This window comes from Atractosteus spatula (assembly GCF_055471065.1).
Source record: "Atractosteus spatula isolate fAtrSpa1 chromosome 10 unlocalized genomic scaffold, fAtrSpa1.hap1 SUPER_10_unloc_14, whole genome shotgun sequence".
NCBI classification, from domain to species: domain Eukaryota; kingdom Metazoa; phylum Chordata; class Actinopteri; order Semionotiformes; family Lepisosteidae; genus Atractosteus; species Atractosteus spatula.
In genome coordinates this window covers 40,410-112,498 of record NW_028296617.1, presented here as the reverse complement: position 1 = coordinate 112,498, position 72,089 = coordinate 40,410, and the positions used below count along the sequence as shown (strand labels likewise).

The window sequence follows — 72,089 nt, the reverse complement described above, 5'->3', positions numbered from 1 at the left end:
ACTGGGTTTCTCTGTTCGAGGTAAGAAGCAGAAACAAAAAAAGCGCTGAAAGCAGGAAGTTATTTCTGCTCGTAGGCATAAACGTGTAAAAATAAATTTTCTGATTCCTAAAACCCTAATAAAATCCATCTAAGTCTCCCTTTCGTTCCCAATGCACATAACTGAATATAAACCAGTCAAGTTCAGGTACTTTTCTGATGTACAGTATCTGAATAGTTCTGGCGCGGCTGTTGTAACAAAGATACTTACGAACTTTTTTTTCATACGAGCTCTTGCCGTTTTTAAAATTAATATTTTTTTGAATTCGCTAAATCACACGAAACACCAGCATCACTTATCGTAAGCATCTGACCAATTACATTCCTAAATGTTAAACCCATTTAGCATTTATTTTTAACTTGTTTTTTTTTAAATTACACACCTGTTAACAGTCCGGATCGCGGTCACCGAGGACCACTCCTGTCTCCCCAGATGACACTTATTATTTTTAAGATAAAGGCGAGATAAACAACGTTTGTTTGAAACCGCTCCACAAATTTTCTCACATGCACGTATTCTCAAATATCACCACAACAAAATCATAAAGTTTGTTTCCACAGACATGACACTATTATGCAATAAACCAATAAATTAATGAACTAGCAGAATCCCAATAAAAACACCCGATCACCTGGCCAGCCCAGCATGTCAATATCATACATTTTTACCAACAAAACCGCAAAAGCAAAAACCAGCAAATATATATATATATCCCATGTTTTTACCTTATTCTGGAGCATGATATATATCCAAAATAACCCAGACTAATTTATCTCAAGAGCTAGAGACTAGTAAACGTTACTGATTACGTAATAAATGTTTGAAGAACGAGCGCCAGAAATAAGGCGATTTGATTGGTAAAAACCGCTGTCATTCTTTGTATTTTCAGCCATTCAGAGCCCTTAGGGGGTGAGACTTCCTCTAGAAGCTTCAGGCTGCATTTTTAGCTGTCAATCATTGACTCAGAAGGGATAATCAATCAGTTTTTTATCAGTTTCTTATCAGTGCTCCTTTTTTTCACACCAGAAGGCAACTCTGAGGTTTTTTTTCATTGCATAACAGCAGATAAAGGCTCTCTAGCAGTGTCTTAAGGTTTTTATAGCAATTGCAATGGTTTTTATTCTTATTATTTTCAATATTTTTATGATTTTTTATTATAGGCGTGAAATTTCATTCCAGGTCCAGTCTTCACAAAACATGATGTAGAATTTTTTCTAATTGATCCATTTGTCCCAAATTTTTATCCAAGCTAGTAGCCACCTAGAACAAGGTTTTCAAATCATTCCCAGGCCCTTGACATGCATATAGTTGAAAACTCTGACCTCTGAAGACCAAAAAAAATGTTCGCCAGCTGTTTTTTTTGTTTTATTTTCATATGTTTGTCTGCTGAGTGGACACATTAAGAAATATAAGAAATTTGACTATTCACACTCAAAGCCAAGGGGGTTAGCTTCAATTTAAGACCTGAACCAGGCTCCTGCTATGTTCTGCTGCAGAGATATAACAAATGTTTAAGGGGGAGGAAATTCCAGGTGGACATTGGCTAAATATGTCACTGGTAGTAAAAGGTTAAGTATTCTTGCCATTTTTAGCATATTGTAAGTGGATTTTTTGCAAACATTTTATTTTTTAAATCACATGAAACACAATCAACCCATTGTAACTTCACATTGATAATTCCTGAGCTTTATAACTGTGTATTATTTCTTTTTACCTTGTTTTAATATTTTTTTTATTATTTTTGCATTTTACAGAGCTTTTTAATATATTGTGAGCATTTTAGTGTCATTTTAAAATAGGACTATCAATGCTCCTGACTTTTAAACCTGTATTTATTCTGACATTATTATCTCCACCTGCAGATGAGGGAGGTATTTGATCTTAAATTTGTTGATTTGGGGGGAAAATATACATTCATTTCCTTGTATGTATCACCAGTGGGAAAATTGGCATTTTTGGATGAATTGCAATCTTTACTGCAAGGCCTTCAGACTGATATAGAAATGACTGGAGATTTAAATGACACATTTGATAAATCAGACAGGAACAGCATAACATCTAAAATGGCAGAACCCTCTAAAGTACTGAAAAATTTCCGGCACATTCATAATAAATACAATTTATTTAATTTAAAGCATAAAATTTGAGTCTCAGTCTTCAGGATCCCCCCCAAAAAACGTGCAAATTTGTTTCTGATGTATTTTGGATAAAGATATAACTCTCATAGAAGATACATTTTATCAGTTGAATGCAGTCGATACTTTCGACTTTTTATATGATGATAGGACCTACAGTACATTTAGGGCTCAGTACTGATAACACTGCTGCTATTGATGGAGTAGAAATAACTGATGTACTGGCAGTTTTTTTTTCTGAGGCAAGAAGTCCTAGAACACCTCCTATAAAAATGTTAAGATTCAGAGCAAGAAATATTTTTCCACCTCACCTAATGCTATTGCATTAACGAGGCTGAAGTTGGCTTCTTATTCGCCAGCTGCTGCTTTGCGTTTTTCGTTCCATCTTAAATGCTGCTGCTGTGATGTTATGTCGTCTTTCGCCTGTAGATGGCTCTCTACAGTCATTTTTAAAAATACTTATCCGGATGTATTACTGTACATTTCCTCAGTAAAGGGGAATATGTAAGTAGAGACTGTCCAAATTGCATTTTTGTATGAAACACATTTCAGAAACACAACTCACAATAAAACAAACTGGCATGTTATACCAGGAGTAAATAAGACAAAGGCAAAACGTAAATTCACTGGCACTTTCTGCATATTTTCCACGACCTTGCCTTCTGATCATAAAAAGTCTCAAACTCTTGCATTTTACAAGAAATTTTAATATAGCAGTTTTAAATGGGACATTTAGAACATGGCATATGAGACTATATGGTTAACTGAGGATGAGCAGAGGGTGATCGAACCTACCTCCTGGTTATAAAAATGTCTAAAAATTCTGACACAGATGTGTGAGAGACAATGGAAAAGACTATCAAAATCCTGAACTTCAGGACATTGTACTGTACCGTTTTTGAAATACGACCCTCTGAACATGGCATGAGAGAATACATTGTCAAATGGTAAATGCAATGTTTGCTATATTGCTAGGGCCCTCCCTCCTGATTTTAAAATCGTCTCATATTTCTGACATCAAGGTGTGAGACACAATATAACAGACTGTCAAAATCCTGAACTTCAGGACATTTTATGATACCATTTTAAAAATATGACCCTCTGAGCATGGCATGTGAGAAAATGGCATGTAAGAATGCATTGGGAAAAGGTGAATGCAATTTCTGCTGAATTGCTATGGCCCTCCCTCCTGATTACAAACTCGTCTCACAATTCTGACACTGAGGTGTGAGACACAATGTAACAGACACTATTAAATTGTGAAGTACAAGAGATTATACTGTTACGTTTTTTTTAATATTGACCCTCTGGCATGTGAGGACTTGTAGTCAACAAAATAGCACACATTCTGCCAATTTGCTTTGTCCCTCCTTCCTCGTTACCAAAACATCTTAGTATACCGACACTAAGGTAAATGTCTCTAAATCCAGAAGTTAAGTTGTCAAAGTATATTGGAGTCAACCGATATTGATCAGGTTCTGCTGATGCCGAGCCCGCAGCCTTCACCATAAGGTCCAATTCCCCAAGCCTACTGACCTTATATGTCCATCCCTTCTCGTCAAAATTCGTATTTTCACAGGGTACCCTTCAGAAATTGCAGTATAGAATGAAAAAACTCCAATTGATCTGTTGGCGATTTTCCTTTAAAAACAAATGATTCTCCAGAAATTTTACGGAGTGTATCACTTACACTGAGACCGAGAAGTGTTAAGCTGTACATGAGTCTTTGTGGCTCGGTTGTTAACCAAAAGGGTGGTGGTTTGAGACCATCCAGGGATGCTATGAGCCTTTTAATGAACACACCCTCTTCACTTCATTTCTCCACGGCCGGTCTTGTACCGCAATCAAATACAGAGCCCGTAGGGGGCAGTAAGCCCGCATATATAGCTCACTGTGTATATAATGAAGAAGCAGAGGTTAGTTTCTCATCTGCATGTTGCAGAGCCTTACGCAACTCGTACCAACAGCTGAGGGTTTGATCCCTGCACGGGCTATTAGTTGAAAGACCATTGTAAATGACGTGTAACGGCTTTATCCAGCTGGCTTTTATGTTTCATCCTAAATTGCTATCTTGAAACCAAAATAATTAGAAATATGGAACACAACCGTTGTTCCCCAAGAAGGAAAGCTGTTTTACACTGACGTCACTCAAAGGAAATCAAAGGAAAATGTTGTATTAGCACGAGCTGCACAGGCTCTGAATCAGACCATTTCAATTAGTCTGATCAGTGCAGGACAAGTTAATGTAGAATTATTGCTTTGTCTATCTCTTGTTTGTATATAAATGAATGTCTCTGAAAACTTAATGTTAGTTTTTAATTTAGTTTTAGTTTTACGATGTAGGTCATGCGTTGACATATGCACAAACACACGAAATGTCTCATTCCTGATTCAGCTCATGCTCCATAGGAGAGAAAAGATTCCTCCTGTTTCTCGTACAACCATATCAGAACAGAAGCCCGTGTCACCCAGCTCTGATTCAAGATTGAGTCGCATCTTCAACATTTTGTTTTTGTTTCTGATCATTATTTTCTTTAGTTATGATCAATATTGAACTTTTTCTAAATAAAACAAAAATAATCAAACATGCAGGTAGATTTTTTTTAAAAGTATTAGGAGTTGACAGGGCGCTCCTTCGGAATAGTCGTCAGAAAATGTGAGAAAAGGAAAGTTACGTAAACTCTCACACACAGCATTAATATTGGAATCTGATCATAAAAAACTAGCTGTCTCCCCGTCGGTAATCAAACCCCAGATTCCCGCGTGACAGGCAGGAACACAAAAAACTTTACTAACTAGGAGCGTTTGCTAGCTATTAGGAGGCATTTACTCTTAATTATGTAACTGTTTTGGGTTTCGACTTTAATTTTCCCAATACCAGTTTTTTACAAAAGTAAAGGCACACGGCACATCACGTCCGAGTTTAGTGACAACTACCTCAGAGATTGTAAGCTGGGTAGTTTCAGATCACTTTTTTTTAAAGGTTCAAGCAAACCCGAATACCTTTGCAAGAGACATTTCAGAATCGCAGTCAAATCCAGTACGATTGCTGGATCCTTCGAATTCGACTGAACTATAGCACAGATCTGCAGTCCACGATTAGAATACTGTAGCTGTGTTGTATAAGCTATACCACCCAAAATAGTTCTAAAACAGGAGATGCATCCTTGTTTAGGAATGTGGTATAAAGTGAAATGGTCTGGGAAGAGCCCTACGTTTGAACAGTTCAAAATAGACGTAAAGGGGTATTTACGGACTCTTTCGAAATGTAAGAACAAGCTGTGCGGACCTTATCTTTATTTACCTTGTGTAATCGTTTTTCATAAAGTGTAATTGTATTATAGCATGTGCCCCTGACGATTTTCTTGATACGTTATATGTGCTCTTGTTTGTATTGTATGTAGTTTTGTTGTTCAAATAAAACGTAAAAGACTCAACTTTCCGGATGCGGCTGCTGTAAAAATAAAATGACATCAAGGGTGCTGTACGCAGAGGTCTGAAACCTGCTCCACAGAAGATCTTTATCCAGAGGTGTTAAAGAAGTCGAGATCTCACCATGAGAGGGGAAGCATCTCAGAAAAAGCAGGTGCAGTCGGTTCCACGGTCATAACGCCACTAAGTCGGGTGACAAGAGCAAAACCCACCCGACCTCCTCCGAGCAAGTAATGAGACAAAGAGACAGCGCACAGCGGGTAGCGTGGCCGAGCGGTCAAAGGCGCTGGATTAAGGTTCCAGTCTCTTCGGAGGCGTGGGTTCGAATCCCACCGCTGCCAGGTGCTTCTGTCAGGACCCCCTTTCAGCTGACTTCAGATGAAAGGGAGGGAACTGCTTTTTGGCAGTCTCTCGAGAAACTAAGCTTTTCTCGTGTTTAAAGATACTTTCTCAGCTTGACATCAAGGCACAAAACAAAAACGTTCTTGCGTCCTCTCACCCCAAAAGCGCTTTGCCACTTTTTGTGTTATGCAGGGAACAACGTCTGCCCAGATCACTTTTGTGTCAATGCAAATCGTAGTGTGCCCTCCGTTTTAATGTTGGCTGTGCTGGCGTGCCGCTTCTGTCTGTGAAAATTGAATGTTCTGCTTCTTCACACCGAATCGTTGGCGGGGGTTGAGCTTGTTAAATCTTTGCGCATAGCGCTCCTTTGGAAGTACTTTGTCCAAGTTCAAAAGCGATCGTGGCATTTACTTCATGCGTTCAAGAAGCATGCCTCGCACGACAGATTTAAATGGGGAATGGAGCCTGCTTCTTGCTGTTTTTCCTGTGGTTGCAGTTACAAAGTTGATCGTGCTTTCACATTCTGTTAACAGTATTCACTGGCTGAGCTTTATCAGTTGGTTCGAAAAGGAATCTCTGCTTCGGTTCCAGAAAAGTCATCTGTAGTGTGTTTTTTTCCGTGCCCATGGCAGTCTTTTAGAGCTGGTAGTAATGGTGGCGAAGTTAATTTTTTATCCTCTTTAAAAGAATAAGGACGGGCTGGGGCGAGCTGCATTTACCACTCTTTCAGCTAAACGCCGAACTCGCGAACTGATTACACTGCAGAGCCACAGGCGCCTCGCTTTTCTCCATTCTCTGGGTTAGGGTGAAAAAAAAACACTGCTGGTATTAGCTGGCCTGCTGGGAGTACCTCTTCTTCACTGATAAGCAAGATTTGTGTTTCATCTTTCGCAAGCTGTATAGATTTCTTTCAAAACAAGTTGTTCCAGAAAGGAAACGAACACTTGCATTCACCTCAATTAAAAGGCATGGGATTTGCCCGTAAGGATAAATTCTGTACAGTAAGACAGGAAGAAAGGCACCGCTGGGAATCGGACCCAGGATCTCCTGTTTACTAGACAGGCGCTTTAGCCAACTAAGCCACGGCGCCGGCAAAGGGCCGTCCTTTGACGGCCACTTGGACACGTCTCAACTGCTCTGAGACATCTGCGTTCGGTGTGCACCGAGCCTGCTCGCCTTGCAAGTTGCTTCATTTACATGCGATAGCTCCACCACTAAGAGAAAGGATGAGAAATGGCTTTTATCTGGCACTTTTCATGTCAGAGGATCTCAATCTGCTTTCCGTGTACAAGAGGATGTCCAACTCATGTAGCTAAAGACGTAGACGACAGTGCTCCACTGAAATCTTGATCTCACAACCCTCGGCATGACTCCGCTGTGTTCTGCTTTAGACAAAGGGGGGAAAAGACTTCTTTCATCACACGTTTTGCACTGTTTACGGTGTTTGCAGTGCTCTTTCTTAAATGAAATCCAGGAATCGGCACCATATGAGGTGTGACTAGATAATATTGGAACAAGTAGCCTCGCCATTCCATGCGTGACGTGAGCAAAGTGTAATTCCTGTCTTTATAGTGTGCTTGTTAGAGACTTAGCTGGCACCCAGAGCGCTTTAAATCAGGGAGTCAGCAGCCCAAGAGAAGAGAGCTTCCTTCGTCTATGTTTTTTGCGTGAAGGGGGGAAACAATGCGTGTGCTGCAAACGATCTTAGTATCGAAGTGCCGTCCCACATAACCGATCCGAACAATCTGCTTTACAGAGGAGCACTGCCGGAGCTTATCGTTGGCAAACTGAAGACCAGGCCGACCTCTTCTGTGACTCTTGAACACTGAATCTCAAGGTTGTGAATTCAAGCTCCACGCTGGCGGGAAATTCCATAGGTAATGATCACATTTTCTTGCATGCTAATCAAAAGAAATATTAAGAAACTTTTCCCGATACCAGTTTTTTACAAAAGTAAAGGCACACGGCACATGTGTGCCACATCACGTCCGAGTTTAGTGACAACTACCTCAGAGATTGTAAGCTGGGTAGTTTCAGATCAGATCACTTTTTTTATCAAAGGTTCAAGCAAACCCGAATACTTTTGCAAGAGACATTTCAGAATCCCAGTCAAATCCAGTACGATTGCTGGATCCTTTGAATTCGACTGAACTATAGCACAGATCTGCAGTCCACCATTTGAATACTGTGGGTGTGTTGTATAAGCCACATGGCCAAAATAGTTCTAAAACAGGAGATGCATCCTCGTTTAGGAATGTGGTATAAAGTGAAATGGTCTGGGAAGAGTCCTACGTTTGAACAGTTCAAAATAGACGTAAAGGGGTATTTACGGACTCTTTCGAAATGTAAGAACAAGCTGTGCGGACCTTATCTTTATTTACCTTGTGTAATCGTTTTTCATAAAGTGTAATTGTATTATAGCATGTTCCCCTGATGATTTTCTTCATACGTTATATGTGCTCTTGTTTGTATTGTATGTAGTTTTGTTGTTCAAATAAAACGTAAAAGACACAACTTTCCGGATGCGGCTGCTGTAAAAATAAAATGACATCAAGGGTGCTGTACGCAGAGGTCTGAAACCTGCTCCACAGAAGATCTTTATCCAGAGGTGTTAAAGAAGTCGAGATCTCACCATGAGAGGGGAAGCATCTCAGAAAAAGCAGGTGCAGTCGGTTCAACGGTCATAACGCCACTAAGTCGGGTGACAAGAGCAAAACCCACCCGACCTCCTCCGAGCAAGTAATGAGACAAAGAGACATCGCACAGCGGGTAGCGTGGCCGAGCGGTCTAAGGCGCTGGATTAAGGCTCCAGTCTCTTTGGGGGCGTGGGTTCGAATCCCACTGCTGCCAGGTGCTTCTGTTGCGACCCCTTTTCAGCTGACTTCAGACGAAAGGGAGGGAACTGCCTTTTGGCAGTCTCTCGAGAAACTAAGCAAAGTGTTTAAAGATACTTTCTCAGCTTGACATCAAGGCACAAAACCAAAACCCTCTTGCGTCCTCTCACCCCAAAAGCGCTTTGCCACTTTTTGCGTTATGCAGGGAACGACGTCTGCCCAGATCACTTTTGTGTCAATGCAAATCGTAGTGTGCCCTCCGTTTTAATGTTGGCTGTGCTGGTGTGCCGCTTCTGTCTGTGAAAATTGAATGTTCTGCTTCTTCACACCGAATCGTTGGCGGGGGTTGAGCTTGTTAAATCTTTGCGCATAGCGCTCCTTTGGAAGTACTTTGTCCAAGTTCAAAAGCGATCGTGGCATTTACTTCATGCGTTCAAGAAGCATGCCTCGCACGACAGATCTAAATGGGGAATGGAGCCTGCTTCTTGCTGTTTTTCCTGTGGTTGCAGTTACAAAGTTGATCGTGCTTTCACATTCTGTTAACAGTATTCACTGGCTGAACTTTATCAGTTGGTTCGTAAAGGAATCTCTGCTTCGGTTCCAGAAAAGTCATCTGTAGTGTGTTTTTTTCCGTGCCCATGGCAGTCTTTTAAAGCTGGTAGTAATGGCGGCGAAGTTAATTTTTTATCCTCTTTAAAAGAATAAGAACGGGCTGGGGCAAGCTGCATTTACCACTCTTTCAGCTAACCGCCGAACTCGCGAACTGATTACACTGCAGAGCCACAGGCGCCTCGCTTTTCTCCATTCTCTGGGTTAGGGTGAAAAAAAAACACTGCTGGTATTAGCTGGCCTGCTGGGAGTACCTCTTCTTCACTGATAAGCAAGATTTGTGTTTCATCTTTCGCAAGCTGTATAGATTTCTTTCAAAACAAGTTGTTCCAGAAAGGAAACGAACACTTGCATTCACCTGAATTAAAAGGCATGGGATTTGCCCATAAGGATAAATTCTGTACAGTAAGACAGGAAGAAAGGCACCGCTGGGAATCGGACCCAGGATCTCCTGTTTACTAGACAGGCGCTTTAGCCAACTAAGCCACGGCGCCGGCGAAGGGCCGTCCTTTGACAGCCACTTGGACACGTCTCAACTGCTCTGAGACATCTGCGTTCGGTGTGCACCGAGCCTGCTCGCCTTGCAAGTTGCCTCATTTACAGATGCAGCCATTCAAAATGCGCAGGCGATACCGCATTATTTTCAGGTATGCTGTACGCAGTCTACCGCAAGTTACCGGTAAATACCGCAAGTTACCGGTAAATACCGCTAGCAAAATAATAGTATCCGGAATTTCCGCAAGGTGGAGCTAATAAAGCTCAACCTCTCATGTTTGAGCTGTAGCCATCAAAGTCTTTAACGAAGATATTAATAATAGTATTAATAATAAATGACCTTGGACAAGCTGTAAACTCAAAGTATTGCCCTGGTCCACATTCTTTTTTTCATTGACCGTCTTTGTAAAAGTAACACCACAGCATTTCGCAATCACACATTTTTTTCCAATCATGCAAAGTACAGTAATTTTTGAGAATCGATTCACCATGCCTTACACATGCTCATAAAAGAGATTGATTTAGGAACATAATCATATTACCGTATGCAAACTGTACTGTATACAGTATGTATATGTATATTTAATGTCTTAACTGTGCCCGTTTAAGTATTGAATATTCATATCTAATTTTACCACTGAAGGGAAATCTTAGTAGCTGAGCATAAAAAGAATAGGAGCATACTGCAACGCGTGTGAAGGCCATAAACGATATTAATTTTGGAACATAAACATACAGTATATGGCTGGTCTCGGTACTTTAAAGAAAACATACACGAAACATGGTTTCATTATGACCAGAATCTGTCTTGAGATATTTTTAACTTGATTTACAGTATTTGAGAGATATGTCTTAACACCGATACTACAGTGCTTAAGTACTGCTCACGTATATGTTTCTAGGTTTATATTATGCATTTCATACGGTCAAATTACTTTTGAGCAACTAATAAGAAGCGCGAAACGGTATGCGTTTTAGTTTCGTTTTGTGCTGGGACCCGTGGATTGATTAGAGATATCAAGTACATACAAGTCATTTTTTAAATGTTGTAGCTCGTCTTGAAAAAATGTTACGAGTACATCATCTATCAACAATTACACAGGTTCTGTTTCCATATTGCGGATTTTGGTTACGTAATATTATTTTCTAGATTTCACGTTGTGAATATATGATTTGGGCAAACAGAGCCGCAAAGAAGTACATTATGGGTTGTTGTTTTTTTTTTGCAGTTTTATCTAGAACAAGCGATGCTTAAACCTTTGTCTGATTCTTGTGAAACTATCCACACGACAGTTACAGTACCTAGGAGTTGACTTCAGTGATGTCACTGATGGGATGTTTCTAAAAATCCATCCTCTGTAAAACATCTTCTCTAGTTGTCCTGCATATGTATTCACTAATGAAGCTGTGTGTTCTGAGCCTGGATCTCTACATTTCTGTATGAACCAGCTTAGAGGGCTAAAGACAGCTTGTGTTTAAATTGAGTGTAAGGCAATTTATGCTTCTAAAGTCATGGTCAGCATTTATTATTGTACTGTGCTGTAAACTTGTTCTGTGCCAAGTCACATTATTTTATAGCGTTTTTATAGCGTTATCAAATCCGGTGGCGCTGTGTGTTAGTTTCCTGACTCCCATGTCACATGGTCTGTGATTGAAACCTGTAATACCGGTTTAATTCGTCACAGCCAGCACTCCGGTTGTAAAGTAGAAGCAGGCGAGATTTCCAGCGAAAAACACCTCCCCCTTCTTCAGGTGTGAGGGTCTTCTGCTCAGAATGAAACGCTAAAATGTAATGTAGGCTCTGAATGGGTTCAATTGTGATTTGGGCTTGATTAAGGTCGCTGCCTTTCATCTAAAACCCTACTTGAATCCTTCTAAACTAAAAATCAGTGTTAGTGAGTTCTAAATAAAGAGGTATCCAGGTAACAGTGAAACGGGCGGACAGTCTGGGGAGATCGCCCGTTTTCCATGTAAATGGTTCCCTGGTTCCGCACCCCTTGGTGTTTCTCTCGCTCTCTCTTGGGTCACCTGATCATTAGCTCGAAAGATGTGAGTGCTTTGTGTATATTCTAATGGTAGTGGGGGCAGGGTGTGTGGGAACAGGTTTGATTGAAATTGCATTGGAGATCTATGTTCTTCACACCTGAAACATTTTCTCTGAAAGCATTTTCTTCGCAGTTTAACCGATCTTGTTACAGCATGTTACAGTTTACTATTATTAACCATATTAATTTTAAGTGCTTAATGTAAAATCTTGTAAAAATATATTTTCATTGTTCAAATATACATTAAGTCTGACTATCATATAATAAGTTAAATACAAAACTAAAGAAAAAATAGGGTTAAATATAATTCAAAATATTTTGCTAACAATGTTAACTGTTTATGAATAATAAAATGTATTAACTAAGGAGTAGGATGGCACAGTTGTTAGTATGTTTTTTGTTTTGTTTCTTTTTCATAAATACAACAGTAGTACCTGATGTCTCAGTGGCTTTCAAAATTAAATTATGCATCCAAACCTGTGAACTAGAATGATAACTAAGATATCTATCCATTTATAATGGTGGCAAAGTGGTTAGCATTGCTATCTTGCAGCACTGGGGTCCTAGGTTCAATTCCTGCCATCCTGTGTGTGTGGGGTTTACATGTTCTCTCTGGGTTACATGGTTTTTCTCCATATGTGTGATATGACTCCCTCTCGCACTCCAAAACATACTGGTAAGTTAATTGGTTTATGGGAAAACTGGCCCTGGTGTGTGTGTGTTTGTGTATGTCTGTCCTGTGATGGACTGGCGCTATGTCCAGGGTGTATTCTGCCTTGTGTCCGTTGCTTACTGAGATAGGCTCCAAATCCTCTGTACTGGATAAAGAGATTAGAAATGGAAGTAAAGGCACTGTGTGGATGGAACTATACACAGTGTTAGAAACCCACTATGAAATGGCAGCATCTCACTGAGAATAAAACATTTTATACTGCTGGCTTAAGGAAACAGCCTTTCCACCTCTCTTGCACATCAGTATCCATACCTAGTTATTTAAACAAATTGCCTCTAATTATAAACATCTTAATATGCTGGCTCTGTGGATCCGCATCAGCTATGTTTGCCCATTCCTTCAATTCATGTGCATCCAACACACAGTTCAATGCCAGCAACTACACATAATCTAAAATACAATCCTTATTTCAGTATCTATGTAAACATATAGTCTGTTAACTTCATCATCTTCATCAAAAGTATGCCTAACCCCATTAGGAAGTGTTCTTGTTATAAGTGTATTCCTCAGCTTTCCCCAAACTATCTTCTTCTTGCCAACATCTCTAGTCTTTTATCCTGCAATAACTCAGTCAACACTTAAATCTCCAAAAGCTGCTTGTGTTAATTTCTTTAAATCACAAATATCATGTGTAAATACTGGGCATGTAATACTCTGCATTGTGGAATAATAGTTTATTTTAAAGGGAACTAGAGAAACTAAGAACTAGAGAAATCAAGAAAGGCTTTTTTTCTAGAATTAATAAATGCACATCCTGTTCACTGGGGAAATTAAATCCACACTGAGCAATCTTCAATATGTTCAGAATATGACAGCAAGAATCCTATCAGGGATGCATTACACCTGTTTTCAAGTCCTTGCACTGGTTACCTATCAGATTTCGAGTCAACTTCAAAATCCTTATCCTCCTTATATACTGTCCTACAACTGTTATTGTTGATCTCCGAATTATTGTACTTGACATGACTTCATTCAGCCTTTCCTGAACGTCTATGACAGGCAGAGAGAGTGCTGTTTCTGGTGTGATCTTTTGCAGCTGACATTTCACTGTTTTAAACGAACAAGAAATTAGATTGCTCATAAATCACTTATTCTATATAAACACAGCGTAATTGCCCTCCGAAAATCTTCTTTTTCTTGTTCGTTTTAGAGACCTTGATCGAAACTGATTTTAGATGTCAGAAAGGATTTATTTTCTCTGTATTTCCTACATTGCTTTGTCGAGATTTTAACTTTATATCTAACTTTATATCTAGGCTCAGATTTCAACTATAAATCGTACAGTAATTAATAGCAGTAAATACTGATGTTTATACATAAAAAAGTCATGCCTTGGAGTATGGACCCCCAAAGGAATGCCATAGACTCAAACTGCAAAATAAACACATACAGAAAGAAAGTATTTGTATTGTAATTGCAAATCCTGGTACTGTATGAGTGATTGGTATGACTTTCCTCATTACAAATCTCTTATTAGAATTTAAATTTCTCTGTAACTCCAGGTCAGAACAGAGAAAATGTAACTGCCTTAAGGAGTTTACGATTATGAAAAATAGAAGGATAAGCATGATACGTATGTCTTCTGTCATTTTCTAAGTCATGTTACTGAGCACCAAATCTTATTGAGAATATGAATCCATTTAAGGTTTATACCATTAAAGTAACGGTTTATTCCATGCTGAAAATGTTTGTACCAGACTTTTTTGAGGCCTGTTTAATTGTGTCTGAAGTCTGATGTTGTAAATTTTATTGTTAAAAAGATCCATGAAAATGTCACTACTAAAGTTAGCTGGTACTGTTGGTACTGTAAGTGGCAAGTAGAGCTCATATTTTAGATTTTGTGTAGTTGCTAGCGTTGAACTGTGTGTTGGATGCACATGAATTGAAGGAATGGGCAAACATAGCTGATGCGGATCCACAGAGCCAGCATATTAAGATGTTTATAATTAGAGGCAATTTGTTTAAATAACTAGGTATGGATACTGATGTGCAAGAGAGGTGGAAAGGCTGTTTCCTTAAGCCAGCAGTATAAAATGTTTTATTCTCAGTGAGATGCTGCCATTTCATAGTGGGTTTCTAACACTGTGTATAGTTCCATCCACACAGTGCCTTTACTTCCATCCATTTCTAATCTCTTTATCCAGTACAGAGGATTTGGAGCCTATCCCAGTAAGCGACAGACACAAGGCAGAATACACCCTGGACATAGCGCCAGTCCATCACAGGACAGACAGACACAAACACACACACACCAGGGCCAGTTTAAATCTAACCTCAGAACCTTTCTTTTCAGAAGACTTAGTGTCTGTATCTGCTTCATTTTCTAATTTTGGTAGCACCTCTAACTGCTTGTCTTTCTTATATGCATTTACTTTGTAATCTGTGGTCCTTTTATCTGTTTTTACATCTACTGTATTGCTTTGAGATGCCACCTTTAATGGTGATATATCAAATAAAGTTTTTTATTATTGTTATAGGGAAACATGATCAGATTGTCCCTGGTTCAGAAAAAAAGATCTAAAGTATACTAGTTTGTCACTCTTCTAATTCCCTTTGCTAAATGACTTTTCATACTAATCTGATCAATCTAACTGCCAGTTTTCTGTGCTTTCTCTATCCTGCTAGATTTGCAATTATTCTGAAAATTTTCATCTTGAAATAACTCATTTCTAAATACCTTTTTCACTGTTAACATCTTGCAGCAACTCTGCGACAAAATATACACTCTGACAGTTCATCCTGCTACCAACATTAAATAAAACAAATCTTAAGATTTCTATATTTATGTCTTTATTTAGTGGTTTCATTAGTGACAAAGGCTAAACTTTCTTGGAAAAATGTCTTTTATGTGTTGCAGAAAAAACTGACTTGCTTTAACAAAATATGTTTACAAATCCTTTCACCTGGCATTTTCATAGTTAGAAATTATGGAACGCTCTGTTAAAAGCAAGGGAGTTTTTATGTCCGTTGCAGTTCTTTTGCAACATGAATATAATTATATCGTTATTAATTTCTTGAGATACGCGATTCCATATTATATTCCCTTTTAATCAAATTCTAAAAGTATGCTTGTTGACTCCGGTATCGCGTTAGTTAAAGACTTCGATGCTTAAAATGTTTAGGGAGAAATGGAATACTGGTGTGTATGTTTTCTTTAAAGTACCGAGACCAGCCATATACTGTATGTTTAAGTTCCAAAATTAATATCGTTTATGGACTTCACATGCGTTGCAGTATGCTCCTATTCTTTTTATGCTCAGGCACTAAGTAAAAGGAGATGCTTCATATTGCTTGACTAATTTTAAAAACTAAGTTAGAAATGCAGACGCTCCCTCGGTACGCTGCTCTGGTGCGCCGGCTCTTACACAGTGCCTGTCTGCCGTAAGCGTTACAATATACATACCCAACACTGCTTGTACCCATCTGTCATGCAAATAAAACACCTTGAATTGAACTGAGGGGAGAGGGGGGAATACTAAAGCCAATACTGGCTCAATACCCTCGATGGGCTTTGACGTGCTAATGCGTTGGTTTAACAGTCCGGGTGTGGCAGGCTTCCAATGTCAACTCGACTTGATTGGAAGACAATGAACGTATTTTGTGATATTTAGAAATATAAATTTGTTTGGTGCGAGTGAGGTTTTATTTAATCTCTGACCAAGGGAAACGTTTCATTTTTTCAAAGAAATGTTTGTTAAAAAATAAAGTCATAGTTCTATGGGATTCAATCACAGACCATGTAACATGGGAGTCAGGAAACTAACACACAGCGCCACCGGATTTAATAACGCAATAAAAATGCAATAAAATAATGTGACTAGGCACAGAAAAAGTTTACAGCACAGTACAATAATAAATGCTGACCATGACTTTAGAAGCATAAATTACCTTACACTCAATTTAAACACAAGCTGTCTTTCTGTATGAACCTCTAAGCTGGTTCATACAGAAAATGTAGAAATGCATTAGCCTGATTATGATTAAAAAACACATAATTAAACACGCGTTTGCGATTTAAATCAGAACACGATTTAAATCAATATAAATGTTTATATTGTAACACATACTGTCCAGCCTCCATTTCTCTATAAAAATTTACTCTGTTGCACACACACACACTAGAAGCAGGAACCGCTGTCAGAAGGGAAGATATGTTCAAAATATCGCAAATATCGATCATGTTGCGATATTTTGAAATATAAAAGTCAATTGATTGTCCATAATATCGCTATTCTATTTTTTCGAAGAAATGTTTGTTAAATGAAAAGTCCAGAACCAGCTGGCTTCGAGCACACAACCTGCCAGTTGGTAGTCACACACCTAGACCAGTAGGCTACAAGACAGGTCGCATGAACAGGCAGGCAAAACAGCCCTACACAGCCCTGTCGCAGTACACGGATATAATCATACCGTTATTAAATTCTTTAGATACGCGATTCCATATTATATTCCCTTTTAATCAAATTCTAAAAGTATGCTTGTTGACTCTGGTATCACGTTAGTTAAAGACTTCAAAGCTTAAAATGTTTAGGGAGAAATGGAATACTGGTGTGTATTTTTTTCTTTAAAGTACCAAGACCAGCTATATACTGTATGTTTATGTTCCAAAATTAATATCGTTTATGACCTTCAGATGCGTTATGCTCCTCTTCTTTTTATGCTCAGCTACTAAAATTTCCCTTTAGTGGTAAAATTCCATATAAATATTCAAAACTAAGTGGATTGAAATGTGCACAGTAAAGACATTGAATGATTAAATCTTTTCACTACCAACCAATGCACCACGAGTGCCCCTGTCGGTCATTTTGGCCAGCCAATCACTTACCGCGGTGCCCTACGGTGCCCTGCGGGTTGGTTACTGCACTGCGGGTTTTTACCGCTCATTTTGAATGGCTGCATCTGTACATGCGATAGCTCCACCACTAAGAGAAAGGATGAGAAATGGCTTTTATCTGGCACTTTTCATGTCAGAGGATCTCAATCTGCTTTCCGTGTACAAGAGGATGTTCTACTCATGTAGCTAAAGACGTAGACGACAGTGCTCCACTGAAATCTTGATCTCACAACCCTCGGCATGACTCCGCTGTGTTCTGCTTTAGACAAAGGGGGGAAAAGACTTCTTTCATCACACGTTTTGCACTGTTTACGGTGTTTGCAGTGCTCTTTCTTTAATGAAAACCAGGAATCGGCACCATATGAGGTGTGACTAGATAATATTGGAACAAGTAGCCTCGCCATTCCATGCGTGACGTGAGCAAAGTGTAATTCCTGTCTTTATAGTGTGCTTGTTAGAGACTTAGCTGGCACCCAGAGCGCTTTAAATCCGGGAGTCAGCAGCCCAAGACAAGAGAGCTTCCTTCGTCTATGTTTTTTGCGTGAAGGGGGGAAACCATGCGTGTGCTGCAAACGATCTTAATATCGAAGTGCCGTCCCACATAACCGATCTGAACAATCTGCTTTACAGAGGAGCACTGCCGGAGCTTATTGTTGGCAGACTGAAGACCAGGCCGACCTCTTCTGTGACTCTTGAACACTGAATCTCAAGGTTGTGAATTCAAGCTCCAGGCTGGCGGGAAATTCCATAGGTAATGATCACATTTTCTTGCATGCTAATCAAAAGAAATATTAAGAAACTTTTCCCGATACCAGTTTTTTACAAAAGTAAAGGCACACGGCACATGTGTGCCACATCACGTCCGAGTTTAGTGACAACTACCTCAGAGATTGTAAGCTGGGTAGTTTCAGATCAGATCACTTTTTTTTATCAAAGGTTCAAGCAAACCCAAATACTTTTGCAAGAGACATTTCAGAATCCCATTCAAATCCAGTACGATTGCTGGATCCTTCGAATTCGACTGAACTATAGCACAGATCTGCAGTCCACCATTAGAATACTGTGGGTGTGTTGTATAAGCCACACGGCCAAAATAGTTCTAAAACAGGAGATGCATCCTCGTTTAGGAATGTGGTATAGAGTGAAATGGTCTGGGAAGAGTCCTACGTTTGAACAGTTCAAAATAGACATAAAGGGGTATTTACGGACTCTTTCGAAATGTAAGAACAAGCTGTGTGGACCTTATCTTTATTTACCTTGTGTAATCGTTTTTCATAAAGTGTAATTGTATTATAGCATGTACCGCTGACGATTTTCTTGATACGTTATATGTGCTCTTTTTTGTATTGTATGTAGTTTTGTTGTTCAAATAAAAAATAAAAGACACAACTTTCCGGATGCGGCTGCTGTAAAAATAAAATGACATCAAGGGCGCTGTACGCAGAGGTGTGAAGCCTGTTTCACAGAAGAACTATATCCAGAGGTGTTAAAGAAGTCGAGATCTTGCCATGAGAGGGGAAGCATCTCAGAAAAAGCAGGTGCAGTTGGTTCCACGGTCATAACGCCACTAAGTCGGGCGACAAGAGCAAAAGCCACCCTGTTTTATCCAGGCAGGTAATGTGGCTCAGTGGTTTAAGGCTCTGGCTTAAGGCTTCAGTCTTTTCGGAGGTGTGGAATCCAATCCCATTGCTGTCTGGTGTTTTTGTGTTAGAACCACCTTCCTACTGTTTAGGAATCCAATGGGGGGACATGTGTTTTTTTGATAAATGGAGCAAAAGCTATTTTATCAGCTTAACATCAAAGCAGGGAAAAAAAATGTTTCGTCTTTTCAACACAAATTCTCGTTTCCACCTTCAGCAGGGAAGTTTGTCTACCAAGATCACTTTTGATTCAGTGAAAATCACAGTGTGCCCTCAATTATGATGTCGGTTGTGTTCCTTTTATCGTTCTGCGTCTTCAAGTCGAGTCGTCCTCAGAGGTAGAGCTGATAAAGTCTTTCTGCATAGCGCTCTATCAGAAATAACTTGTCCAAGTTCAAAAGAGATCGTGGGTTTTACTTCAAGCGATCACAAAGCATACCTCACATGTCAGATCTAAGTGGGGAATTGATTCTGTTTTTTTTATGTTCTGCTAGAGTATCTATTGGCTTGCCTTTATCAGCTGTGTTGGAAAGATAATCTGTGCTTCGTCTCAGAAAAAAATCATCAGTACCGTCATTTTATTCTGTGCGTATGGCTGTTATTTAAAGTATATAAAAATCACGAGTTCATAGATTTCTCCAAATATCAACGACACCTTGTAAACCTGTGATAAGAATTCCTTCAATCCAATAGTTTCACTCCAGGGAAAAGGCAGGGAAACATAGAGAATTCTTATTTAAAGACAACATCCGTATTGGATTGCATGTAAGCAGGCATCACTCAGAATTCCTAATATGATTCTGAATTCAGTTTTGCAGTTCTTTAGTGTTTTACTACTTTCAGAGAGTCCTTTATTGACCTTGCTGAAGCAGAGAAGCGACATAATCACAAATGTGACCAGTTTTTTTGCTGTTTCTGGTTAATAATGATTATTATTTTGTATTTTGATTAGTATTTTTCGTAGCATTCTTCCTCAGCTTTTAAGTTATTTGGTGAGCAAGAACCACTGAGAACGAGTCTGAATGTGTGAGCCCATTTCAAAAAATAAAAAAAATAAGTTATATAAATCAAACCTTTTCTTCTGTAGTAATTTCATTTGATATTAAAATTAGTCCTGATTTACAATTTTTGGACATGGTTCATCTTAAATAATTTTGTAATAAGTTTCAGTTTAGGAAAATCATGCCCAGAAGCTACCAAAACTGGTAATGTTCACATAATGTGTAATGCAATAGCAGCAGTTGGGGTGGGAAACAAAAGGCATCTTTTGGTATGAATCCTAAAACTTCATAGAGGGCGTTCTAGGATTTCTTGCTTCAGATAAAGCTGTCAATACAACATAGATTTCTACTCAGTCAATATCAGCAGTGTTATCACTACCAAACGCTAAATATAGATCCTGGCAATACTTCATGAGTTGTTCATTAGAAAATTGTTTATGTTTTTTTTAACATATTTTCAATACCAGACAAAAAGTCGAAAGTTTCAATTTCATGCAACTGATGAAATCTCTCTTCGATGGAAGTTATAAGTACAGTACATCCAAAATACTGCGGAATCAATCAAATTTACATGTTTCTTGTGGATCCAGAAGATCATTTTGAGACTCAAAACATGCCTGTCTTTTCTTTTTTCGAGGACGAAGGAGTAGCAGCAGGAGTAGCAGTAATGGCAAGAACATGTTTAGAGTTCAGCACTTCTCATTTCTAATGCGGAGCCATCGACTCGGAAAGCACCAGCCCCGATAAAATAAATTGCAGAATTGCTGCTTACACGCTTTGAATTGCTGGCATTCTCTGAAAGCGTTCCTTTTTGAGGGTTCATGAAATTCCTCACATTTGAGCCAACACTAAAATATTTCATTCGGGGTCACCTAATTCATAGTGCAAACCGAATCTACAGGGGAATGCTGTGGCACATGAAGCCGTTTGTTATTCTGTTGTGAGGTGTGAGGGGCGGAATGCAAATCGAGTTGGTGAATAGAAAATGAAACAGGAGTCACTTCTTGAGCTACAAATTCCAAAAAGTATGAAAACCTGTGCATTTTAACAGTGCAGAATACTCACAAATTGCACTGAGTTGCTTGCTTTCTTCTGCTGCTTTTATATTTCAGTCATTCACTGTCAGCTAGCACTGGAACAATTCAAGAGAGGTAAAAACAGAAGCGGTCAGGATTTGAACCCACGCCTCCATTTGGAGACCAGAACACCCAAGCCAGCTGAAAAAACACACATCTTTGAGTCTGGCGCCTTAGACCACTCGGCCACCCTGACAAGCAAAAGCAAGTGGTGTGCTGAATGCACCAGTAGTTGACTAAACTGAGATTCTTCCCTGAAATTATTTGCTTGCGAAGAGCCAAGTTGCCTTGAATGGATCTTGGAAATCAAATATACGGATGGATTGTTATTCGGTTGTGAGTTTTGAGGGGTGTATTATAAATTGAGTTGGTGAAAAGGCGCTTTATGTTAGTCTGTCGGGAGGCTGCACAAGGTGTTTAGAGGGAGAACTTCTAAAAGACCGGCCCTCTATGTTTAACATCAAGGCAGATTTTTTTTTTCTCAATGGAAATGCTCTTTGGCGCTTTCAGCTTTACGTAGGGAACAACGTCTGCCGAGATCACTTTTGAGCCAGTGCACATGGTAAAGTGCCACCAATTATATTTAATATTGGCTGTGGTAGCGAGCTGCTTTTGTTTGTGAAGCTTTTACTTCTTTAAGCTGAATCATCGGCAGGACTAGCTTATTAAATCTTTGCTCATAGCGCTCCATCAGAAATACCTTGTCCATGTTCAAAAGAGATCAGGGGATTTACTTCATGCTTTCACATAGCATACCTTACACGAAAGATTTAAATGGGGAATTGATTGTGCTTCTTGATGTTGTTCCTGTGGTTGCCTTGGTTACAATGGTGAACTTTCTTCCATGTTCTGCTAGAGTATCCACTGGGTGAGCTTTATCAATTGGCTCGGATAGGTCATCAGTGCTCCGTCTCCAGAAAAATAATCAGCACTGTCTTTTTTCTGTGCACATGACCGTCTTTTAAAACGTGATTATGAAATCACGAGTTCATTGATTTCTCCAAATAACAACAATACATTTTAACCCAGCGGTTAGCATTCCTCCAATCCAATAGTTTTACTCCAAGTAAAAAGCAGCGCAATATATAGAGAGATGATATTCAAAGATTTCAACATTCTTATTGGATTGCCTGTATGCAGATATCGCTCAGAATTGCTAATATGATTTTAATTCAGTTTTTCTCTACTACTTTCAGAGTCTTTTATTGACCTTGCTGAAGCAGAGAAGTGACATAACCACAAATGCGACCAGTTGTGCAGCTGTTTCTGGTTAATAATGATTAATGCGGAAAAAAAACAGCTCCTTGCATTAAGAGCAAGAGCAACCAACGCGCTTGCTTGTTGAGTTGGGTATTTTCCGAGCTACTCTTTTGCTCCCTTTTTGACCAAGACACAGATGTGTGCTGATTGGTTGAGAGTTTGGCGGGCATTGGAGACCCACGTGGTGTTACCACGCCCTGGCAATCCCTGATTGGTTGATGAAGGTGAGATATGAGTCACTTACTCCTGACACTTAGGAATGCAGTCCAGATGTCCATTCGGCACTCCCTAGACAGATAGGTGCCAATGGATGACCATTGATCATGATAGCCAGGCTTAGCTAAGTGCATCTCCGTTTGGGAACTGTCCCTTATCAAAAGAAAACATCTTTAATCAGCCTGCATGAATACTTTCTCTGTGGCTGCACCACAGAGAGGGAGAGTGAGATGGGGCCTCATTTAGGAAAGCACAGCAACGCTTAATTCTGTCTTATTAACAAGCATTGCCGCTAGAGCTGTAAACTTATTTGGCGAGCATGGACCTCTGAGAAGGAGTCTGAATCCATCAAGAAGACAGGAATTCTAATATCGCACTGCCGTCTTGTGTACAAAATATTTGTTCAGCTCTAACGTCTGTGTGCGTTGACAAGGCATCTCAAAAGGATGTATTAAATAAGAAAATGATCCTTTCTGTTACCATTCCTGTAGTTGGAGCATTGTTTCACCCTTTTACGTTCTACAATATTTACAGACAAGGTTTTATCACTGGAGTTGTACAGAACAAGTGTGCATCAGTCCATGAAAATCATCAGTACTGCTGTTTTTCTATGCATAGTTTAATCAAGAGCACTTAAAAGATGCAAAAGATGGATTGTGTTCTGTGAGCACCTGCACATCTCTAAGTCACTTCCACAGCCTTTTATGTGGGGGATGTAGCTCAGTGGTAGAGCATATGCTTTGCATGTATGAGGTCCTGGGTTCAATCCCGGGCATCTCCAAGTGCTTTATGTTACTGTGCTCACATTGCTGTCTTCTGTTGAGTGAGAACTCTTTGCTCGTGCTCATAGAGAGCCAGGTTTACACAATTAAACTCGAAGTGCTACAGTGTTCTCTGCAGTTTTAAATGTACCTCCAAAGCATTTAGTTCTGTTAACTACCAAAGAATGTGAACTAATTTAAAGTCACATTCAGGAAATCCAGAGAACGTCTTCACACTTGTCATGGCTGTTGCAGAAAAACCTCACCCGGGATGTTGAATCTCACCCGGGTTTTCCTGAGAGATCATTCACCGAGCGAGTCCTCCATCTGGATTCCGCACTGAGCTGAAAGCTGCGCGAATTCCTCATTGTGTGTCCTGTACTGTGTAGCACAGTGACAAGAACGCCTTGAGTGTTTTTTTCCGGATGTGAAGGAAAATGCAAAAGAGCATGAAAAGTATTGATGGCATAAAATATCCATGGTACAACTCGAGAAGGAACTGACGGACAAAACAATGCCATTTGATGATTACAAGAGAAACACAACCGTCCGAACATGGGCTTGGATCCTGAATGCTTGCGTTAAAAGACAAAGCAAAGGATATAACCTGTAAATGTCTTCATGTCTTACAGTTTATGAAATAACACAATTGCTTCCTTTCTTAATAATTTCTTACTATTGATAGATGGTTTTTTGAATTTTAACAGAATCACAATTACAGACATTTGGGGTTAAACTGTTATTCACATACTCTAACGAAGAGAAACGTTAGTGTCTTCCGGTTTGTGAGCCCATTTCTCAAAAAATAAAAAAATAAGTTATAAATATTGAATTGTTCTATTTTGTAGGCTTGCATAGTCATTCATATTTCAGTTAAACATTTTCTTCTGTAGTAATTTCATTTGATATTATATTAATCCTGATTTACAATTTTTGGACATGGTTCATCTTAAATAATTTGTAATTAGTTTCAGTTTTGGAAAATCGCGCCCAGAAGCTACTAAAACTGGTTATGTTTGCATAATGTGTAATGTAATAGTAGCATTTTGGGTGGGAAAACAAAAGGCATTTCTTGGTATGAATCCCAACACTTCATAAGCGGCGTTCGAGGATTTCTCGCTTCAGATAAAGCTGTCAATACATCATAGATTTTTACTCAATCAATATCAGCAGTGTTATCGCTACCGAACACTAAATATAGATCCTGGCAATACTTCGTGAGATCTTCGTAAGAAAATCCAAAAAAGGACAGAAGCAATCAACGTTTCTTTTGGATCGAGAAGAGGATAATTATGAGACTCAAAATATGCCTGTCTTTTCTTTTTTCGAGGACAAATGGATTATTGAGGTGTAAAGTTGGGTTCAAAACCAAAGTCATCTGCTATTGCTGCTGTTTCTTTGATAGTTTCTTCAAATCCTTCAATTGATCATTGATATCGAGGAATAATATTATACAAATTGTGGTTTTCTGTTAATTGCCAATTTTATTGTTACATCTTCGTTTACAGATGTCTTCCATGTATCACAAGGTATAATAGTCGCCGTGTGTCCTCAGCTAAAATGTTTTAAAAAGTACGACAAAAGTACAATATGCTTAACAACATTTATGGTTATATCTATATTAAAATGAAGGTAAATATACCAAGATATTAAAAAACAATTGTACAGTCCTAACCTAATAATGCTTGTGAAGTTTTCCAATAAATCTGAACTGTAATTTTGAAATATTATTGCTGAGAATGCAAAGAGAATACAAAGATCAAATTCAATGAGTGAAAATACAAAAGTAGTTCACTAAACTGAGTTTCTTCCCTGAAATGATTTGATTTGCTTGCGAAGCACTAAGCAGCTTTGAACAGATCGCGGGAATCAAATATACAGATGGGTTCAGAGTGTGCTTTCCAACTTTTGTGTAACATTTTCCTTTGATAGGGCAGAGTTGTCTTCACAATCTGGGTTACATAAAAAGGAGTGACGTCAGTACAAAACAGCTTTCCTTCTTGGGGAACAACGGTTGTGTTCCATATTTCTAACTCTTTTGGTTTCAAGATCTCAATTTAGTGTGAAACATAAAAGCCAGCTGGATAAATCTCTTACACGTCATTTACAATGGTCTTTCAACTAATAGCCCGTGCAGGGCTCAAACCTCAGCTAATGGTACAAGTTGCGTAAGGCTCTGCAACATGCAGGTAAGAAACTAACCTGTGCTTCTTCATTTTATACACAGTGAGCTATATTTGCGAGCCTACTACCCGCTGCGGGCTCCGTATTTAATTGTGGTACAAGACCGGCTGTGGAGATGAAGTGAGACTGGTGTGTACATTAAAAGGCTCATAGTGTCCCTGAGAGGGCTCAAACCACCACCCTTTTGGTTAACAACCGAGCCACAAAAACCCATGTACAGCTTAACACTTCTCAGTCTCGGTGAAAGTTATACACTCCGTAAAATTTCCGGAGGTTAATTTGTTTTTAAAGGAAAATCACCAACAGCGGCCGAGATCTACTGGAGTTTTTCATTCTATACTGCGATTTCTGTAGGGTACCCTGTGAAAATACGAAATTTGACGAGAAGGGATGGACATATAAGGTCAGAAGGCTTGGGGAATTGAACTTTAAGGTGAAGACTGCGGGTTCAGCAGCAGCAGAACCTGATCAGTGTCAGTTGACTCCGATATACTTTGAAAAATAACTTCGGGATTTAGAGTCAGACGTGCTACCGTTGCACCATGGGGTATTTGATTTAAAAAAAATAGAAAAACAGTCAGTGTTCCTGGATCTGTTATCGAGAACAACACCTGCACAAGAGCTGCGCAGGAAGAATAAAATGTGGTCTGGGAAGAAGAGACTCTCTTCGGAAGAGCGGCGCGCTTCACAGGAGAATTTTTTGTGAAGCTGATTTGTCTCCTTTGGGGATTTCAAAATTGCTGATATCTGTGGCGCAAAGGTAGCATGTCTGACTCCCCATTAGAAGGCTGCGTGTTCAAATCGCGTCGAGGTCTGCTATTAGTTTATCAGGTTCTGTTGGTCCTGAACACGGAATTCACACCATGTAGTTGAGTTCTATCTGTACACCACATAGATAATCTAAACACAATAGAACCCTACAGGACACGCAGTTAGGGTCTCACACAGCGAATACCCTTGAACACAAGAGAGAAGGCACAGTTCAAATCTGCGAAACATCACCTCTGTCTTTAGAGACAGCTACATCAGAGAATGGAATCCCGGAAGTTTAAAATAACTTCTTTTAATACAGGTTCAAGCAAACCTGAAAGTTAGGGAGTTTCCGGACACTTTTGTTTTATTAAAAAGTGTCTGAAGCCTGAAAATGTAATTTGAAAAAAAACCCGCTATTGGACAATAGCAGGTACTTTTTGTAACGATTTGCTATTTCATGCTGGAAAACAAAGGAAACAGACCCAATGTTTGCTTTCAGGTGCGGTTCATTACATAAAAGATATTACTGAGGAGCTCGAATAAAATTTAAACGAGCCAGGTAGAAGTCGAACCTACAATCTTACGATCCGAAATCAGATGCGTTATTTATTAAACCGCTGGCATTTCACATAACCTGAATTCCCTCATAGTGTGCTCAGCGTCGCTACTAGTAATCCACCGCCACGTCTAAAATTTCGATTCCGATTCCGAAATTCCGATTGATTGAGAATTCAAAGAAAGACTGTTTTCTTCCACAACACCGTATAATTATCACATCCCCCAGACTCTCCAACTTCTCCAGACCTTGCTGGGTGAGCATTTGCTCCGATAAATTAGGTCACGTATCATGTTAAATCACTTCTTCTCAACACAACATTTCCTGGTGCACATTTTCTCTATGAAAAAAATACATTTTTCCCTTGCACGATTTTTCGTTTTTTATCAAAACGTACAGCAAGAAAAAAGAAGAAGAAATAGTGTCGCAAAAGAACTCTGTCGCCCTTGGGAGATGTCAAACGCATTGGACATGAAAAATGCCCAATAAAAGCCATTTCTTTTCGTTTCTCAGTGTCGGGGCTGCTACTGTATGTAAAAGAGGCAATTTTCTCTGAGAGCAGTTTCAGCGCTTTCTGAACGCAGATGTCTCAGAGCGGTGTGTCCAAGTAGCTGTTAAAGGTGATGGTTATCTTGTCACCATAGCTTCGTTGGTTAAAGCACCTTTCTATTAAACAAAAGAACCTATGTTCAAATCCCAGCCGTGTATTTCTTCCTATCTTGTAGTATAGATCTTACCATTTTGGGCACTCACAAAGGGCTTGATTTCGTTAAATGCATGTGTTCATTTCCTTTCTGGAAAACTTGTTTTTTGATGAAATTCACACAGCTTGCGAAACATGAAATTCAGTTCTTGGTTATCAGTGCAGAAGAAATATTACCGGCTGGCAAAAAGAACGGTAAGAGATTTTTTTTTGATTCGAGAAAAGACTCCACCAGTCAGTCTCTGTGGTGCAATCGGTTAGCGCGTTCGGCTATGAACCGTAAGGTTGGTGGTTCAAGTCCACCCAGGGACGTGTTTTTTTTTTGCGATGTAAACATTGTTTTTGCATAGGTCGATTGGATTTCTCAGCTAAACCATAGCCATTTTAATATTTGTAGGAGATGCGACTGTTCAACACGTGTCAAAAATGTCCAATAATGCCCAACATCGCAACTCCCCAGAAAACCATATTCACCCAAGGAAAATGATCGTCTAATCGTCATTTATACTCCCCTCACATCCTCTGCTGAAATATTTTAAAAATACAACGCAGATTTGTTTGAGAGCTTGACAAGCATTGTTTTGTTAGCACTGTGCATCTGGATTTTGATATTTTGACATATTTACCCTAATTTTAAACTGTAAATACTGTACAATCTGTTGTAATTGTGTTGTAATATTAAAATATGTTAGCTGAGGATGCAAAGGGGTGAAAGGGAAAGGTCAGAGGGTATAGTAACAACAAGGTTAGGATTGGTGGAGGTGGTAGGGGTGTTGATGGTTTTTCTCTGTAGAGGATGATTGAGTTTTTTATCCTTCTCTGAAGTGAGAAACTGGAAGAGTTGGGAGTTGAGAGATCTGATGAGGTTAGTTATAGAAGGAAGTTGATGTGGAGCTGTTAGCCGTAAGAATTCCTTAATGTCTTTGATGTTGTCATCAAAGATAAACTGCAGTCAGCAAAGATAAAAAGAAAATGATCTTTGCATACTGCCTTGTCTTTCTCACACCTGAAGAAGGCTCCACGGCCAACACGTTGTGTTTCCTTTCTTCTCTTTTCAGCATGGAATAACCCTTTACTTGTTCCTTTGCAGCCTACGCATGCTGACGCAGCTACTCACCTGATATTTAAATTTCCTATAATCACAAATATGAATGTCTACTGTGGGTATTTTTTCCATGATTATTTATTCTGTCATTGAAGCATATTTTATGTCATACCGAAGTGTCATAATCACTGAATTTTTTTTTTCATTTAGAAAGTAAGAAAATGATAAATCACTATGAATTGCATTAAGCCTGTTCTGATCTAGATTGTCTATATACTTTAACATGCCATGTTCACAATGTCACAACTCAGAAATGCAACAGTGAAGTGTTGTAATTACCAATGTACATAGTGTCGGAACATTGAGATGTTTTGATAATGAGGAAGGAGGGACATGCCATGTTCACAGGGTCATATTTAAAAAAATGGCACAGTAAAATTTCCTAAAGTTCAGGATTTTGATAGTCTGTTCCATTGTCTCTCACACCTCAGTGTCAGAATTTTTAGATGTTTTTATAACCAGGGGGTAGGTTTATAGCAAGAAGCAGAAAGTGCCATCACCCGTTGCTCATCCTCGGTTAACCATATATTCTCATATGCCATGTTCTAGACGTCCCATTTATATTAAAAAGTTCTTGTAAAATGCAAGATTTTAAGACTTTTTATGGTCAGAAGGCAAGGTCGTGGTAAATATGCAGAAAGTGCCTGTGAACTTCTGTTTTGTCTTATTTACTTATTGTGTTTGTGTTACTGTGAGTTTTGAAAATTGGTTTACAATTTTCTGAAATGTGTTTCACACAAAAATGTTATTTGGATAGTCACTACTTACATATTCCCATTTACTGAGGATAAATACAGTAATCCATCCCGATTAGTACTTTTAAAAATTACTGTAAAGAGCCATCTACAGGCGAAAGGCGGCATAACATCACAGCAGCAGCATTTAAGGCAGAAGAAGAAGCTGGCGAATAAGAAGCCAGCTTCAGCCTCGTTAATGCAATACCATTGGGTGAAGTGGAAAAATATTTCTTGCTCTGAATCCTAACATTTTTATAGGAGGTGTTCTAGTACTTCTTGCCTCAGATAAAATTGCCAATACACTTATTTCTACTCCATCAATAGCAGCAGCGTTATCGGTACTGAGTCCTAAATGTACGTCCTGTCATCATATAAAATGTCAAAAGTTTCAACTGCATTCAACTGATCAAAGTTCTCTTCGATGACAGTTATAATTTTATCTAAAATACATCCGAAACAAATTTGCACTGTTTTTTTTATCCAGAAGAGCATCATCATGAGACTCAAAACATACCTGTTTTTTCTTCTTTCCAGGAGGAAGGATTGTTCAGATGCAAACATTGGTCCAAAATCAATGTACTCTCCTATCGCTGTTGCTTCTTTAAATCCTTCATTTGAACGTCGATATTGAGGGATGATATCGTACAAATTGTGGTTTTCTTTTAAAGCAAATTATATTAAAGTATGAGCCTCTGTTATACTGTAGTTGTCTTGGAAGTTTCGAAAGGTATAATATACCCCCTTGTGCCCTCAGCTAAAATATGATAAAATACAACAAAATTTATTTACATAGAACAGCACTTATGGTTACATGTATATTAAAATTAAGATAAATATACAAAAGTATTAAAATACAAATGTACAGTCCTAACATAATCATGCTGTCCAACTGTCTTTTTTGCTTGTCAAGTTCTCCAACAAATCTGTGTCGTAATTTTAAATATTCTAACTAAGGATGCATCAAGAGCATAAATGAATTCTTCTGCCAGCCGTTCAGTCCTTGGCTGAATATGATGTCCTTGAATGTTGGTCATTATTGGCCATTCCCAGTGATATTGACTTACATACTTAATTGTTTAACAAAAACATTCACATGTCTTGCAAATATCAAGTGGGTTAAGGTTTTGCTAAGAAATCCGAATAAGTAGAGATGAGGTTTACATTGCAATAATGAGAAGTGCATTTCTGGGTGGGCTCAAACCACTAACCTTTCAATTAACAGAGACTCACATGTGTCCCTTTTCTCCATTTGCAAGCTTAAAAAAAGAAAATAATGCTTTTTTCTTACCAGCCTGCGATATACAAGGCAAGATTTGTATTTCATCTTTCACAAGCTGTATGAATTTCATGAAAAGCAAGTTGTTCCAGAAAGAAAATGAAAACTTGCGTTAAACAAAATCAAGCTGTACGTAATCATCCATAGTGATTCATTTTGTAAGACAAGCACTGCTGGGATTTGAACTCAGCATCTCCTGTTTTAAGAGGAAAGCATGTTAACCAAATCAGCCAAAGTGCCATCAATGGATCAACACCATGTCTGAGTCAGTGATTGCAGCTGACAGTCACTGGAGGACAGTTCATCGTTCAACAAGTCAGCCTGCATAATGAGGGGGAAGAGACTGACTTCTGTGATGCAGTATCGACAAATACTAACCTTCTGTCCAACTGTTCTCTGCTGCATTCTGGATTAGCAGGTAAATATTGGTTTCCATGAATGTGTAGGGGTTTTGTGTATTTACTGGGACAATTATTAATTGTAGCAGTAAGTCACAAAATGATTCTTTGATGGCTATTAGAAAACCGACCTTGTGAGTTAACTCATTAACGCACACACACAGATACTAATACACTTATTAATACATAAAATGTGCATATAAACATAACAGATCTTAAGAGTGTGGGTTAGCAGAATACAAAAGGTATATATTAAATCATGAAGAGTTCCAAACCAAGAGGGACATACATTCAGTATACCATTCATTTAGACTGTTTCGTAAATGAACTGGGATTACAACTTCTACACTAGATACTCAAAAGCAAGTACATCACTCATAGGTATTAGATTGATATCAATTGTGGTTGAGGTAACAATTGAATTCTCGAACTGTAATGCAGAATGTTGAATACTCATCCGATCTGTGTGGATTCAGATCTCCCGCGGACACAAAGAAGTAGTGGCAGGCTGTTGCTGTGTGCAATCGGCACTCTCTGGCTCGGTGCCAGGCAGTGGCCGGTGCGGCTGGCGAGAAGGAGAGGAGGGAGAGATTCCTGCTGCGATGCGCTGCTGATGCTCTTTGAAGACCGGCTAGTTAGTGTTGGCTGAAACTAGCAGAGCTTGTGCATATGGAAAGTGACTGCGGGTCCAAGCCAGTCACACTCTTTAGATGGGAAGAAGACCAGTTCGTTCCCGATGTAGCGCTAGCCCTGAATCCTGAGATTCAGCTGTCGACAGTTCCGACCGTAGTTCACTCGTTGATCAGGCGAGCTTTGGCGGTGGAGTACCGGTGGTTCACGAGGCTGTCAGCTGGGCTAACCTTGGGCAGATCTTTTTGTTAGGGGCACCTTCTGGGCATTGTGCTGCCTGTTTTATCTGGAGGAACTACGGTAGTTCAGTGGCTTAAAGTTCCGCGGGCATTCGAGACCCACGTGGGGTTACCCTGCCCTACCAGTTCCTGATTGGCTGATTGAGGTGGAGGATGAGTAACAGTGACCTCTGACCTTAGGGTTGTAAACCTTGGGATGAGCCTCTCCCATGGAATCTCCCAGACAGTAAGGCGCCAGAGATGACCATTTATTAGGGTGGCTGGTGAATCTCAGCCTTGGGAGCTGTTCCTTATCAGGAAACTCTATCAGCTAGCAAAACACCTTAAATGTGAACCAGATGGAATGGCCTCTCTGTATCCAGCTGCACTGAGATGAGGGAGAGAGGGACTGGCAAGGGAGCAGCAAACTTAATTCCTGTATTTTAAATACGCCTTGCCGCTACATAAGTGTCCTTAGAAGAAAAATATCTTCTATGATAGTGGTACAGTCCATCAAACCCCTCCTATAGCCTTTCAAAGAGAAAAAAAAAAAACTGACAACAAAGTATGTCTATGTGTGGTAATCAACCAGGTCTTACAAACATTCTTAAACCCTTCCACCTCCTTTCACTGCAAATGATTTGTACATGTTAGAAGGTTAATTTTGGCTTCTGATATTATGGTGGATTAAGAGTCCTGAAATCTTTGTAGAAGTACAAAGATGAAAGAAAGGGCAGTGTAATCATGGCCAAGAAAAGGCAAATGTTGGACTATCTGCTTGGATTGAATGGAGCAAAACGCAGGCAACTCCTTGAGCAGAACCTGCTTCACCCTTCAGACTGGGGTTTCTGAAGATCTGTACATTTGAACTTTCAAAGTGACTAAAGTAAAGGAGTTTTCCCTTTTTACCACATAATTCCCACAGATCAACACTAACAGAGAGCCTAATTCCAGCCAGGATTCAATCACTGTCTCTCAGGCATCCCAGCAGTGGATTTCATGACTTCAGAAAGCCATCTTCACTAGTGGAGAACTCAATGCTCTGAGGTTTACTGGCAGAGTCTCACACTGGGTAATGTTAGATGTTGATAAATAATGTCCTATGGAATTCTACTGTTGATAAACTCTACTATGGAACTGCGATGTGTCTTGAAAAAAATCTTCTATGATAGTGGTACAGTCCAGCACAGCCTTTAAAAGAGAAAAAAAACAAGGTAAGTCTGTGGTGTAATCAACTAGGTCTTGCAAACATACTTAACCTCTTCCAGCTACCAACATTACAAATGCTGTTTACACATTAGATGGTTATTTTTGGCTTCTGATATTATGGTGGATAAAGAGCCCTGGAATCTTTGTAGAAGGACAAAAGATGGAAAGAAAGGGCAGTGTAACCATGGCCAAGAGAAGGGAAATGTTGGAGAGATCTTTTTTCATTCACTTTTTATCATTGTTTTTCCAGCCCAACAAAGATCAACATATATGAGCAGGCGTCCTGTGCCAAATCCAATCTGCCTTCCTTCCAAGCATAAAGGAATGTGAGTGAATTAAATATTGACATATGAAAATACACAAAAATATGCAATCACACTGTAGTGTGCTCTCTGAAGGCACCAGTTCTGTAGGGTTTGGGCATTTACTGGGACAATTATTAATTGTAGCAGTAAATCACAAAATTGATTCTTTTGATGGCTTTAGAATCCAACCATGCGACATAACTCGAACAACGCACACACACAGGTACTAATACACGAGGATACATTTATTAATACATAGAATATGCATATAAACCTAACAGATCTTATCGAGAGGGTTATCAGAATACAAAAGGTATATATTCAGTCAGATACAAAGTGTTACACATATCAAAAGGACATACGTTCAATATATCATTCATTTAGACCGTTTCGTAAATGAACTTGGTTATAACTTCTATATTAGATTCTCAAAACAAGTACATAACTCTTAGGAATTAAAGTGATATCAACTGGTTGGGATAACAATTGAATTCTCTAGCTGTAATGCAGTGAAGTTGAATACTCATCCAATCTCTGGGGATTCAGATCTCCTGCAGACTCAAAGAAACAGTTGCAGGCTGTTGCTGTCCAATCCGCGCTCTCTGGCTCGGTGCCAGGCTGTGCTGTGCGGCTTGTGACGGTGTGGTGCTGATGCTCACTGACCGGCTGGTTAGTGTTGGCTTTAACTAGCAAAGTTTGCGCACAGGAGAAAAGATGACTGTGGGTCCCAGCAAGTCAGGAAAAAGACCGGTTCGTTCCTGATGAAGCGCTAGTTCTGAATAGTGATTCAGCTGTCCACAGTTCCGACCTGTTCACGAGGCCTGCTGCTGGTGCTAACCTCGGGTGGATCCTCTGGTTACTCTCTGGCAACCTCCGCTCTAGACTCTTAGAACAAAGGAAAGTTCTGGCACTCGGACACACTGGCCGTTCCGTGGTTGTCCGGGCTGAGTCTCAAGATGGTCAGGAGGTGCGCTGTGAGAATGTCCTGCCCTTGGGAGCCTTCTGCTCCTGGGCCGTCCTGCCCTGGAATTCTCCTTTGAATTCCCTTTAGAAAAGTCCACAGAATTCTCCTGAATCTTACTACAGGCTCTCTGTGTTGCCTGTTTTTACCTGGAGGAACTCCAGCTCGTTGATTGGCTGAACGTTCCATGGGCATCAGAGTCCCACGTGGGTTACTTGGCCCTACCAGTCCCTGATTGGTTGATCAAGGTGAGATATGAGTCATTTACTCCTGACACCTAGGAATGCAGTCCATCTGGCACTCCCTAGACAGATAGGCGCCAATGGATGACCATTGATCATGATAGCCAGGCTTAGCTAAGTGCATCCCCCTTTGGGAGCTGTCCCTTATCAAAGGAAACCTTAAATCAGCCTGCATGAATAGTTTCTCTGTGGCTGCACCACAGAGATGAACAGAGATGGGGCCTCATTTGGGAAGGCTCAGAACACTTAATTCTTTCTTATTAATAAGCCTCGCCGCTACAACACATATGCAGTTTGAGCAAACATAAGACAATAACCAAGTACCACAAACTACCAGGCATCTAGTATCATTAGCAGTTCAGGTGGGGAGCTGCGTCACCATGTGTAGGCTGCAAAGGAACAAGTAATAGGTCTATTCCATGCTTAAAAGAAAAGAAAGAAAACACAACATTTCAGCCGTGGAGCCCTCACACCTGAAGAAGGCTCCACGGCTGAAACGTTGTGTTTTCTTTCTTCTCTTTTCATCTAGTGTCATTAGCCTTTTAACAGTTCCTGTCAAAATAAAATAGAAATGGAAAACATTCTAGAGAGAGTTTGAAATACCAAGGTACAATTTAAAACATATCTCTTCCACTACAACCACAATATTTTGGAGAGATCGTTGAACCTCACTGTTCTGACATGTCCGTTAGCCTACGTCCTGCTTCAGCAATGAATGTGGCGGGGCATATTCTGAGGGAGATGAGGTCAATCAGGTGGCAGGAAAACCACGCTATGCTTTTTGCTTTTTTTGAGATCCTGAAAAGGACAGAGGGGCCATGTATATGTGTGCAGCTGGATATGTAATTGCAGGTGGTGTAGCAAATTCTGCTGAAGCCCCACTGCCTGGTGTGGACGGTAGCTGTGCATGTTGCAGCAGAATTGTGCATGTGAGATCAAGGGGGCATGTCATGTGTTTCAGCACTTCACTCCCTTCAGTAGCACATGATTCCCTGAGTTCTTTGGATGACCTGTGGACCGATCTTTCACGATGAAGAATTCCTTAAGAAGAATAGATCTCAGCCCACCATCCCAATGCCTCCGTCTCAAAACACCAACCTCCCACTGCACTTAGTCTGCAAGGCAGTCCTTTCAAGTGTGATGACGACGCTGGGACCTTCGTTGCCTATTGTACGAGCTGAACTTTTGTGCTCATCAATTCAACGCTCTTTCCATCAACTCATCTTGTCTTTTGACGCTTCGTGTTTTGCGCTCCTTTGACTATCGGCATATCGGGTGACTGCAAACACTGAAGTTCTTGCTTACGGAGTGTGGAACATTGTTTTCAAGTGATCGCTGTTCTGTCATGCTGACGCCGAGTGAATCTTTCTTTGGCAACATGGGCAGGCCGACAGCAGCGCGAGCGAAAGTAATGGCAAATTTCTTGACTTATTTCTGAATGTGAATGTTCTTTAGGAAAGGGATGCGGCGTTGCTTCTCGCCCGTGTAAAGGTCACGCATTCCAGACGTGGTTATGAGTGAACAGTTGGCACAAGAGTCTGAAAAGAGCAAGAGAGGAAGCAACCCTGCCCCATGTGAGGAACAAACTCACGACCTTCAGATTATGAGATTGACACACTACCTACTACGCCAATGAGGCCGGCTGCAGTGCATGTGTCGGAAAGTTTGCCTCACGTGAATTTCAGTCACCTATACACTAATCTTGCGACGCCCTCTGCTGGATGTTGCATTTGCCTTTTGATCTCACCGATACTTTTTTGGTCTGTTTCTGTTGCGAGTCCGTCTTTCAGATCTCACCTAGCACAAGTCTCTCTGGCTGAAGTGGCCTCTCTGCTTCAGCATCGTGCCCTCACTCAGCCATTAAAAATGTCACTCGGACTTCTGACATGCTGACATGAAATGTCAAGAGAGAGTGGCGGAGACGCTTAAGCCAGAGAGAAGATGAAAAGGGGGCGTGGCTGCGAAATGCTTGACAGCTGCACGATGCTCTCCATGAAAGGCATGACCACAGGCTAAAAGACACCTTTCAGCACATCAAGCTCTAAGCACACACCTAGAGAACGCAGGAATTGATGCTGCTACTTCCCACATGCAAGGCAAGCGCTGTACCATACAAGCCAAACCCGCTTGCTGGGGCTTATGCCTCGGCGTCACCTAGTGCCACTTGTTCCCCTCTTACCAGGCAAAGTTCACTGCCCTTTGTCTGCAAGGCAGCCGTGTAATTGCGGCTTTCTTGACTTATTGATGAAGGTCTGACTGGACGAGCGAATGACGCCTCTCCCCCATCCTCAAGCTCACTGACAGATTGAAATAGCCAATGTTGCCGTGGCTCGTTGGTCTAGTGGTATGATTCTCGCTTAGGGTGCGAGAGGTCCCGGGTTCAACTCCCGGACGAGCCCTCGTGTGCTCTTTTCCTCCTCTTCCACAAGACTGGGAACTGATATCCACATCACTTCGCAGCGTCTGCTTATGGCAAACGATGGAATGTGACTAATGACTGAACGAGCCTGGCGAATTCTCATCACGTGGCACAATGAGAGCGTGCAGTCAGCTCTCCAAGGCGGCAACCTCATTGCTCGTTCAAAAGAACACGTACTGAAAACTCATCACCACTATGTCGTAGATGAGCACCGCGATCGCTTGTTGTCATGCGTCCTTACTTGGGAAATGCAAAAGCAAAAACTGCCCTCTCTCAGCCACCGAAACGTGTGCGGCTCGCCTTGCGCTCTCTGCGCCTCGCATATTTGTGGAGCTGTCTGCTCTTCTTTCTGTTGAAGTACTCAAGTTACGGGGCGTCCTGCAGCCTATGATGTTCTCACTGAGAGCTTTCAAGATTTGAAGGAAAACTACGAGCTTGATGGCTCAAGTCGAACAAATGTGATTGTTAAGCAATCGATGATCAAAAGCACGTCTTCTAACAATTTGTGAGAGTATTATCAGCACTGTTTTCACTCGGATATACTTCTCACTTGCTAAGCTGACAAACTGGACGAGAAAATGCTGGAGACGCACTCAGTGCAGACTGAGGTTGGGAAGGAGGTGTGGCCCTTCAACGCTTGACAACTGAAGGACATTCTCTCCACAACGGAGGAGCACCTATCAGAAGTCGCAGAGGCTAAATTAGAGCACCGGGCTCCCAGAGCTCCAAACTCAGACCTGGAGGATGCGGGAATCGATCCCGCTATCTCTCGCATGCGAAGCGAGCGCTCTACCATTTGAGCTAATCCCCCGCGCTTCATGCTTCTCGGCATCATGTCTTAACGCCTCTGCCCCTCTTGCCAGGCACCGCCCACTGCCCTTGGTCTGCAAGGCAGTCCTTTCAAGTGCGATGACGACGCTGGGACCTTCGTTGCCTATTGTACGAGCTGAACTTTTGTGCTCATCAATTCAACCCTCTTTCCATCAACTCATCTTGTCTTTTGACGCTTCGTGTTTTGCGCTCCTTTGACTATCGGCATATCGGGTGACTGCAAACACTGAAGTTCTTGCTTACGGAGTGTGGAACATTGTTTTCAAGTGATTGCTGTTCTGTCATGTTGACGCCGAGTGAATCAGTGTTCTGATGTGTGACAGTGACAGTGAAGCTCTGCTCTGTGTGCTTTAGGAGAGCTGATGTCCTCTGTGAAAGAAGAGGCCCCAGAGTACTATGACGATGCTGTAACTATACCTCAGAGTCCAGATGCCTTGTCAGGTGGGTTATTTCAGTCCAGTCCCAAAGAGAAACCTTGTACCAATCCCAGAAACTCTGAGTCTCTCTCCTCTATGTACTGCAGACCACATCACACTGAGTCTGTTTATTCTGCTGCCAGTGTCCAGCTCCTCTTCAAATATTTCACAAGGATACAAAGCATTGCCTTCTCTGTTCTGATACAGGCTGCACTGTTGTCAGTCACCATCTCAATTTAAAAAAATGGAATGGGTTTGAAATGTATTATATAATCAGGTTGCCTGATCCCCTGTATTTTAAATCTGATGTGTAACAGTAAAACTGTCTCTGTGTGCTTCAGGAGAGCTGATGACTTCTGTGAAAGAAGAGGCTCCAGAGTACTATGATGATGCTGTAACTGTGCCCCAGAGCCCAGACACAGTGTCAGGTGAGTTATCATAAATAAGACTTGGTAGTACACTCTGTACCAGCCTGCATTAGCCTTTGTCATTAGAAATAAACACTACCTGGAAGAGAAATAGTCTCTGACAAGCCAGTATGTGTCAGAATGACAGCGAGATTACTGACCTGCTCTTCTGTTCACAGGGAGACTCCTCTCTGATGCGGCACCTTCTGGATACAGTGTGGATGACAGTGAGGGAGACCCCACTTTAGGTAAAGGGGACTACAGCCAGGGATCTCGGTGTGAGTGAGGTAGTTCAGGGATGAAGAAGATGATCCCCAGTAATCAATCGCTGTGCCAATCTCATCCAAGACAAGAGGGCACCAGGTCTAAGTGGTGGCTCAAATTGTGCTGTGTCCTGCATGGATCAATAGTAGCTAATACAGAGTCCTGATTGCATACCTCAGATGTCAGATCTAAGTGGGGAATTGATTCTGTTTTTTTATGTTCTGCTAGAGTATCTATTGGCTTGCCTTTATCAGCTGTGTTGGAAAGATAATCTGTGCTTCGTCTCAGGAAAAAATCATCAGTACTGTCATTTTATTCTGTGCGTATGGCCGTTATTTAAAGTATATAAAAATCACGAGTTCATAGATTTCTCCAAATATCAACGACACCTTGTAAACCTGTGATAAGAATTCCTTCAATCCAATAGTTTCACTCCAGGGAAAAGGCAGGGAAACATAGAGAATTCTTATTTAAAGACAACATCCGTATTGGATTGCATGTAAGCAGGCATCACTCAGAATTCCTAATATGATTCTGAATTCAGTTTTGCAGTTCTTTAGTGTTTTACTACTTTCAGAGAGTCCTTTATTGACCTTGCTGAAGCAGAGAAGCGACATAATCACAAATGTGACCAGTTTTTTTGCTGTTTCTGGTTAATAATGATTATTATTTTGTATTTTGATTAGTATTTTTCGTAGCATTCTTCTTCAGCTTTTAAGTTATTTGGTGAGCAAGAACCACTGAGAACGAATCTGAATGTGTGAGCCCATTTCAAAAAATAAAAAAAATAAGTTATATAAATCAAACCTTTTCTTCTGTAGTAATTTCATTTGATATTAAAATTAGTCCTGATTTACAATTTTTGGACATGGTTCATCTTAAATAATTTTGTAATAAGTTTCAGTTTAGGAAAATCATGCCCCAAAGCTACCAAAACTGGTAATGTTCACATAATGTGTAATGCAATAGCAGCAGTTGGGGTGGGAAACAAAAGGCATCTTTTGGTATGAATCCTAAAACTTCATAGATGGCGTTCTAGGATTTCTTGCTTCAGATAAAGCTGTCAATACAACATAGATTTCTACTCAGTCAATATCAGCAGTGTTATCACTACCAAACGCTAAATATAGATCCTGGCAATACTTCATGAGTTGTTCATTAGAAAATTGTTTATGTTTTTTTTTAACATATTTTCAATACCAGACAAAAAGTCGAAAGTTTCAATTTCATGCAACTGATGAAATCTCTCTTCGATGGAAGTTATAAGTACAGTACATCCAAAATACTGCGGAATCAATCAAATTTACATGTTTCTTGTGGATCCAGAAGATCATTTTGAGACTCAAAACATGCCTGTCTTTTCTTTTTTCGAGGACGAAGGAGTAGGAGCAGGAGTAGCAGTAATGGCAAGAACATGTTTAGAGTTCAGCACTTCTCATTTCTAATGCGGAGCCATCGACTCGGAAAGCACCAGCCCCGATAAAATAAATTGCAGAATTGCTGCCTACACGCTTTGAATTGCTGGCATTCTCTGAAAGCGTTCCTTTTTGACGGTTCATGAAATTCCTCACATTTGAGCCAACACTAAAATATTTCATTTGGGGTCGCCTAATTCATAGTGCAAACCGAATCTACAGGGGAATGGTGTGGCACATGAAGCCGTTTGTTATTCTGTTGTGAGGTGTGAGGGGCGGAATGCAAATCGAGTTGGTGAATAGAAAATGAAACAGGAGTCACTTCTTGAGCTACAAATTCCAAAAAGTATGAAAACCTGTGCATTTTAACAGTGCAGAATACTCACAAATTGCACTGAGTTGCTTGCTTTCTTCTGCTGCTTTTATATTTCAGTCATTCACTGTCAGCTAGCACTGGAACAATTCAAGAGAGGTAAAAACAGAAGCAGTCAGGAGTGGGGTTTGAACCCACGCCTCCATTTGGAGACCAGAACACCCAAGCCAGCTGAAAAAACACACATCCTTGAATCTGGCGCCTTAGACCACTCGGCCACCCTGACAAGCAAAAGCAAGGTGTGTGCTGAATGCACCAGTAGTTGACTAAACTGAGATTCTTCCCTGAAATTATTTGCTTGCGAAGAGCCAAGTTGCCTTGAATGGATCTTGGAATTCAAATATACGGATGGATTGTTATTTGGTTGTGAGTTTTGAGGGGCGTATTATAAATTGAGTTGGTGAAAATGCGCTTTTTGTTAGTCTGTCGGGAGGCTGCACAAGGTGTTTAGAGGGAGAACGTCTAAAAGACAGGCTCTCTATGTTTAACATCAAGGCAGATTTATTTTTTCTCAATGGAAATGCTCATCAGCGCTTTCAGCTTTACGTAGGGAATAACATCTGCTGAGATCACTTTTGAGCCAGTGCACATGGTAATGTGCCACCAAGTACATTTAATATTGGCTGTGGTAGCGAGCTGCTTTTGTTTGTGAGGCTTTTACTTCTTCAAGCTGAATTATCGGCAGGAGTAGTTTATTAAATCTTTGCTCATAGCGCTCCATCAGAAATACCTTGTCCATGTTCAAAAGAGATCAGAGGATTTACTTCATACTTTCACATAGCATACCTTACACGAAAGATTTAAATGGGGAATTGATTGTGCTTCTTGATGTTGTTCCTGTGGTTGCCTTGGTTACAATGGTGAACATTCTTCCACGTTCTGCTAGAGTATCCACTGGGTGGGCTTTATCAATTGGCTCGGATAGGTCATCAGTGCTCCGTCTCCAGAAAAATAATCAGCACTGTCTTTTTTCTGTGTGCATGACCGTCTTTTAAAACATATAAAATCACGAGTTCATTGATTTCTCCAAATAACAACAATACATTTTAACCCAGCGGTTAGCATTCCTCCAATCCAATAGTTTTACTCCAAGTAAAAAGCAGCGCAATATATAGAGAGATGATATTCAAAGATTTCAATGTTCTTATTGGATTGCCTGTATGCAGATATCGCTCAGAATTGCTAATATGATTTTAATTCAGTTTTTCTCTACTACTTTCAGAGTTTTTTATTGACCTTGCTGAAGCAGAGAAGTGACATAATCACAAATGCGACCAGTTGTGCAGCTGTTTCTGGTTAATAATGATTAATGCGAAAAAAAAACAGCTCCTTGCATTCAGAGCAAGAGCAACCAACATGCTCACTTGTTGAGTTGGGTATTTTCCAAGCTACTGTTCCTTAGCTGTAAAGTTATGTGGTGAGCAAGGACCTCTGAATCCATCAAGAAGACAGGAAAACTAATATCGCACTGCCGTCTTGTGTACAAAATATTTGTTCAGCTCTAACGTCTGTGTGCGTTGACAAGGCATCTCAAAAGGATGTATTAAATAAGAAAATGATCCTTTATGATACCATTCCTGTGGTTGGAGCGTTGTTTCGCCCTTTTACATTCTACAATTTTTACAGACAAGGTTTTATCACTGGAGTTGTACAGAACAAGTGTGCATCAGTCCATGAAAATCATCAGTACTGCTGTTTTTTAACGCTTGCGTTAAAAGACAAAGCAAAGGATATAACCTGTAAATGTCTTCATGTCTTACAGGTTATGAAATACAATTTCTTCCTTTCTTAATAATTTCTTAGTATTGATAGATGCTTTTTTGGAATTTTAACAAAATCACAATTACAGACATTTGGGGTTAAACTGTTATTCACATACTCTAACAAAGAGAAACGTTAGTGTCTTCCAGTTTGTGAGCCCATTTCTCAAAATATAAAAAAAATAAGTTATAAATATTGAATTGTTCTATTTTGTAGGCTTGCATAGTCTTATTCATATTTCAGTTAAACATTTTCTTCTGTAGTAATTTCATTTGATATTATATTAATCCTGATTTACAATTTTTGGACATGGTTCATCTTAAATAATTTTGTAATTAGTTTCAGTTTTGGAAAATCGCACCCAGAAGCTACCAAAACTGGTAATGTTCATGTAATGTGTAATGCAATAGCAGTATTTTGGGTGAGAAAACAAAAGGCATTTCTTGGTATGGATCCCAACACTTCATAAGCGGCGTTCAAGGACTTCTCGCTTCGGATAAAGCTGTCAATACATCATAGATTTTTACTCAATCAATATCAGCAGTGTTATCGCTACCGAACGCTAAATATAGATCCTGGCAATACTTCGTGAGATCTTTGTAAGAAAATCCAAAATACTACAGAAGCAATCAAAGGTATACGTTTCTTTTGGATCGAGAGGAGGATAATTATGAGACTCGAAACATGCCTGTCTTTTCTTTTTTTGAGGACAAATGGATTATTGAGGTGTAAAGATGGGTTCAAAACCAATCATCTGCTATTGCTGCTGTTTCTTTGATAGTTTCTTCAAATCCTTCAACTGATCATCGATATCGAGGAATAATATTACACAAATTGTGGTTTTCTGTTAATTGCCAATTTTATTGTAATTACATCTTTGTTTACAGATGTCTTGCATGTATCACAAGGTATAATAGTCGCTGTGCGTCCTCAGCTAAAATGTTTTAAAAAGTACGACATAAGTACAATATGCTTAACAACATTTATGGTTATATCTATATTAAAATGAAGGTAAATATACCAAGATATTAAAATACAATTTTAAAGTCCTAACCTAACAATGCTTGTGAAGTTTTCCAATAAATCCGAACTGTAATTTTGAATTATTATTGCTGAGAATGCAAAGAGAGTACAAATATCAAATTCAATGAGTGAAAATACAAAAGTAGTTCACTAAACTGAGTTTCTTCCCTGAAATGATTTGCTTGCGAAACACTAAGCAGCTTTGAACGGATCGCGGGAATCAGATATAAGATGGGTTAAGAGTGTGCTTTCCAACTTTTGAGTAACATTTTTCTTTGATAGGGCGGAGTTGTCTTCACAATCTGGGTTAAATCAAAAGGAGTGACGTCAGTACAAAACAGCTTTCCTTCTTGGGGAACAACGGTTGTGTTCCATATTTCTAACTATTTTGGTTTCGAGATCTCAATTTAGTGTGAAACATAAAAGCCAGCCGGCTAAATGGTCTTTCAACTAATCGCCCGTGCAGGGATCAAACCCCAGCTGCTGGTACGAGTAGCGTAAGGCTCTGCAACATGCAGACGAGGAACTAATCTCTGCTTCTTCATTATATACACAGTGAGCTATATTTGCAAGCCTACTGCCCCCTACGGGCTCTGTATTTCATTGCGGTACAAGACCGGTCGTGGAGACTTCTCGGTCTCGGTGAAAGTGATACACTCCGTAAAATTTCAAGACATTCATTTGTTTTTAAAGGAAAATCACCAACAGCGGCCGAGATCTATTGGAGGTTTTTTTTTTCATTCTATACTGCGATTTCTGAAGGGTACCCTGTGAAAATACGAGTTTTGACGAGAAGGGATAGACATATATGGTCAGCAGGCTTGGGGAATTGGACCTTATGGTGAAGGCTGCGGGCTCAGCAGCAGCAGACCCTGATCAGTATCGGTTGACTCCGATATTTACCTTAGTGTCGATATACTAAGATGTTTTGGTAACGAGGAAGGAGGGACAAAGCAATTTGGCAGAATGTGTGCTATTTTGTTGACTATAAATCCCCACATGCTGTGTTCAGAGGGTCATTATTAAAAAAAACGTAACAGTAAAATCTCTTGTACTTCACGATTATGAGTGCCTGTTACATTGTGTCTCACACCTCAGTGTCAGAATTGTGAGACGATTTTGTAATCAGCAGAAATTGCATTCACCTTTTCCCAATGCATTCTCACATGCCATTTTCTCCCATGCCATGTTCAGAGGGTCATATTTTTAAAATGGTACAGTAAAATGTCCTGAAGTTCAGGATTGTGACAGTCTGTTATATTGTGTCTCACACCTTGATGTCAGAAATATGAGACAATTTTAAAATCAGGAGGGAGGGCCCTAGCAATATAACAAACATTGCATTTACCATTTGACAATGTATTCTCTCATGCCATGTTCAGAGGGTCGTATTTAAAAAACGGTACAGTACAATGTCCTGAAGTTCAGGATTTTGATAGTCTTTTCCATTGTCTCTCACTCATCTGTGTCAGAATTTTTAGACATTTTTATAACCAGGAGGTAGGTTCACAGCAATAAGCAGAAAGTGTGATCACCCTCTGCTCATCCTCAGTTAACCATATATTCTCATATGCCATGTTCTAAATATCCCATTTAAAACTGCTATATTAAAATTTCTTGCAAAATCCAAGAGTTTGAGACTTTTTATGACCAGAAGGCAAGGTCGTGGAAAATATGCAGAAAGTGCCAGTGAACTTATGTTTTGCCTTTGTCTTATTTACTCGTTGTATAACATGCCAGATTGTATTATTGTGAGTTGTGTTTCTGAAATGTGTTTCATACAAAAATGCAATTTGGACAGTCTCTACTTACATATTCCCCTTTACTGAGGATATGTACAGTAATACATCCGGATAAGTATTTTTAAAAATGACTGTAGAGAGCCATCTACAGGCGAAAGGCGGCATGACATCACAACAGCAGCATTTAAGATGGAACGAAAAACGCGAAGAAGCTGGCGAATAAGAAGCCAACTTCAGCCTCGTTAATGCAATAGCATTAGGTGAGGTGAGGTGGGAAAAAAAGCAAATTTTATGCTTCAAATTCAATACATTTTATTTATTATGAATGTGCCGGAAATTTTTCAGTACTTTAGAGGGTTCTGCCATTTTAGATGTTATGCTGTTCCTGTCTGATTTATCAAATGTGTCATTTAAATCTCCCGTCATTTCTATATCAGTCTGAAGGCCTTGAAGTAAAGATTGCAATTCATCCAAAAATGCAATTCATCCAAAAAAAGTTTCCCACTGGTGATACATACAAGGAAATGAATGTACATTATCCCCCAAAATCAACAAATTTAAAATCAAATACCTCCCTCATCTGCAGGTGGAGAGAATAATGTCAGAATAAATACAGGTTTAAAAGTCAAGAGCATTGATAGTCCTATTTGAAAATGACACTAAAATGCTCACAATATATTAAAAAGCTCTGTAAAATAATAAAAAATAAAACAAGGTAAAAATAAATAATACACAGTTATAAAGCTCAGGAATTATCAATGGGAAGTTACAATGGGTTGATATGATTTAAAAAATAAAATGTTTGAAAAAAATCCACTTACAATATGCTAAAAATGGCAAGAATACTTAAAACAGGTGTGTAAAATTAAAAAATAAATAAAACAAGTTAAAAATAAATACTAAATGGTTTTAAAATTCAGGAATGTGATTGGTCAGATGCTTACGATGAGTGTTGCTGGTGTTTCGTGTGATTTACCGAAATGAAAAAAATATTCAATTTAAAAAACGGCAAGAGCTCGTATGAAAAAAAAGTTCTTCAGTATCTTTGTTGTAACAGCTGCACCAGAACTAGTGTATTCATATACATCAGAAAAGTAGCTGAACTTGACTGATTTATATTCAGTTATATGCATTGGGGACGAAAAGGAGACTTACAGTGCCTTGCGAAAGTATTCGGCCCCCTTGAACTTTTCAACCTTTTGCCACATTTCAGGCTTCAAACATAAAGATATAAATTTTTTATTTTATGTGAAGAATCACCAACAAGTGGGACACAATTGTGAAGTGGAACGAAATCTATTGGATTTTTGAAACTTTTTTAACTAATAAAAAAATGAAAAGTGGGGCGTGCAAAATTATTCGGCCCCCTTGCGTTAATACTTTGTAGAGCCACCTTTTGCTGCGATTACAGCTGCAAGTTGCTTGGGGTATGTCTCTATCAGTTTTGCACATCGAGAGACTGAAATTCTTGCCCATTCTTCCTTGCAAAACAGCTCGAGCTCAGTGAGGTTGGATGGAGAGCGTTTGTGAACAGCAGTTTTCAGCTCTTTCCACAGATTCTCGATTGGATTCAGGTCTGGACTTTGACTTGGCCATTCAAACACCTGGATACGTTTATTTGTGAACCATTCCTTTGTAGATTTTGCTGTATGTTTGGGATCATTGTCTTGTTGGAAGATAAATCTCCGTCCCAGTCTCAGGTCTTTTGCAGACTCCAACAGGTTTTCATCCAGAATGGTCCTGTATTTGGCTGCATCCATCTTCCCCTCAATTGTAACCATCTTCCCTGTCCCTGCTGAAGAAAAGCAGGCCCAAACCATGATGCTGCCACCACCATGTTTGACAGTGGGGATGGTGTGTTGAGGGTGATGAGCTGTGTTGCTTTTACGCCAAACATATCGTTTTGCATTGTGGCCAAAAAGTTCGATTTTGATTTCATCTGACCAGAGCACCTTCTTCCACATGTTTGGGGTGTCTCCCAGGTGGCTTGTGGCAAACTTTAGACGAGACTTTTTATGTATATCTTTGAGAAATGGCTTTCTTCTTGCCACTCTTCCATAAAGGCCAGATTTGTGCAGTGTAAGACTGATTGTTGTCCTATGGACAGACTCTCCCACCTCAGCTGTAGTTCTCTGCAGTTCATCCAGAGTGATCATGGGCCTCTTGGCTGCATCTCTGATCAGTCTTCTCCTTGTCTGAGCTGAAAGTTTAGAGGGACGGCCAGGTCTTGGTAGATTTGCAGTGGTCTGATACTCCTTCCATTTCAAGATGGTCGCTTGCACAGTGCTCCTTGGGATGTTTGAAGCTTGGGAAATCTTTTTGTATCCAAATCCGGCTTTAAACTTCTCCACAACAGTATTACGGACCTGCCTGGTGTGTTCCTTGGTCTTCATGATGCTCTCTGCGCTTTCAACAGAACCTTGAGACTATCACAGAGCAGGTGCATTTATACAGAGACTTGATTACACACAGGTGGATTCTATTTATCACCATCAGTCATTTAGGACAACATTGGATCATTCAGAGATCCTCGCTGAACTTCTGGAGTGAGTTTGCTGCACTGAAAGTAAAGGGGCCGAATAATTTTGCACGCCCCGCTTTTCATTTTTTTATTAGTTAAAAAAGTTTCAAAAATCCAATAGATTTCGTTCCACTTCACAATTGTGTCCCACTTGTTGGTGATTCTTCACATAAAATAAAAAATTTATATCTTTATGTTTGAAGCCTGAAATGTGGCAAAAGGTTGAAAAGTTCAAGGGGGCCGAATACTTTCGCAAGGCACTGTACATGGATTTTATTAGGTTTTAGGAATCAGAAAATTTATTTGTACGTTTATGCCTACGAGCAGAAATAACTTCCTGCTTTCAGCGCTTTTATTGTTTCTGCTTGTAACCTCGAACAGAGAAACCCGGTACTGACTCACAAAAACGCCCCGGAGTTTCTGTGTTTCTGGGATTTAAGAGGGATGTACTGTATGAAGACAGTAAAGGGAGTTTTTTTTCCCGCTGTAGAGTATGAAGGCGGTGTGACGAGTCTGGAGGGTGGAGACGCGCATTCCGCACGGGGAGCGCAGAACAACGAGTTTCCCCTGCAGCTCACCGAGTCCTGTCCTATATAACCGCTGAGCCTGGGACACACTGAATCTCTAACCAGCGTTGGCGATGTAAAGGGTTAAACCCAGAAGTCGAGAGTGGAGTTTTTGTATAAGTGTAAGATTAAGGGAATAGGGTTTTGGGGAGTTTGGTGCACAGAAGAGGTTTCGGTTTAGGTTTAGTTTGCTTTTGACACATTTGTAACGGCCATGGCGGCCTGTAGATTCGGCATGCGCCGTTACTTTTGCGCACGTTTGGTGAATAAGGGTGGTGAGGGTTCGGCTCACTCGGGTGATATTTCACGGTTGGACTTTTTAAGGAAGGTGTTACAGAAAGGATTAAGGCATTAGATGTCAAATGCTTAATCACTTTTCTGAAGGGAATTGGTTTTGACATTAGTTTCAATCGGCGAAGTTACTGGAAGAATTTTGGATGAAAATAGAGGAGAAAAAAAGATGTGGGCCTAATTAGAATGTTTGAATGGCAGAAGCTGATGGATCTTTCTAATGTGGTGTGAGCCTGGTCAGTACCTGGAGGGGAGACCTCCTGGGAAAAACCAAGGTTGCTGCTGGAAGAGGTGTTAGTGGTGCCAGCAGGGGGCGCTCACCCTGTGGTCTGTGTGGGTCCTAATGCCCCAGTATAGTGACGGGGACACTATACTGTAAACAGGCGCCGTCCTTCGGATGAGACGTAAAACCGAGGTCCTGACTCTCTGGGGTCATTAAAAATCCCAGGGCGTTTCTCGAAAAGAGTAGGGGTGTAACCCCGGCATCCTGACCAAATTTCCCATTGGCCCTTACCAATGATGGCCTCCTAATAATCCCCCTCTATGAATTGGCTACATTACTCTGCTCTCCTCCCCACTGAGAGCTGATGTGTGGTGAGCGTTCTGGCGCACTATTGCTGCTGTCGCATCATCCAGGTGGATGCTGCACATTGGTGGTGGTGGAGGGGAGTCCCTATTACCTGTAAAGTGCTTTGAGTGGAGTGTCCAGAAAAGCGCTATATAAGTGTAAGCAATTATTATTGATTAATAGGACTGTGATTGTTCGCATGTTTAATGAGATGGTGATGAAGGAAGATGTTGTGACATGGTTGTCTAAGTATTGTTTAGTGAAAGGTGAGCTTCAGAAAGTCTTGGATGATGATGGCATCTGGAACTGTTCATGGAGAGTACCTGTTTCATTGCATGAAGACAAAAAATGGTTATGGTGGATTTAAACACATTCCTTCTTTGATTGGATTATGTGAAAATAGAGGCCTTGTGTTCTACCAAGGGCAGCCAAAACCGTGCAGGAGATGTGGGGAGCTGGGTCACTTTGTGGATGCCTGTACAAAGGTGGTGTGTGGTAAGTGCAAGGAAACTGGACATGCATATACTGAATGTACAAGCGTGAGGAAATGTAATCTCTGTGAGTGTGAAGGTCATGTGTTTAAAGACTGTCCAAATTCCTTTGCAAATAGAACAAAACTGGTAAGACCGATGCAAAAACAGGAAGAGTTTGAAGAGGTATTTAGGGCTGGAGCAGTGGTTCTGGATCAGGAACTGGATGTGGTTGACGTTGAAGAAAGTGGTGAAAAAGAGAGCGAGGGTTCAGAATGGAGTGAAGGAGATGAGGCTGAGGTAGAAGAGAATGATAATGTTGCAAAAAGTGAGGTGGAATCTGATTTGATTGGTAGCATCTCTTCCAATAGCCTGCCACCTGTGGAGACTGAAAGTGCTCAAATGAAATGTACAGAACAGTGGGTGCAGTCTAAAAGAGACATTGGATTTAGAAAATGATTTAACTCCGAGCAGAGTGAGGGAAGATCATTTTCCAAGTCCTCAGGTAGGTTCTCCCATGGGTTTAGATGTCTCCAATATATGTGATCTTACTGACCAAGCTTCAGAACCAGAGACTCAAGGATGGCAGGTGGAGAAATATCCTATGGATTGTGGGGGTGGTGGAGGAGGAGACAATTAAAGCAAAAGTGGGGGGGGGAGGCCTGTATAGTAGGTGTCTATACACTTGAATGATTGTAGCCAGATCTTTTAGTCTCCCCTGGTCCTACTTTAAGTATGGCTCTTAATATTGTGTCCATAAATGTGAGAAGCATTCGCTCCAAGTTAAGGGCAAGGACTATATTATCATTTGTGAGGAAGGTAACTGCTGATATTGTGTTGTTACAGGAGTGTGGGTTACCCTTTAAAAACTGCTATAAGGATATGGAAGAACTGTGGACATTGGGCCGATCAACCTGGTGTGGGTCCAAAGAAAATAAATCTGATGGTATAGCTGTTCTAATTAAAAATAAGATGGTAGAGGTACGACAGCACCTTGTAATGAAACCAGGGAGAGCACTGGTGGTATATCTGGGTTTCATGAATGTCTAATTTAAACGCTTAAATATATATTGTCTGAGTTGCTCACATGACAGATATGTCCTAATTCAGGAACTGAGTATATTTATTGGGATGGGATTTTAATTCTCTTTTAGAAAGAGAAGGCAGAATAACGGGCGAGAGACAGGTCCAATTTGATAAATCATCAATATTATTGCAAACATTATGTAAAGATTTTAAACTGAAAGATGGCTTCAAACTTCATAGTCAGGGGAGGGCAGGTTTCACATGCCACAAGTCTAATGGGACCCAAGGCTCACGCATTTTGTTTTGGTACTTGATTTTACTTGCATGACCGCAGGCCTAACCCCTGTTTTTTTTTTTCTCTGACCATTGTCTACTGTCATTTACAATTTCTATTCCAACAGCTGTTACTGTGGAGAAGGGTGTGTGGAAGCTCGATATTTTGCTTCTGGAAGGTGAGGTAGTGACGCACAGGTTCAGGGAAAGATATAAGGAATGGCGGTCTTTGTATGACCTGTTTGGCACAAGAGCACAGTGGCTGACCCTGCGCTCTGACCCCCAGCTTCTCTCCCTGTCTGTGTGTCTCATGGAGTTAGAAAGACTACAAGCTGTGCAAACTTCCAAATCTGTAACATCATTTCAAGGGTGTATGATAGATCATTCACAAGATCAAATGGCTGTTTATTATTGTAAGAACTGTAGTTCACTATTGTTCTTTTGACTCTTGAGCTTGCATTATACAGCCGTTGAGTGCATTTTAAACCTAAGAGATATCCAACTGATTCAACCTGTCTGATGAATGTTAAATGGGTTGTGACTTTTGGCAAAGTTTTTTGCAACATTATTTGTTTCATGAATACCATTCATCTCTATAACAACTTTCCTGTACCCTGAACATATGTTTTAAATTGCTTGATCCCATTTGGTGCAACCTTTGCGTTGTACTTGTAATGTGTTGTTTGCATTAGGAGTGTGTTTAATAAGCAGAAAAGAAGCCCGTTTCTTCTATTGCTTCTGATCTTATACAGTGGTCAGAATCTCTCATCCAAAAGCTGATGAGTAGGAGGGGGGGAAATTAGTGCAGATGCACAATCCATAAAAAAACATTAAAGAGCATAAAGGTTTTCATCACATGGACTTGTTTGACTGTTTAGGATTAATGTTTTGGTGGCAGATCAATTAAAGGACAACAACCAGAAACACTGGTTCTCACACTGAATGCATTCTCCTTCAATAATCTTTTTTACCAACAGGTGAGTGGAGTTGCCATGGGCACCAGAATGGGACCCAGCTATGCCAATATCTTTGTTGGCTGGGTAGAAGAACGTTTCTTAGCTTGCTACACTGGCTATGTCCCTGACCTCTTCAAGCGATATATTGATGACTGCGTCAGTGCCGCCACATGCTCCAACGATCAGCTTAAGTGCTTCCTGCACCATTTCACCAACTTCCACCTGTCCCTCAAATATATGGTTAACATATCTTCCACTACTCTTCCGTTTCTGGACATCAACTTCTCCATCAAATACCCCAGACTCTCCACTTCTGTTTATTACAAACCCACGGTTTCATACAGCTATCTCTTGTATAGCTAATTTCACCCCAAACATACTAAAAATTCTCTCCCTTTTTCACAGTTCCTTCGGCTACAACAAATATGCAGCGACGACATCGACTTCCAGAACCAAACCCTCAAAATGTACTCCTTTTTCAACAACAGAGGATACCCCAGCAGTGTTATTGACAGGGCCCTTGCCCGAGCCAAAAACACCCCTTGGACCATCAACCCAATCAGGAACTCCCACCGTAACAACCGCATTCCTTTGGTGCTTCCCTAACACACTTCCTATCCCCAGGACTGTTAACGACAACTTTTCCATCCTACAGGATGATCCCTCCATTGGGGCCCTCTTTTCTGACTGCCCCATCATCTTATATCGTCAATCACCTAATCTGCGCAACCTTCTTGTTCACAGCTCCCTTGACCGCCCTCAGCAACCCTCCACACCAGGTACTTTCCCCTGCAACAGAGCTCGCTGTATCGCCTGCAAGTACACATCCAACACCACACTCATTCAAGGCCCCTCAGGACAATTCTGGATCACCCAGATGGCATCTTGTACCTCCAGCAACCTTATTTACTGTATCTCTTGCAGTAAATGCCCAGTTTCTCTCTATATTGGAGAAACAGGAAGGGGACTTGGAGACCGCTTCAGAGAACATGTCAGGGCTGTGAAGATTAAAGATCTCTCCAAAAACCATTGTTTCTCATTTAACCTCTGATGGCCATGACCACTCTAATCTCTCCGTCTTTGTTCTCAAAGATGGTTTTCTGAACTCATACATTAGAAAGACTACCGATACCAAACCAAACTTATCCTGCAGCTAGGATCACAACTTCCCCCTTCTCTAAACGACAGACTACTATTCTACTAAATTTTCTCCATTCATTGGAAGTTTCATTTCACACCTCTCAACACCTATTCTGACTTCACACCTCTTGATTGGCCTCTCTTTCTGTCCCCTGCTCCCGCCTCTCACCCTTCCTCCCTCCCAGCTTTTGTTCTCCCACTACATTACCTTTGCCTACTGCCTTCTCTCTCACACCTGAAGAATGCTCCACGGCCGAAACATTGTTTTCTTTTTTTCAGCATGGAATAAACCTATTACTTGTTCCTTAACAACCGGAAACAATATCTTCGGTCTTTCCAGAGCTGTAAGTAGTCATTCCAAGTTTATTAACTTGTCTCTGTGCTTGTATGTACTCTTCAATAGCCACTGATGTTATTTACAACAGCTATTTTAAAAAAGTAAATTTGCATTCTTTGGACTTCTTTCTAAAGAATTGGCACATTTGGTGGCTCTGTGGCTAAGGATCTGCACCTGTGGCTGGAAGGTTGCTGGTTTACATCCCACGGTCGGCAGAGGAATCCTACTCCATGGGGCTCCAGAACAAGGCCCTTAACCCCAACTGTTGTTGATTGAAAGATTTTATTAAATGTGAAAAAAATCTGAATGTGAAAAAAGGTCAAAATGCTATTGAAAAAAATCAGTAATGTGAGGAAAGATGGATTGTGGGAGCCCCTTAACTACCCATGTCATGCTGTATTTCTCACTCATTCTACTGGGAGTGGTGCCGTCGCTTCTGGATAAAGTCTGTCAGTGGTCATCCCAGACGGGTCAGGTATGACTGCTCTTCGGCACAAGAGACACGTGACTTGCGAGGATCCCGACAGTGTAGACTTTCTTTCAGAGCCCGGATAGCTCAGTCGGTAGAGCATCAGACTTTTAATCTGAGGGCCCAGGGTTCAAGTCCCTGTTCGGGCGGTTGTGCCTTTCTTAAGTCTATTGTGAATCTCATTCTAAATAGTCTTTTATCTTTCACTCTTCTAGCTGTACTGTGGTTATTTTAAATGTCCATTACTTGTATTTACTGTAGTGTATTTAGTGTTTCATTTCACAAACCGAAAATGTTCAATAGATCTTGTCACTCTACTCCACGTAATCATCTAAATTAAATCACAGTAGAATACAGAACACGCAGTGAGGAGCTCACACAGTGAGTACTCTTGAATACGACGAGAGGAAAGGCACACTGCACATCTGCAGAACATCACGTCCGAGTTTACAGCGACAGCAGAGGTTAGAAGCGAAGTAGTTTTTTATTACTCGCTCGCTGAACGATCTCTCAAGAAACCTCGGTTGAGATTTAACGGGTGTCTAACAATCACGTTCAAAAAGGTGACGATAAGTTTTTTTTTTTAACTAGGTAGCCTTAATGGCAACACAGTGTGAGTAATCTTAAAGCAGCTGCAGATGGAGTAGCCGTAATGGCAACACAGTGCTTTGAGTTCGGCTTTTCTTATTTCTTCTGCAGAACCAGTGGTATCGGAATATATTGATCCGTATAAGAAGCGCTTTCGGTTTCTGATCATTTTTATTGAGCGCTGCTCTAAACTTTACATTTGCTCGGGCTAGTTTTCCCCATGAAAAAAAGACATATCCCTAATTACATGATTTCACTTTTCTTATCAACGAGTAGAAATAAAATATATACTTCATTATAAGTACCACAGGCAAGATGGCTGGTGGTCTAAGGCGTTGCGTTCAGGTCGCAGTTACCCCTGGAGACGTTTGTTAAAATCTCACTTCTAATAAAGAGGTCTTTCTCGTTAGAATAGAAACGATAGAAGCCTTAAGCAGGAAAAAAATCACAACATCTCGCATTTCACGTGTTTAATGTTAACTGTCTCAGTGGTTGCCTCGGTGATTGATGGCTCTTTTCCCTCGCAGGGTGACGGCAAACTTCTTCAGAGAGGGAGTCTCCCACGCACGGCTTTTCTTTATCAAGAGCTGAGACAACAGAAACAGACTTCAAACTGACATGAATTACTTCTTGAGCGTTTATGACTGTCTTTAAAAGCTGAGAGCAGGTGAAAAAGTGTTTGGAAATGAGGCAATGACTGCTAACAGTAAACAGAGCTGACGCTCAGCTGCAGACAAGCGCTCCTCGTTAGTATTGTAACGCTTACGGCCGACAGGTACTGTGTAAGAGCCGGCGTACCAGAGCAGGTGACGTCACCGCCCTTCCCTGTGATAGCAGGACTACAGCTACTGGGCTGTGGAGAGATCTCTCTTTAGCTCACGGGGCTGGGTCGCTGCAGAGAGACGCGGAAGTCCCGGGTTCGAGCCCCGGACGGTGTGGGGCCGACCTGATGCGGCAAGGGCGCCCGCCTGAGCCCCCGTTGCGTTACATTGGTGTCAGAAGCGGGGTGGGATAGCCCTTCGCCGGGGACGGCGATTTAAGCGGGGGAGAGTGTAACGCTTACGGCCGACAGGTACTGTGTAAGAGCCGGCGTACCAGAGCAGGTGACGTCACCGCCCTTCCCTGTGATAGCAGGACTACAGCTACTGGGCTGTGGAGAGATCTCTCTTTAGCTCACGGGGCTGGGTCGCTGCAGAGAGACGCGGAAGTCCCGGGTTCGAGCCCCGGACGGTGTGGGGCCGACCTGATGCGGCAAGGGCGCCCGCCTGAGCCCCCGTTGCGTTACAGTATACTGCTGAGTACCCCCGCTTGTTGCGCGGTAGACCGGGGTACGTTTCTGTGACAGGGCGCTGGTTTAATTTTTTAACAACCTGACTTCACTTAAAAAGTGTGTACTGTGTACTACGTTTCGGACTAGTTAGTGCGGTAGAATATGGAGATCATCTCCAGCTTTGAGCTCAACTGCAACAAGAAGTCATACTAAATGTAGTATAGTGAGTAGAAATCGCGAGACAACAGAACGAGAGAGTAGAAGGCGGGAATATATGGTGTAAGGGCGTGATCTGTGTAGTTAACAAAATAGTTAAAATAATATAAAAACGTCTCTTTATTAAGATACACAACATTTATGGCGACGAGAGATGAGTGCTTGACGGACTCAAAGCGAGCAGAATACTGCAGATTTTTGTTCTCTTGCTGGTAGAAACGAACTTTTGAATTTTCGGACTTTTCGTTTAGCTTGCGCCATGGAAGATATGGCAGCCGCGCCGAGAAGCTTTGCTTATGCCCAGCTTTTTCTACCGCTTCTACTGAAACTCGGAGCTCCGGATTTGTATGCGGAATACAAGATATGGATGGAGTCGTACAGATTTTTTTAAATAGCCAGTGGATCTACAGAAGCTCCGGATGCCGTGAGACGTGCTACATTACTGCACTGTATCTGGGTGCCCGTGCAGCGGATTTTCGCCAACCTCCCTGTTGAAAAAGGTACATATGAACAGACTGTAGCTGCCTTAGACGCTTACTTTACACCGCAGAGAAATGTGGTTTTGGAACGGCATAAATTTAGGCAGAGAACTTCAGTTGATGCTTTTGTGACTGCACTAAGAGGACTGGCTAAATCTTGTGACTTTGGAGTATTGGAAACTGACATGTTAAGAGATCAACTTGTGGAAAAATGTGCACATAAGAGACTATAAATTGCTGCAGGAGGAAGGGCTGACTTTAGAAAGAGCTCTTACAGTCGCTAGAATTCATGAAGCAGCTCAAGCAGAATCAAGAATGCTTTCTGACCACAGTGACAAAGTGACACTGAACGGGGCGCTCGCTCAAACTTTACAAACAAAAGCCGAGCAGCAGGACGCAGTCATGCTAGAGATATACTGTAGAAGAACAGGGGACGGCTGACATTACATGTTACAGGTGCGGACTAACAATGCACAAAGCAGATGAATGCGGAGCGTGAACAGCAAAATGTGTACACTGTAAGAAAACAGGACATTATGCACACGTCTGCAGAACATCACGTCCGAGTTTAAGGACAGCAACATCAGAGATTGGAAGCTAGGGAGTTTCAGGTCTGTGTTTTTATTATAGGTTCAAGAAAGTCTGAATACCTTTGCAAGAAGTATTTCAGAATCCCACTCAAATCCAGTACGAATGCCGCATAAATCTGCATTGTACAATTAGTATACTGTTTGTCCGTTGAATCAAACACGCCTTATGAAGCATTTCTAAAACAGGAGAGATCGTTAGGGAATGCGTCTTCCTGTAAAAATAAAATGACTTCAAGGGCACTATAAGCAGAGGTGTGAAAGCCTGCTCTACAGAAGAACTATAGCCAGAGATGCCAAAGAGGTCGAGATTTCACCACGTGAGAGAAAGCATCTCAGAAAACGAAGTTGCGGTCGTTTCCACGCGTTATAAAACCACTAGGTCAAACAACAAGAGCTGAAGAGAGTAACGCGGCCGAGCGCTCTAAGGAGTTGGCTTAAACCTCCAGTCTCTTCAGGAGCATCTGTTGGATTCGCACTGCTACAGCATATCTCCTTGTTAAGTATCCCTTTTATTGTTGTTGCTGCCTCCAGGCGATGTAAACCAGATTCAGAAAAAAATAATTTGAACAACATTATTCCCATATTTGCTCGAAGGCGCGGTGGCCAAGTGGTAAGGCGTCTGTCTCGTTAACTGAAGACCGTCGGTTCAATCCCCACCCGTGCCTGTTTCATTTGTCGCCGCTTTCCTTCAGTTTCAATGTCTTCAAAGAACTCGTAATGTAGGAGTCTCAATAGTAAAAGAACATAACTGTCGCCAGTGATTACTATTCTTGCATATCCTGCCTTGTTTTTTAGTCGACAAAGCTTGTCTCTCTTCACACCCATCTTCCGAATGATCGCCTCAGCACTGGGAAGGAACGTGCGCTTGGTAAACCCCCCCCCCCCCCCATGGTCTGATCACAAACAGATCGGGTGAGCTGTCAGTCCAGGTTGGAAGTGACGTTCGAAAGCACTAAAAATCTGACTTTGGAACGAGAAGACCGTGTTTTTTTAACGAGTAAACGATAAAATAATATACTGCCTGCAAGACTATGTCAAGTTCAAGTTCAAATTCAAGTTTATTGTCATTATACTCATATACAGGTATATATTATAACGAAATGCTATTTAGCTAGCTCTCGGACATAAGTAGTACAAAGAAAAAAACACAGAGACAGAGACAACAGCCGATGTGCAAAAAACAACAACAGGCAGTGTGCAAAACAACAAAAAGGTAACAGGTTATGTGCAAAAACATGCATCAAAAGAATGAAATAAAGGGATAGAAATTATGGGGAGTGAACTTTTGACATGTATGGTAGAGGTAGATTTTCAATGTGTTTGGGTTTTTGGTAAGAAAGAAGGCACTGTGAGGTTCAGATCATAGGTGAGAGGTGAGGTGAGAGTGAGAGAGGCTGGGAGTTTAATAGTTTGATAGTGCGGGGGTAAAAACTGTTTCTGAGTCTGGTACTCCGGACCCGAATGCTCCGGTACCGTTTTCCATGTCATGCTAAACGCCACAAATTGTGTTCGTCCAGTCGTATCAATCGTCCTAAAGTTACAGAAAATCGGATGCAACTGGTACAGTCAGCACCCATTTCTTCAGGATAGTGGAGCGGTTTAAAACAGCAAATTCACAGTTTTGTGTCTTTCAATCTTTGTGTTCCGCTCTCCAAATAGAAGCACGGGTTCAAATCCCACTCCCGACAGTCAGGCGTTTTACCTTGTCTTTTTTACCTGCCTTTACACTATTTCAGTCTTGTTGTGCTCGCTGACAATCACAGTACAAGGAAAACGGAGAAACCGCTTTGGAAAAACATAACGGACAGAAAAAAGCTTCGTAAGCACGTGAATGTGATTAGCAGCAGTAAGGTATGCATTCAAATGTTTAAGGCAGATTTATAAAAGCAGCAGAAGAAAGGTGCAGCACAATGCAATTTGTGAGAGTTCGCTGGTTTTTATGCTGCTTGGATTTCTTTCAAGCCTATGAAGTGACCCCCGTTTTATTTTCATTTTCAAACTTCAGAACCGAATAACAAAAAGATTTCATGTGTGACAGCATTCCGTTGCAAATACCGTTTCCACGATGTATTCAGCGACGGGAATGAAATATTTTAGTGCTGGCTCAAATGCGAGGAATTTCAGAAAAACCTGGAAAAGCAACGCTTGCAGTAAATGACAAATTTAAAGCGTGTAGTCAGCATGAACAGAACAACGCAATGCTCTGTAAAAACGATCTGAAGCCGCAATTGCTCTTTTATCTCGGGCAGTTCATTCCGATACGATGTTTCCGCAGTATAAATGAAATGCCGAACTCCAAACATGTTGTTGCCATTATTGTTACTCCTGCTGCTGTAGTTTTAAGCTTTAATCAGTGGGTATGTAATGTTGTAAAGGGGCTGGACTACTTTGTTCAGTCCAAATTCCATTATGTGAATTTATGCTTTTTTAATATAAGCATTAACAATACAATGCGTGCTCAAAAACCGTTACTTATTAGCTTAAGAAGCGGCAGTGTTTTGACAAAGTGTGGTATTCGAACAGATAATCCTGAAGTGTTTAATACTTGCTTGTGAGCAGATCTCCCTCGATTTAGACAAACTCTTGTTCGGCCGATGATTTCAGATCAAAATCTGAATCAAGTGGAAAGAAAGCTGAATTACGCTGGGTACTGGGTATCACTGTTACGCCATCAGGTCATGCTAGGAGGATTGGCGGGATCAAATTGACACAGAGGGACCCAATGTGGGGGCTGAACCCACAGTTCTGAGATTAAGAGATTCTTGCTCTTTGGACTGCGCCTATATAACTCTGGTGCTACAGCAGTAATGTTTCTGGGTGTGGATGAACATGACATAATAGACTGACAGCAGGAACACGTGACAGTATCGCTATATTTGTCTGCAGTATATTGTGTTGAGAGCAGCAATAACTTTCCTGCAGAGATGGGAGTGCCCTTAATACAGCTCTTTCAATCAGACAGAGTAATAGGAACCGACCTCAAGTTTCGGCTGTGGATCCATCTGCACATGGGGGAAGAGACAGTAAAATAGCGACGAAGAAACAGAAAGAATTGTGCTCGCTGCAAAATAGGAAAGAAAGAGGTGTTAGGACACGTAAAACAGCTTGGCGATAATTTGCAGCGACAGTTTTATGTTATTTAGTACACAGATTTCTCTTCATGTTCCTTAAGATGTGTAATTTGTATGTTTGAACAAACAGTAATTTGTATGAGAACAGTTTATTCTAAAGTCCTGTCAATTAACAGCGGAGAGCTACCTGGTGCACGTCTTCAAGAAGACTCTCTTTAAGACGATTACAAGTTTCTCGAACAAATCTGCGTCATATTTTTAAAATAGTTTAGCTAATGAGCAACGAGAGTATAAATGAATTCTCCCACCCTCCATTCGAAGATAAAACTCCATGTGCGAGTCGAAGTTTCCTTGAAGCTACAGATGTTCGTCATTATTGGACATTCCCCGGTGATATTGACTAAGAAGCTCAATTCTTACGTGCTGTAGTTCAACGTGCGCAAAACACTCATATCCCCTGCAAATATCGGCATGGTCAGTGATATTCTCAACAATTTGTGCCATTGCAATTCGTGCCATACTTTTTCGCAATGTATTCTGACAAGCCAAGATCAGAGGGTCATATTTGAAAAATGGTGCATTAAAATGTCTTGTACTTCAGGATTTTGAAAGTCTATTACATTGTCTCTCACACCTCGGTGTCAGAATTGTGAGACGTTTTTATAATCAGGGGGGAGGGCCGTAGCAATAAGCAGAAAGCACAATCACCTTTTTCCCAGTGCAAGTCCATGTTATGGTGAGTTTTTAAAATTGGTTTGCGATTTTCTAAAATATATTCCATACAAAAATATAATTTGGACAGTCGCTATTTATTTGGATATTCCCTTTCACTGAGGATGTCTACAGTTTTCCAGCCGAATTAGTACTGATCGAATAGAGCCATCTACAGGCGAAAGGCGACATAACATCACAGCAGCAGCATTTAAGGCGGAACGAAAAACGCGAATAAGAAGCCAACTTCAGCCTTGTAGCAGACCCTGGGAGGCACGCTCAAAATAATCATCTTTCCCAGTACTTCAGAGTCATATTTAGAGCGCTTTACTGCAATTTTATGTGATTGATAGGAGATGTGAAGCCATCGAGCCTGTACTGCCATTTCTCATGCTTTCTCTCAGTGTCGGAGCTGCAATTGCGTGTAAAGGAGGCGACTTGAAAATGAAACGTGTAATCACCTTACAGAGGGTCTTCACGACGGGGTGTGTCAGCTAGTTCTCCATTATCGTCAATTTACTGGACTTCTGAAGAAACCTATCTACAACGAAAATACAAACTGCACAGTTTAAGGTACATGAAGAGAAATCAGTGTGCTGATTGACTCAAAAAATGTCGCTACAAATAATCTGCCAGGCTTATTTACTTGTTCGACCACCTCCCTCCGTCCCCATTTGCTGTTAGCACAATTCTTTCAGTTTCTTTTCTTGTATTTTCCTTGCTATTTTAGTGTTCCCCATGTGGAGATGGATCCACAACCGAAACTGTTTTCACCCTGTGTTTCTGCAGCGTCAGTCTGTATAAGGATCACAACTTGCACAGCTCCAGTGGCGCAATCAATCAGCGCGTGGTACTTATACAACAGTGCACAGCGGAGTTATGCTGGGGTTGTGAGTTCAAGCCTCACCTGGAGCAGTGTTTTCAGCTACTGAAAGCAACTGTCGAGTTTAGATACTCTTAGGTATTTGATGGAGATAAACTAACATCAAATGAACAAGTAAAGGTTTATTTTGAGTCACAATCAAAGAAGGCTCCACAGCTGAAACATTATGTTTCCTTCTCTTTTCAGCATGGAATAAACCTTGACGCAGCTCCCTACTAAAATTACCATCAGCTGTGTACCTCCAACTGACCTGTACACAAATATATGAGAGAGGTCTACTGAGATGAGAGGAGCACTGAAGACTTGAAAAAGCTCTCACATTAGATTCTGTGTTTTTGTTGTTCCCCAGATTTGTTTTTAATGTTCTTTTTCTTTTGAAGGTGTTGCGTTTGGTTTTTTTTTTCATAGTTGTTAGACTACTACAGGGATTTACCTAGGTTCCTGGAAGATTCTCGTTTTGTGTTTGTTGTTTTTTTGGGTTACAACATTTTTTTTTCTATTGATAGGACCCCACGCATTACTATGGGAGTAGTTAACTTTAGTTCTTACATTGTACAGTACCTGAAATTACCACATAAACTACTACTCTGTTTCCCTTTTTTTAAAAGGCACAAGTGAAGTTTGTTTTTCCTTGCTGCTGATTGGTAGCTACAATGGGTCAATTGCAATAAACTTATATACAATAAACTCCGCTGAAATTTGTCAGCAGCTCTGTACTAAACCTGTTCTCGATTGCAACAAACCTAAAATAACAGCTGCTGCCCATTAGATGTTACTGCATTAGGAGTCTAGCTTAAACCACCTCTTCATAGGTTTTAAGCAACTCGGTAGCGGACTAAGCAGAACAATTGATCACATTAGAACTGTCTTGAATGTAATGGAAATAATGTACTCATTAATTAACAAGCTTATGCACCACTTGCTTGAAAATTATTATTATATTTAACCAAAATTGCTTTCCAGACACCACAAATATTCACAATGAATGTTATCATAACACATTTTTAGTAATACAAGTGTTATTTATGAATAATTAGGTTCCATGTATATCTTTATTAATAGCTGTATTACAAGTAATGCATATACAGTCTTTATTACAGTTAGTTTTCAGTTATCCTGGGTAGGGAAGAGAATGGAAATTAAGGAAATAAAAATTTAAAGGGCTTAAGTCTTCAATGTGTTCTGTCATAGCTGTGTGTTGTCACATCTGTCATATCTGGGTGTTAATTTAGTATATTTGATGTATTATTTATTGTGATTTGACACTACACTTGTATTTGACACTACACTTCTCAGGAGAAAGCAGTACAATTTTTTTTTTATTTGAGGGTACAGAAATTGTATTGTATGGCCAGATGTAAGGTTACGTTAAGAAACCCTTATTGTTACCTTTTGCAACGTTATTTATTTAAGATGGTTCTTCAGAATAGTGTCCCTTACGTATCTGTGACTGTGGTCCAACAGTAACGGTGGTGAAATAGCCGGAATGTGTGGGAAGAAGATGGAGATGGAACAGGAGGTTTATTCAGTCGATAGAAAGGTTGTGTAGGACTGAACACACTGCGGTTATGGTACTGGGTTTAAGAGCATTACGATCCTACAGTCTCCTGATCCATAATCAGATGCGTTATCCAATGCACCACTGGCCCTTGTACCGCATTCCTCAAGTGCACCACTGTGAGCTTGCGCCGCTACAATAATACATTGCCCCAGTCCAAATTTTCTCAATTAGGTGCAGGTTTTCTATGTGTATTTAGTTAATAAGTCTTTCATTTTGTCTGTTTTAAAAATTACATCTCTTTAAAACGCTGAAATTCACTGTAGCGGCGAGGCTTAATAGTAAGGCAGAATTAAGTGTTTCTGAGCTTCCCAAATGAGGCCCCATTTCTCTGTTCATCTCTGTGGTGCAGCCACAGAGAGACCATTAGTGCAGGGTGATTTAAGGTCCTAGGACAGCTCCCAAAGGGGGATGCACTTAGCTAAGCCTGGCTATCATGATCAATGGTCATCCATTGGCGCCTATCTGTCTAGGGAGTGCCAGATGGACATCTGGACTGCATTTCTAGGTGTCAGGAGTAAATGACTCATATCTCACCTTGATCAACCAATCAGGGACTGGTAGGGCTGAATAACCCACGTGGGACTCTGATGCCCATGGAACTTTCAGCCAATCAACGAGCTGAAGTTCCTCCAGGTAAAAACGAGATTCAGAGGGATTCTGGAGAGGATTCTGTGGACTATTCTAAAGGGAATTCAAAGGAGAATTCCAGGGCAGGACGGCCCAGGAGCAGAAGGCTCCCAAGGGCAGGACATTCTCGCAGCGCGCCTCCTGACCATCCTGAGACTCAGCCCGGACAACCACGGAACGGCCAGTGTGTCCGAGTGCCAGAACTTTCCTTTGTTCTAAGAGTCTAGAGCGGAGGTTGCCAGAGAATAACCAGAGGATCCACCCGAGGTTAGCGCCAGCAGCAGGCCTCGTGAACAGGTCGGAACTGTGGACAGCTGAATCACTATTCAGAACTAGCTCTTCATCAGGACCGAACCGGTCCTCTTCCTGACTTGCTGGGACCCACAGTCATCTTTTCTCCTGTGCGAAAACTTTGCTAGTTAAAGCCAACACTAACTAGCCGGTCAGTGAGCATCAGCAGCGCACCGTCGCAAGCCGCACAGCACAGCCTGGCACCGAGCCAGAGAGCGCGGATTGGACAGCAACAGCCTGCAACTGTTTCTTTGAGCCTGCAGGAGATATGAATCCCCAAAGAAATTGGATGAGTATTCAACTTCAATGCATTACAGCTCGAGAATTCAATTGTTATCCAAACCAGTTGATATCAATTTAATTCCTAAGAGTTATGTACTTGTTTTGAGTATCTAATGTAGAAGTTATAACCAAGTTCATTTACGAAACGGTCTAAATGAATGATATACTGCACGTATGTCCTCTTGATGTGTAACTCTTCGTAACTGAATGAATATATATCTTTTGTATTCTGATAACCCTCTCGATAAGATCTGTTAGGTTTATATGCATATTCTATGTATTAATAAATGTATCCTCGTGTATTAGTACCTGTGTGTGTGCATTGTTTGAGTTATGTCGCATGGTTGGGTTCTAAAGCCATCAAAAGAAACAACTTTGTGATTTACTGCTACAATTAATAATTGTCACAGTAAATGCCCAAACCCTACAGAACTGGTGCCTTCAGAGAGCCACAACGTTACATATTTGGCGTCCCTGAGCCGGTTTTCTCTTACATCACACATGAGGGTATTCAAACGAAAGAAATCACAGAAAAGATATCGCACTTAAAAAGAAATCCAGAGTGGAGACGCTGGTGATAGAAAACAGAGCTTCATACGATGCATGAGATGCTTTACCTCTGAACTAAACTCGGCTCTTTAATTGTGTTAGGAAGAGTGAATAGTCAACAGTGTACATTTTAAAAATCAAAGCAAGACAATGAGACACGAAGAGAATTCGGAACACAAACCTCTCCTTCATCGTTTAAAGAGCTTTTGATGAACGTCTAAATGAAAGACAAATTCACTATTTTCACTTTGTGATTAAAAAAACACTTTTATCACACGTTAAGCATTCCTGATGGTGTCGAATGGTTCTCTTTTCTACCCTCATCATTTGAGAATCCCCAGCTAAAATATCTTTTTAAACTACAACAAAATTGCAATATATTGAATACTATTTAAGTTTACATAGTCACATTCCAGGTGATATTGACTTAGGCGCTCAACTATTAACTTCTTGGAGTTTGACTTGTGCCAAAAGTTTGAAATCTCTGCAACTATCAGGATGCTTAAGGACATCCAAAGAAACCCCATCACATTTAGGGGAGACGGTGTTGAGGTCAGATTAATTTGAAATGCGTCTGTGGGGACTTTTGATTTACCAACGTTATGTTTTACTGAAGGATACGATGACTGATTGTGCCATAGAAACTAACGCACGTCACCTTTTTTCTACATTCACAGGTTTTTGGCTAAAGACAAAAAAATCGTTTCATTTCTTGGCCAGCTGGCAGTAATTCCTCTGCACCGACAAGAAAGATGACTATTTTATCTTTTGCAATTTGTATGGATTTTTTTTTAAAAAGTTGTTCCAAAAATTAAATGAACACTTCCATTACATTTAATGTAGAAGCATGTTGCCGTCCATAATGATAAACTGTGCAGCAAGACAGGAAGAATGGCACCACTAGGATTCAACCCAGGATCATCTGTTTACAAGGCAGGCGCTTTAACCACCTAAGCCACAGCACTCACTCATCCTAGTGTTAATCCCACATCAGCAGGGTCAGCTTGTCTGCACACCCGTCTCCATTTGGTGGTTTGAACCAAATCTTTGAGCTGACGTTGCCATTAAATGCGACCGAGAATACTCCAACCGGCGTGCCGCTACACCTGCCGTTGGAGAACTAAGCCACAGCACTGGCATCATATATATCCCTTTTACAGCCACTTGGACACATCTCAATTGCTCTGAGACACCTGCATTCAGTGTGCGCTGAGCCTGCTCGCTGAGCAAGTGACGAGAAATGGCTTATGTCCAAGGAGCTCAATATGCTTTTTATGTTCAACGGGGTGTCCAATAAGCCGGCACTGACACGCAGCACAGGCTCTGTGGTTTGACATCTCCCAAGGTAAATGTTGAAATTGTAGGTGGAAGAGGAAAATTACCCTCGTGTACGTGGAAGCAGGTGTGCCTGCATTAATACAGCTCCATCGAGCGGAAAAAGTAACACAAGAACTGCCTTAAATTAAACAGCAAGTTTCTGCGGCTGAAAACAGAAACTATTCCCTGTGATAAGTGAACTCACAACCTCAGCATAACTCCACTATAAAAGCACCACAACCTGACAAATTGCGCTACTGGAGCAGCACAGCACAGTAGCACATTTTCCTCAGTGCACTCAAACAGTGCTTCTTCCCTAGCCTACCAGCTTCAAGACTTTTTTTAAATTGATCAAAGATTCATTGGAAAAGGTTTGTCGATGGGTCAGGTGGGAATCACACCTGGATTCACTGCTTGCAAGGCAGCTATGTTCATCATTATACCCAGGACTGGCGCCAGGGGAATGATCTGTAGGGAGGGGGGGGTCTGAAATCCTGAGGGGGGCAGTGATATTTCGGTTTAAACGGAGCCATTACAACCATCCAAGTGAATTCTCACAAGCATGCCACTGATTAGTATTTCATGTTAGAAGATAACGACAAGCAATCTGGTATTTAGTGATGAAGAACAGTTCCACGTTCATCAGAACTCACGTGATTATTTTTTCCTGGAGCATCAACCATATGTGTTCATTTTTGCAACAACATCAACGGTAACGAGGTTCTGAATCATTAAGAAATCATTGTAAAACCAACAGAAAGTACAAACTTCTATAACTACAGTCCTAGTTATATAACGATTGTAAGTATGAGGATAAACTACTGCAAGGCATTGGTCCACCTGAGCAAATAAGGTCATAATAATGTTGACACCCAAAAACATAGACACTATGTAACGTGCTGTTCCTGGATGGATAGCCCTCCTGCACATCAAACAGTCTGATGTAGTAACTGTGAATTCGGGGTTAGTGTAGTTATCTGACCATTGACAAAGTACAACTATTTTTTACGGCTCAAGTTAAGTAAGTGAAAGTGTTCAAAAACTTTTTATCCAAACCTTTTATCAAAACTGAGGTGGGTGGGACTGTTCAGTTGAGGGGGCGATTTTGGCATGCCAGTAACATTTTCACAAAACATCCAAGAGTTACGAAAACACTTACTTTGTGTATAAAGTACATTGTGTACACACTGTAAGTTCAGAACGCGAGAAATACTGCTCAATATGGGATCCTGTCCAGGAATATCAGGGCTGTAAGGGGGTCAGATCTATAGATGTAGTAAACACATTAGTGGAGACAGTGTGTCTGCTCTCTGTGTGAGAGCCGGACAGGAAGAATAATCTGTGGTCTGGGAAGAAGAGACCCTCGTTGGAAGAGCGGCGCTTCTCACAGGAGAGAATGAAAAAAAAAAATCTTTTTCAGGGACGCTGATTTTTCTCCTTGCGGGAATTAAAAGCCCTTATGGGGAGTGACCTCGTGGTGCAACAGTAGTGCATCTGATACCACATCAAAAGGTTGTGTGCTCAAATCATGTCGAGATCGGCTGATGTATGTTCAGGTTCAGCTGGTGCCGAACCTGGAAATTAGACCATGCAGTTTGATTTTATCTGTACACCACATAGATAATCTAAATGAAATAACAGAGCAGTACAGGACACGCATTCAGGAAATTACACAGCAAGTCATTTTGAACACGACAAGAGAAAAGGCACACTGCACATCCGTGAAACATCACATCCGACTTTAGAGACAGTTACATCACAGAATGGAAGTTTCAGGCCCCTTTTTCATTACAGGTTCAAACAAACCTGAAAGTTACAGAGTTTTAGGTCACTTTTGTATTAAAAAGTGTCTGAAGCCTGTAAATATAATTTGCCCTTTTTTAAATTGTGGATGAAATCCACTCCCATGTACCAAGACCTTACAGTATATTCATGTTAATTAAAATGACTAACGCTATTGGACATTAGCTGGTGCTTTTTGTAACGATTTGCTATTTCATGCTGGAAAGAAGGAAACCCGACCAACGTTTGCTTTCAGGTGTGGTTCATTCACATAATGGACATCTATTTCTGAGTAGTCTGATTTAAAATCACACGAACCCGGTAGAAGTCGAACCCACAATCTCATGATGCAAAATCAGACGCGTTATCCATTAAACCACTGGCCAATCATGTAACTGAATGGCACCATGGTGAGTTCAGCACTGCAACTAGTAATACACCATCCCATCTAAAATTTCTAAGTGAGAAACGTGTTTTCTACATTTTTATCAGTTTTAAAATATCATCTCTTTAATACAGACAAAGGGTTTGTGTGTCACTTTGAAATTCTGATTGATTTAGAATTCAAAGAAAAAGATGTTTTCTTCAACAACGCAGTGAAATTATGACATCTTCACTCTACTTCTCTCTAGCAGTAAAGCAGACCTTGCAGTGTGAGCATTTGCTACAGTAAATTAGGTCATGTATCATGTTAAATCACTTCTTCAAAACCAAACATTTCCTGGTGCACATTTTCTCCTTGAAAAAAATACATTTTTTCCTTACATGCTTTCTCGTTTTTTTTCCATCAGAGTACAGAAAGAAGAAAAAAGGGAAAAGCAGTGTCGCAAAAGAACTCCGTCACCCTTGGGAGATGTCAAGCTCATCGGATATGAAAAGTGCCCACTAAAAGCAATTTCTCTTCATTTATCTTAGCTTCTGGGCTGCTATTATGTGTGAGGAGGCAACTAGCTCAGCCAGCAGACTCAGCGCTTACTGAATAGAGGTATGTTTTGAGTGTCATGCTGATCGTCTTATAAATGCAAAGGAAACTTTTAAAGCTGATAAAGTAATTTGCATGTGGCTACAACATCCCTGGAAGAGAGATTTTATCAGTTGCACATAATCGGTATTTTTTACTTTTTGTTCAGCACTGGAAATATATTTTTTACGTTTTCTTAAGAAGATCTCATGAAGTATTGCCAGGACCTACCTTTAGGACTCAATAGCGATATTAATGGAGTAGAAATGTAAGATAAATTGATGATCTGAGCTAAAATAGTCCTTACGCGCCTCCTGTAACAGTGTTCGTATTCATAGCAAGTAATATTCTTTTTCAACCCCAAATGTTGCTAATGCATTAAGCTTTGTGCGACCATTAGAGGTTTCGGTAGCTTCTGGAGAGCGCACTTTTCCAAACTGAAACCTATTAGAACATTATTTAAGGTACACCATGTCCCGGAATCGTTCATCGGGACTAGGATTAATATCAATGGAAAGTACTTCAAGATTTAACTGAAATATTAAAAGAGTAGGAAAGCATTTAAAATAGAAAAAATCAGTTCAGATGATATTTAATTTTTGAGAAATGGGCACATTCTGTACATCAGCTCAGTGAGCAGTGCGAGGTGCTCTCCTGGAGATGATGTTATATTAGTTAAAATCATGTGATAGTTGAAAAAGCTTAATACTTAGTGAAACAGCCAGCACAAATGGTTGCGTTTGTGATTATGTCACTTCTCTACTATAGCAGCATCGATAAAAGACCCTCTGAAAGCAGTAAAGCACTGCACAACTGAATTCATTGCTATTTGGAGAAATCCACAAACTCGTGTTTTTCATGTGCTTTAAAAGACAGCCATACTCACCGACAAAATAACGACACTGCAGCTGATTTTTTCCGAAGCACAGTTGACCTTTCTGAGCCAAATGATGAAGCTCACCCAGTGAATACTATAGCAGAAGGTGGAGGAAAGTGAGACTTTGTAACTACTGCAACCACAGGAACAACTGCAAGAAGCAGAATCAATTTCCCATCGAATGGTGGTGTTGTCTGAGGTACGTGATGTAAACGCGTGCAGAGAATCCCACAATCTCTTCAAAACTTGGACAAAGTATTTCTGATGGAGCGCTGTGCACAAAGATTGAATAAGCTTTGCTCCTGCCAATGATTCTGCGTGAAAAACCACAGCATTCAAGTTTCACAGACAAATGCACCATGCCTACAAAACCAATTTTAAAAACAATTGCGGCACACTACGATTCACACTGACTCAAAAGTGATCACGGCAGATGTTGTTCCCTGCATAATGCTGAAGGGACCAAAGAGCATTGCTGTTGGGAACACAAAATGAGGCTTTTTCATGCCTTGATGTTAAGCTGACAAAGACTATCTTGAAACACCTAGTTCAGTCTCTCGACAGACTGTCAAGCAAAGCTTTTACCCATTGAAGTCGCAATAGAAGGAAGGTCTTAACCCACCAACACTGAGCAGCGGCAAGATTCAAACCTAACCCAGCGAAGAAAATGGAGCACAAACCCAGCACATAGACCACCCAGCCACACTCCCAACACCTTACTCTTTTGGAGAACATCGGGTGGGTTCAGCTCTTGTTGTGCGACGCGTGGAAATGACTGCATCTTCGTTTTCCGAGATGTTTCCTATCACATCTTTGTCAGCTCTGAATATAGTGCTTCTTTGGAGCAGGCTTCAGACCTTTTATTTTATTTATAAAGGAGGGCGCATTCAGAAACATGTAATTTCTGTTTTAGAAATGCTTTGGGCGGTGTGTTTTATATAATGCACAAACAGTATTCTGATTGTATACTGTAGACCTGTGTTGCAATCATACAGGATGTGACTGGGATTCTGAAATGTTTCTTGAAAAGGTATTCAGGGCTGCTTGAATCTATAATAAAAAAGTGACCCGAAACTTCCAACCTTCCAATAACTGATGTCGCTCTCCCTAAACCTGTACGTGATGTTTTGCAGATGTGCAATGTGCCTTTACTCCTGTATTTAAAACAACCTCTGTTGTTGGGCGGAGTTGAAGGAGAACTAACTGCATAGAAAAAGTACGTAACGATAAAATATTTCTGCGCGTGAAACACATCAATCGTTCAGCATTTCTAAAATGTTTAATTGAATTGACAAAGAAATCCTCTCCTTAAACTTCGAAAAGGATTATCTGTTGAGCCAGCAGACGAAACACTGCAGGTGCCTGTTTCTCACAGGTGTTTGAAGTTGTGGATAACATTTAGCAGGTTTGTCACCGTTGCTTAGCTGGTTAAGACGCCTCACTAAAAACCAGGAGACCCTGGGTGCGAATCCCAGCGGTATCTCTTCGTAGACAACAGGCCACTCATTGTCAATATTTATGGAGCTTAATTTAAAGACAACGGGAGAAGCATGAGTTACAGCTTTCTGTAGCTGTTTTGTATCGCAATGGTGAGTGCATTGGACTTCTAGGCCTTGATTGAATGAAGTCATTCAAAGGTTGTGGGTTCGAGTCCCACCAGTGTCATGTATCATTTTGATTCAACCTTTCAAAATCCTCTAGGGATTGGTGTTGATCAAGTCAAATAAAGGACTTCTTAAGAGTCCACAGTTGAAAATGAACCAGCAGCCACAAGAAAGAAATTAGCACTGGACTGTGATCACATTACTCCTGTCCTGGAGTCCTTGCACTGGCTTCCTGTCAACTTCAAAATCCTCATGCTCACCCATAAGGCTCCCCATGGCTTGGCACCTCAGTACCTGTCTGGGTTATCGCCCTACTCCCCACCTCACAACCTTCGCTCTTCTAATTCTGGTCTCCTATCTGTTCCCCCGTCCATCTACACTCTATGGGTGACAGGGCCTTCTCCTGTTTTACCCCAAAGCTCTGGATCTTTAT

The 72,089-nt window shown here is 40.7% G+C and overlaps 9 non-coding genes across 9 annotated transcripts; 7 read left to right on the top strand and 2 right to left on the bottom strand.

The window, feature by feature from the left end:
• Positions 1-5,865: 5,865 nt before the first annotated feature.
• Positions 5,866-5,947, top strand: trnal-aag (transfer RNA leucine (anticodon AAG)). The gene has a single exon. It is a non-coding gene; the product is annotated as a tRNA-Leu (tRNA).
• A 2,769-nt stretch (positions 5,948-8,716) lies between these two features.
• On the top strand, positions 8,717-8,798 carry trnal-aag (transfer RNA leucine (anticodon AAG)). The gene has a single exon. It is a non-coding gene; the product is annotated as a tRNA-Leu (tRNA).
• A 14,602-nt stretch (positions 8,799-23,400) lies between these two features.
• On the top strand, positions 23,401-23,472 carry trnaa-ugc (transfer RNA alanine (anticodon UGC)). The gene has a single exon. It is a non-coding gene; the product is annotated as a tRNA-Ala (tRNA).
• A 4,414-nt stretch (positions 23,473-27,886) lies between these two features.
• Positions 27,887-27,960, top strand: trnah-aug (transfer RNA histidin (anticodon AUG)). Its single transcript has one exon. It is a non-coding gene; the product is annotated as a tRNA-His (tRNA).
• A 9,096-nt stretch (positions 27,961-37,056) lies between these two features.
• trnap-agg (transfer RNA proline (anticodon AGG)) lies at positions 37,057-37,128 on the top strand. Its single transcript has one exon. It is a non-coding gene; the product is annotated as a tRNA-Pro (tRNA).
• Positions 37,129-37,886: 758 nt separating this feature from the next.
• On the bottom strand, positions 37,887-37,959 carry trnaa-cgc (transfer RNA alanine (anticodon CGC)). Its single transcript has one exon. It is a non-coding gene; the product is annotated as a tRNA-Ala (tRNA).
• Positions 37,960-40,967: 3,008 nt separating this feature from the next.
• trnal-caa (transfer RNA leucine (anticodon CAA)) lies at positions 40,968-41,080 on the bottom strand. The gene is made up of 2 exons: positions 41,043-41,080; positions 40,968-41,013 (listed from the first exon to the last, which is right to left on the bottom strand). It is a non-coding gene; the product is annotated as a tRNA-Leu (tRNA).
• A 12,993-nt stretch (positions 41,081-54,073) lies between these two features.
• trnak-uuu (transfer RNA lysine (anticodon UUU)) lies at positions 54,074-54,146 on the top strand. The gene has a single exon. It is a non-coding gene; the product is annotated as a tRNA-Lys (tRNA).
• A 3,587-nt stretch (positions 54,147-57,733) lies between these two features.
• On the top strand, positions 57,734-57,805 carry trnat-cgu (transfer RNA threonine (anticodon CGU)). The gene has a single exon. It is a non-coding gene; the product is annotated as a tRNA-Thr (tRNA).
• The last annotated feature ends 14,284 nt before the right edge of the window (positions 57,806-72,089 follow it).